This window comes from Cricetulus griseus, chromosome X, assembly GCF_003668045.3.
Source record: "Cricetulus griseus strain 17A/GY chromosome X, alternate assembly CriGri-PICRH-1.0, whole genome shotgun sequence".
NCBI classification, from domain to species: Eukaryota; Metazoa; Chordata; class Mammalia; order Rodentia; family Cricetidae; genus Cricetulus; species Cricetulus griseus.
Window position 1 is genome coordinate 63,410,069 of NC_048604.1, and position 72,089 is coordinate 63,482,157.

Here is a 72,089-nt window from a genome sequence, read left to right on the forward strand (position 1 = left end):
CATAGGGACTTCATCCAGTACCTGATGGAAACAGATGCAGAGATCCACAGTCAAGCATTAGGCTGAGCTCCTGGAGTCCAGCTGAAGAGAGGAAGGAGGGATTGTATGAGCAAGAGAGGTCAAGATCATGATGGGGAAACCTACAAACAGAAGGCATAAACTTGTGGGATCTCACAGACTCTGGATGGACAGCTAGGGAGCCTGCATGGGACTTTCCTAGGCCTCTGCATCTGGGTGACTATTGTGTAGCTTGATCTTTTGGGGGGACCCTAGCAGTGGGACCAGGACCTGTTCCTGATGCATTGGCTGGCTCTTTGTAACATATTCCCTATGGTTGCATGCCTTGTTCAGCCTTGATGCAGTGGAGAGGAGCTTGGTCCTGTCTCAGCTTGATGGGCCATGCTTTGTTGATTCCCATGGGAGGCCTAACCCCATCTAAGTGGAGTGTGAGTAGGAGTGGATGGAGGTAGAGGGGAGGTGGGGAAAGGAATGGGAGGAGAGGAGGAAGGGGAAATTTTGGTTGGTATGTAAAATAAATTTATAAAATAAAAATATATCAAAAAACAATGAAACTTAAGTTCCTTCTTGGAAAAGATAGATGAATAACAGTGATGATGCTTTCAGTAATTAAGACAAAATGAGAAAAGATAATTATTTATATCTAAGATGAATATAACATTTCCACAAACTTTAGAAGTATGAGAGAACTACTATAAACAATTTTAGGCAAAAAGTAAAAAAGTAAAAATAAAAATAAAAAGATGAAGTGGGAAAAAGCCCTAGAAAAATATTATAAAAACTTAATAATGAGTAAGTAGAAAATTGTCATAAAAATCTAAGAAGTGGCCAGGTGTTGGTGGCACACACCTTTAATCCCAGCACTCGGGAGGCAGAGGCAGAGGCAGGCGGATCTCTGTGAGTTGGAGGCCAACCTGGTCTCCAGAGTGAGTGCCAGGATAGGCTCCAAAGCTACACAGAGAAACCCTGTCTCAAAAAACAAAAAAGAAAATGTAAGAAGTGATAAAATAACATGTGTAGAAAAGCTTAGATTCAAATGATTTGATGGAATGTTTCTACAAATATTAAAAATAACATTTTAACAAATAATATGAAATAGGAGGAAGATATTCCAACTCACTCAATAAAGGCTGAATAATATTGATATCATAGCCAACAAAGTGAAGGAAACCAGTCAGTGTCCCTCATGAAGGCAGGTAAAAAATAATAAAAGCCTTCTCACCAAAATGCTAACAAAATCAAATTCATCAGCATTTAAAAGGGATTGTGTGCAATAAACATATGGTATTTTATGAGGAATGGAATATTGTATTAAGATATGAAAATAAGTCAATGTAGCATCTCATGTTAGAATAAAAGATAAAACTTTATTACCATATGTAAAGACATGTAAATGTGTTTAATCACCCTTTCAAGTTTTCTAAGTGATTACACTTAGAATCAATTTATAAAAGGACTTCTTTAATCAAAAACAGATGGTCTATGAAATGTAATTCATACTGGTGGAAGAAAGAAGCCACCACCCTTCATGACTTCTCACCAACATATTAGTTAGGAAAAGAAAGCCCAGCAACCCTGACTTTAACTTAAATAGTCTGAATTAAATATATTGCAAAGTAATTACGTGTTCATGGTTTGGAAAATTAATAATGTTAATAGGGCATGCTTAGGAAATTGATCATGTACATAACCCTTTCCAAATATCTGATTTTTTGCACAAATTGATATGCTGTTTCTCAAGTGTATATTCAAGTTATGAAGTAGCCATACAGGCATGAAAATATATTCAGCATCATGAGTCATTAGTAAAATGTTAATCACAACTATAATGTGTTACTATAGTATCTCATTCTCATCAGGATGATCAAAGTAAACAAGGTGGACAAAATCAACCACTGACAAGGACTTAAAGGAATGGGAATCTATGCATGTTAAATGTAGTTGAAGGTAATAAAAATAGTGCGGCCATTTTGAAAACTAGTCTATTATTTCTCAATTGGTCAGTAATATACTTAGTGAGTTACGTGGAAACTCTATCACTACATATGTATCCAAGAGAATTGACAGATATGTTAACAAAATAACTTGTACATGAATATTCGCAACAATGCTATTCACAATGGCTGAAAAGTAGAAAATCATCTATTCAATTAATAATGGCCAAGAAAATAGATGTGATGTATCCATATAATATTGTGCTTTTCAGCCATAAAAAGAATATCCTGCAATGGTACAGACTCTAGTCACAAAAGATGATGTGTTACATCATCCCATTTATAATGTACAGAGTTAGTAAATCCATAGAAAAAAAGAATGTTGGTAATTTGAGTGATGATTGGTACATGCTATGATGTTCCAACATGATCAGTGAAATATCCTAAAACCCTATTGACAGTGGTTCCATCAATTCATAAATGGAAAGCCACTTAAGATAGGTGGTAGTAAGCCGGGTGGTGGTGGCGCACACCTTTAATCCCAGCACTTGGGAGGCAGAGGCAGGTGGATCACTGTGAGTTCGAGACTAGCCTGGTCTACAAGAGCTAGTTCCAGGACAGCCTCCAAAGCCACAGGGAAACCCTGTCTTGAAAAACCAAAAAAAAAAAAATAGGTGGTAGTCAATTATGACTGTCAATACATCTTGGTTGAGAGTCACCTAGGAGATGCTCTTCTAAGTGTTTAGATGAGAGTATCAGAGAGGTTTAACTGAGGTGGAGAGAACTTTCCTGAATGTAAATGGCAATATTCCCACGGGCTGGACACTGTACTGAAAAAAGGAAAAGGCAAGCTGAGCACAAGTGTTTATCTCTCTCTAATTTCTAATTTTTGATGTAATGGAACATCTGTCTCACACTTCTGCTGCCATGCTTTCCTCGCTATGATGAACTGTATTCTATCTCTCAGACGTTTAGCCAAAATGAACTGTTATTTTCTCAAGTTGGTCCTTGTTACGTATTTTCATCCCAGGAACAAGACAAGCAAATGTTTTAAGGTACTTAACTTCATAGATGTATTTTATGATATGCTAATTTTAATTTAATAACCTATAATGGAAAGAATATTCCTCAAAAATATGTACATCCACATGGTTTTCATTGATAGATTCTACCAAACATGTAAAGAAACAACACAATTTTTTGATTTTTAAAAGTTTTTCTCCTATTTTCTTTTAATTAAAAGTAGAGTGTTTTCATGCAGCGTGTTCTGATTACCATGTTCTCTCCTCTAACTCCTCTAAGATCCTCTCCATGTCTCCTTTTGACCAAATCCATACCCTTTTTGTCTCTGCTTAGGAAAAAAATAGCAGACATATAAATAATAATAATAATAATAATAATAATTATAATAATAATGAAGTAAAAGATAAAACAAACCAAACAAGACAAAATAAACAGACAGAAGATAAAAAGCCAAAGAAAAAGCACAAGAAACACATACAGATGCAGAGATACACACACATTCATACATATAGAAATCTCATAAAAACATAAAGTCAGAAGCCATAACATATACACAAAGTACCTGTAAAATTAAAAAAAAATACCCTGACAAAATATTATGCAACAAAGAACCTCCAAAGATTCCATTGAGTTCTTTGGTGTTGGCCTTCTACTGCTGGGCATGGAGCCTGCCATTATAAGTATCAATACAAATGTTTCATACCTTGCTACAATATAGAAGATGAATTTCTCAACTCATTTCATAAGAGTAGTTTTATCATGATACTAAAACAATACATGATAATACAAAAATTAAATTTAAACTCTTTCACTTGTGAATGCTTGTATTTGAAGTCACAAGAAAATACTATAAATTGTATCAATTATATTCAAGATTGATCACTGTGACAATGTGGCATTAACTTCACATAGGAAAGGCCAGCTCAAAACTTCAAAATCAACTAAAGTATCTATGCACACAAGCAAGCTGAAGGACAAAAACCATCTGATTATACTTGACAGAGAAAAACCATTTCAAAACAATCTAAAATGTATTTATTATTTTTCATAAATTTTCAGAGGTTGACACTAATACAGGAACAAAGAAACTATCTACAAAAGAGAAAAGAAGTAACAATATAGAAATACCAACCCTTTATGAGTCCATAGTTAGTTTGATTTTAAGCAGATTAAATTGATCAATTGAAACACACAGTCAGAGAAGAGTCTGATGGATTTTAGAACATAAATGATCATAGTTGAGGAGATGAATCTAATAATTTAATGTTAGTTGCTATGGTTTGATAATTCAACACCCCAAATATGTGTCAACAAAACATTGTGCGCTCTAAATGAGTACAAATATTCCATAGTAACAATTTTGAAATATAGATGGCTGAATAAGCAAAATAAGATACGATACAAGTATATGCTACCTACAAGAACTGACTTCACCAATAAAGACATGAATAGATTGAAATGAATGGATGGAAAAAGATTCTCCTTACAAATGTAAACAAAAAAAGAACTATTTAGAAATAAAATAAATATTGTCCATAAATATTGTCCATATATATATGGACAATATTTATTTATATGTATTGAGAGAGGGAGGGAGAGAGAGAGAGAGAGAGAGAGAGAGAGAGAGAGAGAGAGAGAGAGAGAGAGAGAGAGATAGTTCCATAACTCACAATTCTTCTGTCATGGGAAATTATGCTCCTGGAAAATATGTGCAAAATCTAATCTATGCAAAACGATTAGATCCAGGTATAAGGAAAGTAAATTTTTGTAGGATGAGTTTTAATGGCTTACAACACATGCTCAAACAAAATAAAGGGGATCAGAGACACATGGTGATAGCATTTGCTTCTGGGCAATTTTTTCCTTTATTGGAAATAGCTTTTTTCATATAATATATGCTGTTTGCAGTTTTCCCTCCCTCTACTCCTTCCAGTACCTCACCACTTCCTCTCCCATCTGGATCCACACCTTTTCTGGCTCTCATTAGAAAACAGGCTTCTAAAGGATAATATTAAAATAAAACATAAAACAAACCAAAACCAAGCAAACTGAAGGACAAAGCAAACAAACAGAAGGAAAAGAACCCAATAAAAGACACAAGAAACAATTACAGACACAGAGATCCCCTTGTTTGCACACTCTGAAATTAAATAACAACACAAAATCAGAAGCTATAATATATATGCAAAGGGCAAGTAGAATAAAAAGAGAAAATAAAGTAAAAATAAAAAAAACTGAAAAGCATAAAGAGAAAAAAGAAAACAAAAGCCCTGATATGACCTAATGACTGAAAGAATGTCCAAAGATTCCATTGAGTTCATTTTCTTTTGGCTGTCTACTGCTGGCACATTCTTCTTAGTTGCAACGCAACACATTATCCAGGATAGATAATGTCAAGTTAAAAAGTATGAGCGTATTGTATACATGTGCTTGATAGGTAGGCTGATGTTAGGTGTCTCTCTTCATCACTCTCCATGTAATATTTTGAGAAAGGGGATCTCAGTGCATCTGAAGCTTCTTTATTGGATTGGTTGCCTGCCTGACTAGTTAAGAAACTGGGATCTCCTTGCCCTGTCTTCCCTGAACTGGGATTACAGGTGTGTGGTGTGTGGTGCTGTGCCTAGCCTTTTTTAATTAAATTTTTTTACATTCCAATACCAGTTCCCCCTCCCTCCTCTTCTTCAACTCCCCCACTCACCCCCCACCTCTCTTCTGCTCCTTAGAGAAGGTAAGGCCTCCCTTAGGAAGTCTACTAAGTCTGTCCCATCATCTCATTGAGACAGGACCAAGGCAACTCTCCACCCCCAAACCCCTGCATCTAGGCTGTGCAAGGTATCTCTCCATATAGAATGGGCTTCACTAAATCAGTTTGTGCATTAGCGTTGGATCTTTGACACACTGCCAGTGGCCTCATGTATTGTCCTAGCTTTTTAAGTGGGTGCTGCCAATCCAAACTCAGGTACTTTTGCTTGCTTGGTGGTTGGTACTTTACTGACTGAGACACCTCCCTTGCCTGCCACAAAGTTTAAAAATAAAAAATCATACAAAGTATCTTTTCTGAGCATACCCTGGTGAAAAACAACAAAAGTAGGAACTTTAGAAACTGCAAAAACACATGGAAATGAAACAGCATGCCCCTGAACAATGGCAGGGACAGTGCAGAAATTTTAAAAAATTATTTGAAAATCACTAACTCAAATGAAAATGAAAACACAACACATAAAAACTCATGGAATACAGCAAAAGCTGCACTAAGAGAAAAATTGATCATGATAAATGCCTACATTTCAAAAAGGAAGATTTCAAATGAAAGTGTTGAATATTCTCATCTCAGGAAACTAGAAAATTAATAACAAAATCCAAAATTAGTGCTAGGAAGTGAATATTAAATGTAATTACACGAGTAAACAAAAGTGAGACAAAATAATCAAAAACTTAATAAAATGAAAAGCTGGACTTTGAAATGAAAATAAAAACATAGTAACTTTTAGTTAGACTAAGAAAAATTTTAAAGATCCATATTAAAACAAGTCACATGGAGCATAGTGGTACATCGTTTTTTTTATTTTTTATTCATTTACATACCAACCACAGTTTCCACTCCCCCCACCCCACCCCCACCTACTCCTCAGAAAGGCATCCCATGGAGAGTCAACAAACCTGGAGTTTGAGGCAGGAACAAGCCCCTCCCCCACGCATCAAGGCTGAGCAGAGCATCACACCACAGGGAATTAGCTACAAAAAACCAGCTCATGAACCAGGGATAGATCCTTGTTCCACTTGCCAGGGTACCCACAAGCAGACCAAGCTACACAAATGTCACCCACATGCATAGGGCTTAGTTTCATCCCATGCAGGCTCCCCAGCTGTCGGTCTAGAGTCCCTGAGCTCCGATGAGCTCAGTTAAGCTCTTTCTGTGGCTTTCCCCTTCATCACTTTGACAACCCTTGCTTATATAATCCCTCCTCACTCTTCAACTGGACTTCCATAGCTTGGTCTGGTGTTTGGATGCAGACCTCTGCATCTACTTCCATCAGTTACCGGATGAAAGTTCTATGATGACAGTTACAGTAGTCACCAATCTGATTACAGGAGATGGGCAGTTCAGGCACCCTCTCTGCTATTGCTAGGAGTGTTAGCTAGGATCATCCTTGTGGATTCCTGGGATTTTCCCTAGCACCATGTTTAGCCCTAACCCTATAATGGCTCCCTTTATCAAGATGTCACTTTCATTGCTCTCCAGCTCACTCTGTCCCTCCCCCAACTCAACCATTGCTGAACATCCTTAGTCATCAGGGAAAAATGACTCTGAGCTACCATCTTACACCTGTCAGACTGGCTAAGATAAAAATCACTGGTGACAGTTTATGCTGAAGAGGATATAGAGTAAGGGGAACACTCCTCCACTTCTGCTGGGAGTGCAAGCTTCTACAGCCACTTTGGAAATCACCATGGTGGCTTCTCAGAAAATCGGCAATCAATCTACTTCAAGACCCAGCCATACCACTCTTGGGCATATATGCAAAGGATGCTTAACAATACCCCAAGGACACTTGCTCAACTATGTTCATAACAGCCTTTTTCATAATAACCAGAACCTGGAAATAACCTAAATGCCCCTCAGCTGAAGAATAGATAAAGAATATGTGGTATATCTACACAATGGAGTATTACTCTGTGGGGGAAAAATGGCATCATGCAGTTTGCAGGTAAATGGATGGCACTAGAAAAAAATCATCCTGAGTGAGGTAACTCAGACACAGAAAGACAGACACAGTATGTACTCACTCACAAGTGGATACTAAATATAAAACAAAGGATAACAAGGCTACAATCCTCATCCCCAGAGATGCTAGATAACAAGGATGACCCTAAGAGGGACACATGGATCACTCAGGGAAGGGGAAAAATATGAGATCTCCTGGGTAACCTGAGGCAGAAGCAGTGGAGGAAATGGGATGAGGGATGACAACATGAAGTGCATGCCTTTAATCCCAGCACTTGGGAGTCAGCAGGAGGTTCATCTCTCTGATTTTGAGGAAAGTCTATACACTACATTGTGACTTCTGGACCAGTCAAGGTTACATAGTGAAATCTTGTCATAAAAACAAGCAAACATAAAGATAAAATGAGACATTACAATTGATTGCACAGAAATACAAAGTGTCATTAAAAAATAGAACATGGTACTGAAAGGTACTCTGTATGCTCCCAAAGGAGAATGTAAACACCAACCCACCTACAAATTCTTCAGTCTACAATGGTGATCAGCTTCAAGGTTCTATAGTGCAATAGAGCCATAAAGCTTGTGGGACTAACCAACCAAACAGTATCTTATTGGATTTAAGACCCACTCCATGATATGGAACCCTTTCTTGACACTGTTCATGTAGCAAGAACCTGAGTCTAGATAGGCGCTGGACTTAGGGGGAAACCAAATACTACTGTTCTTGCAGTAACAAAATAACTCCAAGTGACATTCTTCTACACTCAGATCAATGTCTTGCTCAGCTATCATCAGAGAAGCTTCCTCCTGCAGTAGATGGGAATAAATACAGAGACCCATAGCTAAATGGGATATCTCCATCAAATCCCTCTCCTCATGACTCAGGGAAACCTGTGGAAGAGGTGGCACAAAGATTCTAAGTTTCAAAGGAGATGGAGTTCACCGAGAAAACAAGGCCCTCCAAACACAGCGGCACCTGTGCAAGTATTAACTCACAGAGACTGAGATAGAATGCACGGGGCCTGCATGGGTCTGTGCCAGATAAAGCCACAGCACTGAGAGAAGTAGACACAAACCCCCATCCCTAAACCAGAACCTATCTCCAATTGATAACCACTCACAAATGAAAAATTACTTCTTCCCAGTGGAGTCTCACTGAAGATACAAACCACTCTTGAGATCCAGCCCCTTGCCCAGAAGTAGATGTCCAACACAAAATGAATTCAGTGGAATCTTTGGATGTTCTTTGTCTCATAATGTCTTGTCAGAACATTTTCTGTTTTTATCTTACAGGTCCTTTACATGTACAACTTCTGGTTTTGTGTTTTTATGAGACTCCTGTATGTATGAATGTGTGTGTGTGTCTGCATCTATATATGTTTCTTGTGATTTTTCTTTGTCTCTTTTATCTACTGTTTATTTTATCCTATTTGGTTTGTTTTTGCTTTATCTTTTATTTCATTGTATTGTTACTCTTTATAACACATAAAATTGTGTAGCCTGTATAGACACTGCAAGTCTTTAAGTCAAACTACAAATTGTGACTCTTTACCTTTTGGTTTTGCTTTTTGTGTTCTTTCAAATTTCAGTATATATGGTGTGTGTGTGTGTGTGTGTGTGTGCGTGTGTGTGTGTGTGTGTGTGTGCGTGTGCGTGTGTGTGTGTGTGTGTGTGTGTGTGTGTTGTTTCTATGTTAATATTCTTTCCAAAAGTCTGTAAAATTCAACAAGAAACAAAGCTAGTGAATTCATTCAATTGGTTAGAAAGTCCAAAAATCTTTGTTATAAATGAAATATGAAAATTCCAGGTAAAATTTAAATAAAAGTTAAGTACTAACGTACTACATTAAAAATGACCATAAAAGGGAAGAAATACTGAATTATCTACTTAATAAAACAGACATCAAATTTTATCGAACCCAAGCTCAAATTCATGATTTTATTTCCTTTCATATTAGTAAGGTTTTAAGTTGTTAATTACATATTTTATAACTAAAGATTACATCATGTGCATAAGAATGTTATATTGCATCAAAGTCAAAATTCTTTCATGTTTAAGAGTAACAACAAAATAATATTTGACTAAAGTGTTTAGTGATATAACACACTGTATTATACTTTCAGAATTTTCTATTTAACTTTAATGATTGCAACTCTTTTAGGCAATTAAAAATTAGTCAATGAACATGTGTATGCATTTGAACTAAATACAAAGATATGACAACATTTTCCTGTACATCTGCTTACCATAATGTATGTTTACATATTAATGTGCAGGACAAATTTGTAAACATGAACATTTGAAACTTTGAGAGGAAATGATACTGTTTTTACTCTCAATATTTTATTGAAACAACATGTCAAATTTGGCTAGCCCTACATGTGTAAATAGTTTTAATATGGGATATGTTTCAAATGTTCTATGTTATCTATTCATTCTGTTTTATGTTGGCATCCAAACCATGTTTATTTATATAGTTTTAGTACAAAATATCATTTAATTGTATATCAAATCTAAGGAGATTAAATGAATATCAAGGTTGTTATTTCAAAGCAACTACCACCAGTGCCCAAGCTATCTATATATTTTGCTTGTTTTTAACTGCTCCAATAGGCATGTTAAATTCCAGTGAAATCAACTGGTAAACTGTTGCTGTATACTAGGAATTATTGATTGCTATTTTGGCTGGCTGAATACTTTTCAGCACAAAGTCGACATATCTTCAAATTGGAATAAAATTGTACCCTGTCAATTCAATTATCAAAGTATAGCATATGAAATCAGACATTTCTAAATATATTTAAATATGTATCTCCACATAGGTTTACATAATTTTAATAGTGTATGTAGTATCGAATGAATAGATTTTCTATACAGCATCTCTCTTTAGGAGTGGGAGAAAAAAACACAGCCTAAATCATTTTAAAAGAGTACTAAATACCCCACTGGAGAATGCACACATACACACATGCATTATGTGCATATAAAAATACATAGTAGAGTGGCATCTTTAATTTACAAAACCATATACATATGATAAAAAACTTGTTAGTGAGATTAAATAAGGAGACAAGAATGCAAAAAAGTCGTACTTTATAATATATAAATACAGTTCTAGTGCTTCAAACATGCTAAATTCATTGTTAGCATGCATATAAACTTTGCAAAATATATTTTAGTATTCAAACAACACATTTATTTTGGCTATACTCTGGGTACCATTGTACCTGCTTTGTGTGCCTTGATTTTCCCCAAGGTGCAAAATAGAAATAGTTAGAGTGTAAGGAAAATCTTCCATAATGTCCAGTGCAGATGCTTGTCTTTATGCAGTGTTGGCACCCTTGTCATGTTGTCAACACATAAGATGCTGATGGTTCAAAGATGGAGTAGTCACTGAGTCATCACTTCATCACTTGTCGAGACTAATAGTTCATTTCTTTTCCTGCCACAGACATACTTCAACTTCATAGAAGAATGAAATCATGTCCATTCCCAGACCATATGGAGAACTCATGCTTGAAGGCAGTGTGAAACATCTCTTCACATCTTGGGAGTTTTGAAGAAGCCTCTTCATTTTCAAAGCACACTACATAGAAGCAATGACATGAGTTAATTTGAAGATTCTGAAAGTATGCAACCTAAAATACTACAAAGTTACAGTGATAATTTGGCCTTCTGAAATATAATATCCATATATTTTAGGCACCCAATAGCGAAAATGATATTAAAGACATTGATGCTCTAAAATCATGTTACGTAGTCTTACATTAATACTTAAAATGTAATAAGCAATGCAATATAGAAATATGTCCATTTAGAACTTCAACCAAACTTAATTATTCTCATTGATTTCAGCTTGACTGAAAAATAAATTCCTGACCAGGGACTCTGACTACAGGTCTAAACTTGACTGAGAGCTATACAAGGATAAAATATCATTCACTTATTTCCTGACTCAATGTGAAAATTTTACAAAATTGATGCAAGGTTTATTTTTCTCTAGGTTTATGTTAGATCAGGTTAAAAATCAGATATCTAAATGTAGTCTGTTGTTTTCTTTTAAAAGAGGAGGTGTGTGGTGTGGTGGTGGTGGTGGTGGTGGTGGTGGTGGTGTGTGTGTGTGTGTGTGTGTGTGTGTGTGTGTGTGTGTGTGTGTGTGTTCAAATAAGGTTAAAAGAAAAGTTTTATTTACTAGAATTTGGAACTTAGGCAATATCATGTGGCTACTTTCATTTGCTAACAATTTCTCCCTTTGTCTAACTAAATGCTTTTGAAAAATTTTAAAGCAAGGCACTTAAATGTGGACAGATAGATTTTTGCTGTTGTTGTTCCATAACTATATTCACAGGTTATCAACTCTCTTGAGTTCTGTACCATCGATTTAGGAGCTGGCAGTGATGCATTAAATATTTATGTGCGTGAGTTCTAATACAGTAACCGATTGCTGCAAATGAACAGTTTATTTCAACAAAAGGGGCATTTTGATTGAGGTTTCTTCCAAGTGTAATTGTCTATGAAGGCTTTCCCTAGTTTACTATAATTAAAAGTGTGAAGTCACAATTTATGAACTTTTATGAAATAACATAAGATAAATGCCAAACCTGTAGCATCTAAAAATTTGCCTCTATTAGGTATTATTGCTTAGACTTATGACTGCAAAACATAACAAAATATCTGACATTTAAAGCATTGGTATGTATACCCTAAAATATCCATTATTGTATTCCCTTATATAATAAAGAGCAACTCATAGATTTTCTTTAATTTTCTGTTAAATAACTTTTTATTTTCAAGTAATGATGTAGCCACATACAAGCTATCAGATAGTTTCATTATAGGAGCTATGTTAAATTCGTATTTTTGCCTACAGAGTTCCTATTGTAGGGTAGACAAAAATAAAGTGTACTTGCTTCTTTAATCCCTTGATTGATAAACTTGAACAGTACATATTTCATGCCTCAGAGACTTTTGCAATAGATCTATCAGTATAAACTGCAAATAATTCATTATCTTCATTAGAATATTTAGTCTTATGCAACCATGTGCTGTTCTATCTATATTTCTTGAAGTCAGGTGCAAAACCTTAATAGGAAGGCATATTTTTAAGGAGTATTTAGGATGAAATAACTATTTTGGTCAATATGATAAATGTATGCTCTTCCTGGAGTGTTTTAGAAAAAACAAGGAAAGGTGTTTGACAGATTTCTTAGTGGTGGTAAAAGTCAAGTCATATTGCTATAATTAAACAACTTTTGCTTAATAAAATAAGTTCAATTATTTCTATAAATTCTTATATCTGATTTTTAAAGACATGTGTTGAATATACAGGTCATAGTTTTATAATTCTTTTCAGAAATTTAGGAATTGATGAAATGATACTATTCAAATTCAAAAACTAAAATAAAGTTTTATTTTTGCTTTTATCCATTTCCTTTACCATGACTAACATACACGATGTGAAAAATAGGAATTAAATTCTACCAATGTAATGTTACTTTCATATCTATATACTCAAATCTGTTCTCTACTTTCAAATACTGTCTCAGTTTTTTAAGAGAACTAAAATCATATGTTTTAATATGTAGAATGAATAGGCTTTTTAGAGGAATATATTAACAGACTTCATATGTGAATCATTCAAATAAAAGGAAACAAAGATCAAAGTTATTTGGAATGCTTTATCTTTCATTTGATCTTTGTATCCTCTTCAGAATTAAATACTTTTCAGGCTACACAGATTAATCCAAAACAATACTTGGAAACTTGTGTCCCTGTCTATGCCTTAAAATTATAATTACTATTTCCTTCATCAGCAAAATATAAATCAGACAAATGATTCAATTTTGTCATAATTGCTTGATGGATACTTATAGATAAGACTGAAATATTTTTTTGTTTTTACATAAATTATATCCATCTAATTTTGCTCTTTGTTAATAGGTAAAGCACAGATAGATGGTGAGTTGACAATGCTGTAATTGGAGACACTCTCCTGGCATTAATTATCACTGATGGCTTAACTTATCAAATAATATTTATTAAGTAACTTATTTGAGGACCAAGACTATTATGTCATATTCTTACAGGTCACAATATATAGAAGTTCTTTTGCATTTGCAAAACAAAAACAATGCTGTTTGGTAAGGAAATTTTAGGAAATGTTTTCCTTTCTTTTGTTAAAAATAAAGAAAATAGATGCTTACATGTAATGTAGTCAAATGCTTAAAATGTGATTGTTGTCCCATTAAAGGCAATTGTTGACTGCTGGATGCCAATGGGAATGATCACATCTGCCTTCTTTAAAAGAAGTCTGACTGTTGTCATTTTCACTGAGATGGTTGGTAGCATTTTGGAGTCTAGATGGCACCGATAAGTTGTACCTATAACAGCCTTGGGAAGGATGAAAAGGGCAACTGAGTGTTCCTTGGGCAATGGGGTTTGGCTGGAAAATATTTCCAGGATTCTGTAATCCATATAACATTTGATTGGTAGACTGAGATGCTTGTAGACACTGCCCATTGCAGCCTTCATGTAAGCCACTGTTTGAATTGATGACGCCCCTGGAGGATACCATAGGTACTTCCATCATGAGTGGGGGTAAAGAATGAGAACTGTTGAAGCTTGGTAGCCTTTCAGGAGTAGGTAAGACAAGAGGTTGTGGTCGCCAAAAATTAGTTGGACAAATCTTGTAGCAGAATGGTAGGTTTACATTGTGCAGGTATGTCTCTGGATAGGTCGTTCCAAAGGAGCTTGGAGGAATGTGAAGGGAAGGTGTAGGTGGAGAACAAGATGGAGAAAGTAAGGTGTTAGATGGAGAGGGAGCTCCTCCACTAGAGGTCACTGGAGATGAGCCACTGCTTTCACCTGTGAAAGGACAAGTCAGTCAGTGAATAGTGAACCTGATATTCCTGCTGAACCAGTAATCATATCTATTGCCCCTTCTGTCCAATTCTTGGAGTATTTGCATTGCAAGTTCATGTTCTTTTGGCTTAGGAAAAGATATTTATATTCCTTTGACTGACTCTGAAGATGATAGCTCTACTACTGTCAGTACTGCTACTGTGCCACTACTACTTTGCATTACACCCTGAATGTTCAGTATACTCCAGGTCTTTACATTTTTTCCAACATTTAAACAAGTCCCATATATAACTCAGCCAATAACATATTACTGATAACAATTAACCTTTTATTTCTTTAAACTGCCTACTAACAAAATAATTCATTGTTTGGGATTTTACAGATCTTTTTAGTGTAAAAAATAAAGTAAATGTAAAATAATTTTATTGATGAAAAACATATTAACAATTACTAATATGTTGTCTTATATGAAAATCATACATAGGGAGATTTCCATGGTTCTTTTCTATCAAGAATTGAAGACAGTGTTTCAAGTTAAGAAACACCAAGGTGAGAAGGAAAGTGTTTACTCTACATCCAGTCTTTTATTGTTTGACACAGTGGCTTTCAACCTGTGGGTCATGACCAATTTGGGGGAAGCATATCAGATATTTACATTATGATTCATAAGAGTGGTGGAATTACAGTTAGGAAGTGGCAATGAAGGAATTTTATGGTTGGGGGGTCACCATAACATGAGGAGTTGTATTAAAGGGTCACAGCATTATGGAGGTTGATAACCACTTGTTTAACAGATTAGGGGTAGTGATATGGTACAAGACAATCTAGACTCTGAGCTTTATTTTTGTAAATGTTTGGATTCAATCAATTATGTTTGACCATACTTGGTGAAGTTGGGGGATTTTATTGATAATTTTGTCATTTTTCTTGGGTATTTTGTATATATAAGTATAAATATACACTAATATGTTAACAACAGAGTGACAAATATTTGTAATAAATCAGTCAAATATGATTTTTGAAATGATTGCTCCTCTCCCATATGATTGAACACTTCATACTTAAAATGATGAAGTTAACTGTATTTTAAGTGATCAACTAATGATCACTTTTGTCTTTTTTAAAATTAGGTTACTTGGATATTTGAAATGTATGCTGCCTAATACTACCAGTTGAATTGTTCTAGTAAAACAAATGTTCATAGCTTTTATGCAACTTTCTAAAGCATATCATTTCAACAAGTAATTATACTTCATTTCTTCGCATCACAATTTCTTGTTATGGCATCACTTATAACTTAAGTGTAATGTTGATGTCTTGCTTCACAAAAGTAATGTTGAGTAAATGTTGAAAGACAAGTGAGTTCAATGGAGTAAAGATGAATGGAGAAAGTTTTATGTTGTTTTCAATTAAAATATTCTATTTATAGTTAAATATTTCAGAAATAAAGATATAGATTATGTTACCAGAACACATACATTATCCAAGTATGATGATATATTGCCTGAGAAGAAACACATTATGAATACTTTTAAAGACATAACAATTAAATTGGTTGTGATGCAGAAAGGCAAGTACTGTATGGTTTAGCACATATGTGAAATATAAAAAGTGATCTTATGACAACTGAGAACATGGTACTGGTTACCAGATACTGAGAGTAAAGGGGGGTCAAATAGGGATGGAGAAATGTCAAATTAGTGGCTACAAAGGTATAGTGAGGCACTAGCAAGAAGTTCACTTGTGCTATTGCATTATATAGAGACTAGAGTTAACATGAACATATTGTGCTTTTGAAAAAAACTACAGTGGATTTTGAAAGTTTTCACCATATAAAGGTAACAACTTCTTGAGGAGATAAAGATGAATGAGTCTAAACATTAATGTATACATGAATAAAACATTATATGGTACTGCACTAAGACACTCAATTTTAATGTGTAAGTAAAGGGTATTTTAAAATTTAAAAGTACACAAACTTGTACCATATCCATGTTGTATTTAGCCCATTTTGTTCTGTTGCATGCTGAGAGTTCCTTTCTTGGCTTATTAATCAAGATTTCTTAATTATTGCTTCTATTTGTTGTATTCATCTTTTACTTTCAGTTTCCCTTAAAGCAGTAATATGCCACTACCTGTATAAGAATTTATAGTATTATAATTGCATTTATTTCTTCATAGCTTCTCTACCATTATCATCATACATTTTACTTTACCTGCTATAGATTCTACAATATGTTGTTACCTTGAATCATATGCTCAATGACTTTTTAAATAATGTGAAAATAAGAGCAAAGCATAAATGTAAATAAGCTAGATGTGATCAATTAGGGTTATTTTTTATATTTACTTCTCATTCAATAAAAAGGTAAATTAGAACTAAGTAAAGGCAAAAGAAATATGATATTCAAACATATGATAAAGATAAATAAAATAACTTATACAGCTAATATATTTCCAAATTAGGCTACAGATGGGCCAGAGGCCCAATAGATTCTTCATATAGAAGAAAGAGATACTGTGGAATCCATGTATAATGTCATGACAAAAGAGTAAGATAGTTCAATATGCTAGATAAGCAATACATCCACTGGCAACATAACTACATTATCTCCCTTAAGTGTCCATTTGTCTCTGTTTTTACTTTTTACTTCCCCACATATTAAATACATAATGCTTGTGAACACATTTGTTCTGTCATATATTTATCCCTTTGTGTAGTATTTGATATAAGAATTATGACTGTTGTTACTGCATTAATATGCAAAAATAAAAACCAAAAGTTAAAAGTTTCCTTACTTTGTGTGTCTGCAACAAAGGTTTTAAAGTCCACAGTGAAAGAGGGCCTCCATTGGTAGGTCTCTAAAAACCCATCCAATACACCCCTGAAAAAAAAGATACCTATTTTCAGCAACTCCAGAAAACACTTAGTGAATATTATTCATATAAACCTATTATACTTTATGAGCAATCATCCCAACTATTATATTCACTCATAGCTAGTATGTGAATAAATTTCTGTAAGCTCCACAAGTCTATACTACATAATATATTAACACTGGCCAGGAGGTACAGCAGAAAAAGGCATGCTTTGGGATCCAAATATGAAGATTCTTTCTTACCACCTACTGTCCATAAAATTGTAAGTTTTGCAGTCTCTCGTCCACAGTTATCTAATCTTTAATACTCATAAAAGAGCTATATAAATACTCTGTATGATTGCAGCTCCACTTATTATTTCTAGTAGTCATTAAAGGGGCTACATAAATATTAATTTTGAATGCTACTTTACTTACCTGTTTCTCCCAGGATCTCTAAATCCTTTGGCAAAAGGATTCCTGTCTATTTTCAGTTTGGTAATCTATGAATTCAAAAGAAAGACAACGAGAAAAGTCCAGTCTATGTTCTCAGCAACAATGCTGCCATTATAATGTAGAAATAAATGCAAGCATATAATTAAGTCAGATATAAGATGATTGTCTCCTTTGCCTACTCGTCACTTCTACTATGATCTCCTGTTTAACAGAAGAACCACAAAACTTTCTATCAAACATCACTTGATAATGAAGTAAAACCATGACTTTTTTCTCCATTGTTTAAAATATAACCCATACAATGCTGCTTGATTCTGTCCCAATATGCCACTGGGGCTACTCCCACTTCCTGAGGTCTAGGCAGTGTTACCTGCTGGTTTTGGTAAGCTGTCACGGTAGTGAATTCAGTTTCTTTAAAAAAGAATGTTTTAACTCCTTCAGTAGGAAGGGACTGAATCAGGGACAGGTCAATGCTGCTGTCCTGCTCCATCACGTGCACACGGGGTTTGTACTTATGCATGGACTGCAGAATGATCTAAGAAAGAAATGGTTAGATGCTGTCTGAAACACCAACTTCTCCCCAACACCACACCCTGTTTATGATAACCCCCAGTGAAGACACACCCCAAAATTCTAGGTAGCAGTATGTAGGAAGGCTCTGATAATCATAAATCAGGACTGTGATGTGGACTTTGGTCCCCAACAGAATCCCTCCTGCATAAAAGGTTTTCCAGAGGAATGCACCACAGTGACACTGACACCATGCAGCAAATTCCTTAGCCAGATTGGGGCCTTTCCTGCTTCCAAATGTGATGATCATGTGGTGTGGAAATGTCATGAGTACCTGATCACCTGATATAGATTCTCTGAGCAGTAACTGACGATCCCAAATGTGGTCAGAAACCTGATATTCCCCACCTCCTAATCCTGGTAGTTTCCTTCTCTCCTTTTGTGGCTGGCACAAGACTAGGTTGGCAGGGCACAGGCAGGAGTGTACCTAGGGAGAAGGCTCAAGATCCAGGAAACCTGAAAATAAGCAGGAACTGACTCCCGGTGGCAGCACGTTGTGGAAATTTGCAGTCTGGATTCTTATTTACTGGCTTGCATCCTCCCACCACACCATATCAAAGGCACCCCTGTCACAAATGTGTGGACTCCAGGAACAGCAAAAGTCCACAGTGTTGCCAGGGAAGCCAAGATGCCTGATAGTCCTGTGAAGTATTCCCTCCCACTCTCCACTATGAGACACTTTCTCTAACTTAAACTGGTCTCTTCTTTGGGGTCTTTGGGCCCTCAAGCTCCCTGCAGTCATTCACAGAGTCCAGCACTCACAGATGGCAGAGCTTGGAGGAGGGAGCCCTTTGTGGTCTCTGACTTACAAATCCAAGAGTTTTGTTACCAAAACATTACACACTTACAAAGAATGACCTCTTGAGGACTAACTCTAGCCAGGAGCCTTGGAACCTACCTCCTCCAGGAGCAAGATTGTGCTCACTTACATGGCCCTTGTCGTCCATCTCATTGTTGGTGAGTTTCACTCGATCAAAGGAGATGATTTGACGCATCCAGGTTTCTCCTGAGCAAGGGGAGTCTGGGTGGACGTAGAATCTGGGAGTGATGTTCGAATGGTCAGTATTCCCAGCAACCATCCATTGTGAGCTGTGATACACATACCTGAGGGGATGAAAAAGAGCAAGGAGCAAGGCGTGGCTTTAGGCTCAGCCAGCACAAATAAGAGGGATGGGAGGCGTCAGAGTTCTCCATCTAAGAGCCTCACCAGAGATTAAAACGCTTATTCCAAAGGCTAGCAAATAAACAGAAGATCCAACTTCATTTTCAAAGAACGTTCAAGGGCAACAAACAAACAAACAAACAGTAAATAGGCATATGCCACCAAAATGCCACGCAGTGTCTGGGTGAGTAAAAACAGCATGGGATATCTGAGTCTTCACAGAAACTGGAGCAGTAATCAGTCTGATTCATTTTCCCACTGCAGTGATGCTTTAAAAATTCCACAAATGACAAGCGGGCAAGAAGCACATGGAACGAAACAGAAGGCTAAGCAGTATCTATGTCTGTTTAGCCCACGCTTAGTAGTTTCAGTGAAAGCCCTTTCTTGCTGAACCCCTTTGTCAATTTAACTGCACATCAGAAAACTCGCAGGAACTCCTCCCAGTGTGGCCTGCGTGCTGATTTTCGGAACTGTTTCGGATCTCAAACTGAGGGTTTACTCAGCGTTCCCTAAACCTGCCTCAGTGCCACTGGAAAAGCTGTGTCTGTTTCCAGGCGGAGGAAGTTCCAAAAAAAGTGCTGGTGAACTGCACTTTCTTTCCTCGAGAGGCAGCTATGGTACTAGATCCGCTCTCCCCTAGGGTCCGGAGCCCCTGGGCTGATTGCACACAGCTGACTTTTGGGCTTCATTCTCAGCATCTTCCCCTTCACTTCAGAGTTCCCAGTCACAGCATCATTAGGGCAGCGCTTTGGGGCTACTAGCTCAAAAGGTTCTTATCTTTACAACAATTTGTCTGCCTTTGGCCCAACTTCCTCAAGGTCTTCAAGGAAAAAAAAAAAGAATAAAAGACTCCCGGCACTGTCTGATTCTGGCTATTCCTTCAGGCATACATTTAAAAAAGGGGGACGATACACGGCCAAAAACCTAGCCCTGATTCTCGCACCCTGCCACTAGATTTGGGCAAATCCTAACCTAATTTGTGAACCTGCCCAGATTATAGCCTATTCCCAGAAGCCAGGGTACACCTTGAGTCTAAGAAATCTCTTCCTAAATTTTTTCAAACTTCTTGCCTCTGAGATGCCAGAGCATCCACGCTTTACATCTCTAAGGCACAAGCAGTGGGTAGGCTTAGGGTACAATAAAGAGCCCCTCGACAGCAACTTCCATGAGTAGGAAAGAGCCAAGCTTCCATCACTTTGAACCCAGATTTCAAATGAGAAAATTCAACCGAGTCCAAGGATGAGCAATCCTCTCTCCTCACCAGACACAATTTTGTTCTTATCCTGCTGTCAAGTGTGAGGCTGCAGGACTGATGCTCTGACTCTGAGTCCTCAGCCTGTTTGGACCTTATCTACCAAGTTACCTATAACGTTTGGAATCCACTGGTACCACATCCAAAATCACATAGTATTGCTTCACTGGGTCCAGCCCTTTCACCTTGATCCGAACAGAAGGAAACATACGCCTGTGGGAAAGAAAATAGGAGTTTGGATGGGAAATAGAACCTGATGTGGGAGATATTAGAGACGATTTGAAGAAAGATGAGTTATAGACAAATACAGTACTCTTCCCTTTCTATGACACATTCAGGAAGTGACATTTGTTACATAAGAAAAATACGGTTGATTTAAAAGTCCTAGATTTCCTAGAGGTGCAAACTATCTTTATGAAAAGTCCTAATCTATGACCTCCCACACGGCATTCAAAATTATAACAGAGCAAGTAGGACAAGAAAAGTTTCGTTCCTTTCCTGTACTTTTAGTATAAGGGTATGTGAGGTGGATTTGCAAATGTTGAAATTAGGACGACTAATTAGAAGGCTGCCCCACACCAAATGGTTAGCTTGTAGAAAGGACGGCTTCCCAGGCTTCCCAGTGGTCTAAGCCAGGGATGGTGTGCTGGAGGACAGTGGATGGAGTATCGTCTGCTGCTATTTCCTAGGCTTGAACTGAGAGGCTGGCTACAGTGCTGAGAAGTTGGAGAGACATCTGACACTTGCCTGCCTGTGCAGGTCTAGGTTTTTGCATACAGTGCACAGGCAGGAGTTGGAAGAGTGAGTCCTTGGCGTGAGGATGTATCAGAAAATATGAATAGACTATTTAATGCAGCTAGGTACTTCCCAGAGCAGCAGACTGAGTAGTCTGTGGCTTTCTAGAATGAGGAGAGGGAGGAGTTTCACATTACAAAACTGGATTCTCCTCCTTGAGTGTTTACTGTGTGTGATTCAGGGAAATCACGCCCCATCCAAACCTGCCGGCCTTAGTAATGATCATCTCAGTCCCGATGTCGTGGAATCTCTTCCATAGGTCGGATCCCTGAAGCTCCACTTGGATAATGTTTTTTTCGTGCAGACTTTCCTGGCCGATGCTCTCGCCGCCAGAGCAGGAGGAGAAAGACGTTTTTGAAGATTCCGCCTTGGGTCGCTTTTCTGCTAGACATAGGATTTTGAGTTTGGCAGGTTGCACCACACTCTTTTGTCAGCAGACTGTCTTTGGACTGATAGACTTCATCCTTACCCCCAGAAACTCCAGTTCCTCCACAAAAGCCTTTGTGGCTTCATAGTGGAGAGAGGGATCCAATTTACATCCCACAAAAGGTGGGACCCTTAAAATTCTCTCACCCTTAACCCCCCATAAGCTGAATCTGAAGCTAGATTTCCTGGGGTATTTGGGGAACACCCTGCTGGCTTTTGGCATATTTGTAAGAGGTGTGTGACTCACTTCTCTAAAAGTAAGTGGGACCCTCCTTTTCATTGCAAACAAACCACAGCATTTCCAGTGCGATTCAGACTCTCAGAATTTCGTACTCAAGTCAGGTAGCTAATGTGTTCCTCAATCCACAACCTGACCTGTGGGGCTGAGCCAGAACATCCTTGCCACAGCGCAAGGAACCAGGCGAAGAAGATCCGATCCAGCCAGCGCTGCGCGAGTGAAGCGCTCAGGGTTACCGGGCTGCTTGAGTGTACTCACCCGGCTGCTTGCAGCAGTCCCCAGAAGCACTGCTGGGTACCTTCTCCTCCTCCTCTTTCTGTAAGCACTGCTCTTCCTGCAGCTCAGGCTGCATCTCCTCTGTTGAGTCTTGAGATTTTCTTTTGCTGGGTCTCCCAATCAAGGCCTCCACCGAGAAGGCGTGCGCTCGAGAGCTCAAAGCCATCCCTGGAGGGGAAGGAGTGAATGTGCGCTGCAAAGTTTCAACCTGAGCTGGGTTAGGGAGGGAGGGGGAGAGGGAGGGCGCAGATTAGAGGCAAGGGAGGAAAAGCTCACAGAAAGAAGTTTTAAATCTGAAAACCAATTTTTGGATCCGCACTTTAACAACAACAAAAAAATTCCCCTTCTGTTATATATAACTATATTTTTATTTAAATAGACAAAATAAAAATAAAGGCAGTTTAAACTAGTCGAAATCCTACGAGGTGTAGTCTCCCTTCCTTTTTAGTTTTCCTCCCTCTCAGTGGACATGTGTGTATCATCAGTCTTCAAATCCTTGATTCTGGGACCTGCCAGAGCCCAGAGATTGACAAATGCTGCCCTTTTAGGGAACAGACCTGCCACCAATGGCGGCTCAGGCCAAAGCGACTGGAAGATACTGTTGCATCCAACTGAGTGAATACCCAGCCGGTCACAACCTCCACTGTTTGTTTTGGAAGCTGTTGAAACATAAAAAAAAAAAAAAAAGCACCGTGAGTGACACTTTAGAGTCTGGTAGGGAGGGGAAACTGGGGGTTGGTTGGAATAGGGCTCCAGATAGGCGGGAGGAAAGAGGAGGAGAAGGAGACACAAGGTTACTGTTTTACATTAAATTGTAAAAAGCTAAGACATGTGAAATAATTGCCCACGAGGGGCCACTTTTCCAAGAAAGAACAAATATTACTTAACCAGACTCAGATAAATTTATCTAGGATTTTTTGCTCTCCAGTGACACCACTGGGAACATAGAAGAGAGTGCAAGCTTTCTGAGCTAAGTAGTTAGGACTTTAAACTGGCAGTGTAGAAAAATGTGCCCATATAACCTCTTTTTATTGGAGGGGGCGGGAGGTGCTCAAGCAAGGAATGGCAAGAATATCCCAGACACCACAATCAAAGATTAAAGTTTTTTTTTCCATTTTAAATTTAAATTAAAAACAATATTGTTTTACATGTCAATCCCAGTTCCCTCCCCTCCTCCCATGCCCCCCCCCCACTAACACCCTACCTATCCCATACCATTTCTGCTCCCCAGAGAGGGTGAGGCCTTCCACGGGGATCTTCAGAGTCTGTCATAGCCTTTAGGATAGATTAAAGATTAAAACCAACCAACCTGTGCCTTTTAGTCCTGCTTCTTCAGGTCCTTCATACCCTCTTCAAATTCACAAACCAATATGAAGACATGGAGCCTTTGCTTGCAACAATGTGTTGAAAAATTAAAGGGCTGAACTATGAAGTAATTGGTTTTAGTGCCTTGTGAAATAGCTTCCAGAGTTGGGTTTGCTTTTCCTTAAAGTGAATAACAACACTCTTTGTGTTCAGAAGAGACTATCATTATCATTTCCAAAGAATACTTTTGCCTGCAAATGTGACATGTTGGCTGTTGTGGCTGTCACTTGGTCACTCACTTTTCATCAGAAGTAGCAAGTCAGGTGCTCTTGGACTCTTGTGGACCAAATACAAGCTGGTGATATTTGTACATTTTAGGAAATGTTCTTCTGTTCCCCTTGGATATGTTTAGTCAAGGGACATTCAAAGTCAATTCAAATCCAGTTACAACAGAATGGAATTAGAATTAACTTACAATATCTCAATAGTGAGTTTAAGAACGAAAGGCTCTTACGGTATGTTAATTTCAACTATGTAACTGGAAGCTTAGATTTTCAATGGGATAATTGTGCCACAGGGAAGACATCTTTAGGTAACTGAGTGTAGGTTAAAGTACTCTAATGATGTTGGATGCCACAGCAAAGACTTCATTGCAGTTTGAATGCTACTGAAAGGTGTGATCCAATATAGAGCTTGGAAAACATTACCTTTATCCTAGGGATGCAGAGTAGAGCTGACAAGGCAAGGAGATTTCCAGTGTGTACAAAATGCTTGGAATGAAAACATCCAGAGGCAGAATATTTTATATATATAATATATATGTCATTATATATTCTTATGTAAAAGGCACAGTTCAGAAACAGAAAAGTCAAGAGTTTGTCTGCTAACAATCATATAGCATATATAGAATTTGAATTATTGTCCCCCTGTCTGAGAATTTTCTTGTTTTTAAACCTGACACATTTTATTTCTGAAAGGCAGAACACTGCCTTGTATAGCAAGGGGAGCTTTGCTTAGTAGAGGTTTTGGAGAGATCTCTATAAAAGTTGGGTAAAAGATGTTTGTTACAATGTCAGCTCTAGTATTTCACGCTATCTACAATGATATGATTTTCTTAACCAAGGAAATAGCATATCTTGGAATACAAGTTCCTGTCTTACAAGAAATGTCTTCCTTAATATTTATTATATGCATGTAATTTAGTCATCCAGAGCTTTCTTATTTGTGTAACCTAAACCTTTTCTATTCCCATTTTAGTAATTTTCTCATGGAATTACACTGAGTAAAATGTAGTTCTGCTCATGCTAAGGTGCAAGTAATTCTTCTTACCTTGTATTTACAAGAATAAAGCATGGCAGAACAAGCTTTGCAGTCTGCTCAGTTGCTCATGATCAGAGCTGTTGGGTACTGTGGGCTTGAGGACAATTCACTATGTATACACTATCTATACCCAAACGTCTCCATTCTGTAGACTCTAGGTTTAATCCAGGAACCCATAAGATCCTTCAAAATAGATTCTTTGTCATTGGGTGGCAGGGAAACATGGAGAAAGAGGATCGCATTCATTAAAGGGCATATGATTTATTATAATTCTTCTTGACTATGTTATTTGTATCTAAAAATAATAGAAAAAGTAATTTGTATCTTTACCAAACACTGTAATATCTTTTAATGATAAACAGGTGCATTATGATAGATTTTATAACACAAAGAATGAAAATGCAGCTTCTAGTGAAGTGTATGTGCATGGAGGGAAAACTTATACTTCAAAGAACTAAGCTTACTTATAGGAAAAATTATCCTTATTCTGCAGGACTTATTAACTAAAACTTTCTTATCAAAGTTATATGAGGAGATATTTCAACTCCCACTCTTCATTTGGAGATAATTGTTTCAAATATATATGTGATGTATACATCTGTTTGCATATTATCATATAAATAATCTATAATACAAGTAGAACTTGGAGCCTGAGTGAACACCTAATTCTTCTCCTTGGCAGAAGCATAAGCAACTTTATGATGGGGATTGTTTTCTTTAATTGTTATTATTTCTCTCCCTTGATTTTCAATCCCCAATATTATGATGTTTTTATGGAGTTACAACCTTGCAGATTTCGAATCAAAAACAAACTCTTCCTCTTCATGACTTTTTGTTTGTTTGTTTGTTTTGGTTGGTTGGTTTTTCAAGACAGGATTTCTCTGTGTAGCTTTGGAGCCTATCCTGGCACTCGCTCTTGAGACCAGGCTGGCCTGGTCTCACAAACATCTGCCTGCCTCTGCCTCCCAAGTGCTGGGATTAAAGGCGTGTGCCACCAAAGCCTGGCTATCTTCATGACTTTTTAAAATCTAGAATGAACCCCCAAGGGTAGTATAGCCAAGAATTGTAAGATATAGACTGCCTCCTCATATCATTTGAGTTCCTGAATTTAACATTTCCTGAACTTGTTAAGTTTCATGAAACAGGAAACATTCTTTGTTTGCTTAAGTGAATTTCAGATGAATTTTCTTCACTTATAGACAGAAGAAATCCTGAAAAATACATTCATATTGACAAAGTTTTTGAGAGATCATCTTGATGCCCAGATTTTCCTTTCCTCTTTCTTATTTTACAACAAATGTAGTTTTATGGATAAGGAAAACATGAACTATTGAATCTCCCAGTAATCTCCATAAAAACTAGAATGTTAGATGACTAATATGAGTTCTTACATGATCTCCCAGGAATATGACAATAAACAGGGGTAAAGCTGAAGCAGACAGACTTTGGATTCATATCAATTTAATTCCACTTCTGACAGCACTACCTTCTGAGTGGCTTACAGAAATCTTTTTCTTGGTATAAACTAATTTTTCCCTTAGGTATCTAAGCTTTTTCCTAGAATTCTGTCATCGTAGACTATGTTTCTGCAGAATAGATCTATCAGAAGGTCAAGTAAAATAATGTCTTCAAACCACTTAGCAAATGCCTAAATAAGGATTCAAAGCTGTAGTAAACATAAAGAGATAAGAAAAGTTAATTTCAAGAATGTGTTAATCTTTGTATCAGCTGCACATCTATAAATTGAGTCCACATCCTAGAAGGAGAAGAGATTCAGGCCAATGTTAAAAGTCTCAACTTTTGGTTAAATTTTACATACAATTGAAAGGTCAAATGTGTTAAAGCTAATCATTTTTAAATTATGAACTTTTTAAATAATTAAAATCAATGGATGAAATCAAAATAGTACATTTGGGCTACAAAACTCCATGGAAAATATATCTAGTCGAACACATAATTTGACTTTATTAACTTTGCTTTTGTAATAATATTTTGGTATTCTATCAATGCAATGCAAGTGCATATTCTCACCTAATTAGATGGATTTGTAAATGATAAGCCAGTAACATATAACTGTGTTCTTACTTCAGAGATTTGAGGAAAATGCCCTACCAAATATTAAATAAATTCTCACAGAGGATCCTTCAGTTTCTGGTTTGCATTAAAACCAGAATCTCAAAAACTTCTGTGATCTTATTAATCTAACAATTGAGTTAGGCTAGCATATGAGTTATGCATGAAAAACATTGTCACCATTGCTCCTAGGGAGAGTTAGGGAACAAAGACAATGGAGATCAATTCTTATCTTTACTAGTTGTTTTCTTCTCCGGGGAAGGGATGGAAACTTAGCTGAAGGAAAGTTATTCCATTAAATTTTATTTTGTTTTATAAGTATTAAATAATGAAGCCCTTCTTATAATAGAACATTAATCTGAGTCTCATATTTTTCATACTCAAATCCATATAACTCTTTTTCCAGTTAACTCACGACTTAAAGTTACTAGATTTTCTCAGTTTCTTGTTAGCAGTTTTCTCCTCAGAACTCTAAAGATAATTTTATCCTTGAATAATTTCTGACAAAGTCAATGGATAAGAAAAAATAATAAAGTGAACACACATGTGGCCCCATTATATATGACCTGAATAGTGTAATAGTGCACTATTACAATAATATGTTCTGATTGTGTATATGTATCAAATCATCATTTTGTATTTCATAAATATATGCAACTATTTTGTTATTACAGTATTGGAGTGTGAAGTTAAAGCTTAGATATTAGCATGTACGGGGCCCTATGTTCAATCCTCTGCACCTAAGTAAACAAGCAAACGAACAAAACTTGCCACAAAGAAGGAAAGCTTCACACCAAAGGCTGTAGTCCATCTAATCTCATGCCTTTGTAATCTCTATAACTCTTCTTAGGTATTCTATTATATCCTCACTCCTTAATTTACAACTCTGCTCCTTTATGCTCAGGGCAAGTAAATAAGGTGTAAATGGATTCCTTCCATATATCAATAATGATCTTTACTGGATCAGGGATCAGCAATACCTAGCATCTACAAAAGTGGTAGGATGAAGTGTTTCCCTTAAATCTGTCAAAATATTAAATGTAGGTAGACATCTACAGTGACTATGCTTAACTCCAACACTATGTTTACTTTTACCCACTGTCTTCCTTTACTAGACTTTTACACAACTAAGCAAATGTTTGTTCCTGCTTGAAGTAAATGTTCATTGAGTCAGAAAATCCTAGGTACCAAAAATATCAGTAACAACTTGTCTTGAGAAACCAAAAAAAAGTCAGTAACAAAGCAATAAAGGCAAATACAGAGAGTTATATTAAAGGAACCACCGTAAAGAAGCAAGAACATACTATTTGTATGTACCATATTTAAATTCCTAGGTAAGAAGAAAAGGAAGGAAGAGCAAAACTGATGGTTATGTGTGCTAGCAAATAGAATGCCAACACTGAAACTTTGTGCTACAATATATGCCCTGAAAACACTTCACTCAATATTGCTGACTCAGAATATTTTTAAAAATTAAATTTGTCAATTATCTCAGTAAAATGACTGTCACTTCTCAAACCTCTGCCTTTGTGTCTACAGCCTAACATATGACTCACATGACATTACCAATAGGGTTGATAGATAGCTGGAACATTCAACTACATATTTTATGATATTGTCACCATAATTGTTTAAATCATGTTTGCATATTGTTCATGCAGGGTGATGGGTTTTTAATTCAGTTATGCAAATGCACATAAATAGTTGGGTTACAGGGTTCAATGTACTAGGATTTTAGTAAACATTAAAACAATTGCTATCAATATTCACAGCTGATTTTAGGTTGTGCTTCTAATTTATTTTATCACAAGTACATACATTTTGGAAATGTCATCCTGAACTAATGACTAATTGATATTTTATACATTGGCTGTTAAACTTTTTTTCTTTGTCTATTTTATTTTTCCCTTTTTATTGAAAATAAGTTCTTTTCTCATATACTACATACTAATTACAGTTTCCCTTCCCTCTACTCTTCCCAGTTCCTCCCCCACCTCCTCCTGTCCAGAATCACCCCCTTTCTGTCTCTCATTAGAAAAGAACATGTTTCTAAGGTATGAAAACAAAATAAAATATAATAAGATAAAACAAAAACCACCACATCGAAGTGAGACAAAGCAAAGCAACAGAAGGAAAAGACCACCAAGAGAAGGCACAATAATCAGAGACCCACTTGTTCACAGATTCAGGAGTCCCGTAAAAATTAAACTGAATGCTACAATATACCTTGGAACAAACAACTCTAAGTGAGGTATCTCCATCAAGCCCCTCACCTCAGAGCTCAGTGAATCCCATGGAAGAGGAAGCAGAAAGAATGTTAGAGCTAGAGGGAATGGAAGACAACAGGAGAACAAGTAACCCTAAATAAACTGAGCAAAGCTCATATGAACTCAGTCTGAATGGGTCTGCATCAGGTCCTTTGTGTATATATCATGGCTGTTAAACTTTCAGTAATTTTCATTGGCAGGCATATACATTTTCATTCCATGCTTGTCTAACAGTCATCCATTTGACTTCTCCCCTTGTCTCCTTAACTAGAGTATTTCTTTTTTAAAGATTTAGTAATGCTCTTGTAGTTTTTTTTTTTTTAGTTATATGTAAGTGTGTGTGTATCTGTGTGTGGGTATTTGCATGTGAGTGCAGGTGCCTGTGATATCCAGAAGAGGAGGCTGAATCCCATAGGGGTGGAGTTACAGGCAGTTGTGAGGTGCCTCGGGTGAGTGCTGGGAGTAGAATTCAAGTCCTCTGGAAGAACAATAGTTTCTCTTAACTGCTGAACCATTCCTCCAGCCACGACTAGAGTATTTATGTTTTAATTCACATTTATTTGTTTTGACAGAAGAAATAATTCTGAATAGTTATTTGTGTTTGTGTCTGTGTGTACTGTGAAAATTACCACAGATGTTCATTCATAATTAAGAGGACGTCTATAAAGTGATATAAGCATTTTCTTCAGGAATGTTTTTTTCTTGATTGAATTTCTATCTACCTTTCATCATTACTTTGTTTTGGCACTATAAAAATATTAAAGTCAGTCTTGAATGGATTTTATTTTATTTATGTATTTTATATATGAGTGCTCTGTGAGCTTCTATGTCTGCATGCCAGAAGAGGGCACCAGATCCCATTACAGATGGTTGTGAGCCACCATGTTGTTGCTGGGAATTGAACTCAGAATCTCTGGAAGAACAGCCAGTGCTCTTAATTGCTGAGCCATCTCTTCAGCCCCTGAGTGAAACATTTTTTTTAAATGTGATGGTGTGCTCATCTGATACAAATTTGTTGTGTTGTGTGGAAATTGTACTGATTAACTCAAGTCATTACAATAGGGGGAACAGGAGATCCTGTAATAGGCTTAAGAGCAATGTGCCAGTTTGAAGACTTCCAGTTTACTTCCTCAAGCTCTCCAGAAGCAAGAAAGCAGCCTTATGGATACCACACTCACTGAAAGAAAACTCAGTGGGTCTCTACTCCCTTTCTTTATCCCTCATTGTCCCCTTCTGTTTCTGTATGTTTGCTTTTTTCTATCTCACTGTTATCTGTTACTTATTTGAGGTTTCTTCTTCATGATTTTTTATGTCTCTTAATTTCTGGCATTCTCTTTCTTTTCCTCTGTATTACTCTCTCTCTCCTAGTATATTTTATTTTTCATTTTCCCACATTTCTATTTTTCTGCCCTTTATATGTACCCTTTTTCTTTCGGTAACAGGTGAAAGAGCTGGGAATGCAGGAATGCATTGTGCAGAATCTACAATAACTTCTGTAATTTCCCTCTTACTATTGAGTATTTTCTATACCATCTTTAACTAGTCTGAACAAAAGTGTATATCATGTGTATTCTTGTATGGGAAGGATGGATGTGTGTGTGTGTGTGTGTGTGTGTGTGTGTGTGTGTGTGTGTGTGGCTGTGTGTGTTATAGTCACTGTATCTAAACTCAAGGTCTCTTGAGAGTAAACATGAACAAATAAAAGACATCCTCTGACAAACTCTGCTGCCCCTTGTGGACTCAAGTGAGTACAAAGGAGCTCAGAAAAAAACCACCACCACCACAACAAAAAAAACCCATCTGGCTCAGCAAGCCAGGGCTCCTTTGGGAAGAGCCTGTGAAGAAGGCATCATTGCTGATAGGCTTTAGCCATGGTCACCTCTCAATATTAAGCAGGCAGTTAGCAGTCCTCCATGTTAGCCACAGTTCACACTTTTCAGCCAGGCATGAGTATCTCTCCTTCCACCCAGGCTCTCGAAACTTACTTTGGCATTCCTAATTTAATAATCTTTCTCTGGTTCAGGGTCTTCTGTCCCAACCCAGAGGCAGGAATTTTTTTTAAAAAAATCCTTTTTTATTTTACGTACCAATCCCAGTTGCCCCTCCCTCCCCTCCTCTTACTCTCCCCGCCCCACCCCATTCACTCCTCAGAGATGGTGAGGCCTCCCATGGGGAGTCAACAATGTAACTATCACTTTGAGGCGGGACCAAGCACCACCCCCCCTTGTATCTAGGCTGAGCAAGGTATCCCTCCATATAGAATGGGCTCCAAAAAACAGGTTCATGCACCAGGGATAAATCCTGGTCCTACTGCCAGTGGTCCTATAAACTGCCCAAGCCACACAACTGTCACCCACATTCACAGGGCCTAGGTCAGTTCTATGCAGGTTCCTCGGCTGTCAGTCCAGAGTCATTGAGCTTGCACTAGCTGGTTTCAGCTGCTTCTGTGGGTTTCCCCATCATGGTCTTGACTTCTTTGCTCATATTGTCACTCTTTCCTCTCTTCCACTAGACTCCAGGAGCTCAGTCCAGTGCTTAGCTGTGGATCTTACACAATGGGCTGCAAGCAAATGGGTGGAACTAGAAAAAGTTATCCAGAGTGAGGTAACCCAGACCCAGAAAGACAAACATTGTATGTACTTTCTTATAAGTGGATATTAGACATAAAGCAAAGGATAACCAGACTACAATCCACGACCATAGAGAAGCTAGGTAACATGGATCTCCCTGGGGAGAGGAAATAGACAAGATCTCCTGAGTAAATCAGGAGTGTGGGGGAGAGAGGAAGGGAGGGGAGGAGGGGAGGGTGAGGAGAACATTAGGGAATGGGATGATCAAAGGGGGAAGGGATGGAGAGGGAGAGCCAGGAAAGAGGTATCTTAATAGAGGTAGCCATTATAGGGTTAGGGAGAAACCTGGTTGGTGCCAGGGAAACTCCCAGGAATCCACAAGGATGACCCCAACTAAGATTCCTCGCAATAGTGGAGACTGTGCCTGAACTGGCCTTGCCTGCAATCAGATTGATGACTACTTTAATTGTCATCATAGAACTTTCATCCAGTAACTGATGGAGGCAGGATTTTGCTGGTGCTTTACATATTCCCTCAACAGACAAGCTACTTTTAGTCTTCATTCATTTTGAAAAGCACTCATTCCACTTCAAAGGACAAGCCAGTAGTTCTCAACTATTCCTAATGATGTTGTGGTGACCCCAGCCATAAAATTGTTTTGTTGCTAGTTCATAACTATAATTTTGCTACTGCTATGAATCGTAGTGTAATAGTTTTGGAGATACAAGTTTGCCAAAGGGCTCACAAGCTACAGGTTTTAAAGTCTGGAAGGAGTGATAGCAGGACCTCTGCCAGAGTTCCAGGTGAAGGAACTTGACACCACCAAGTATGACCAAGCTGAATCCTAATCTGAAGGATTTGACTAATGATATTTTAGAGGAATGACGGGGCCTGTAAGCAACACTTTTGCAGAAGGCACTCAAAGAAAAGCAACAGCCTGGCAAGAAAGGTGGGGGAACTTACCTGATAGGCAAGTAGCAGCGGGGGTCTCTGGGTGCCAGGCAAGTCACAGGCCGAGCTCTTCCACTTCAAAGATGCCCACAGTAGCTCTACTGGGAGCCCAGAGGTCGCTCTGCCTAGGGTCAAGGCACAACTGAACTGCACAAGAAATCTTTGAGTTCTTTCCAGCAGTGGGAGGAGCAAAACTTGTTACTTCCTAGAACTGACCCTGCTGGCACCTTCTTCCATGCAATTTCAACTTGCTTTGACTCAAGGTCAGCCCTGAAAGCACAGATTTCAGACTTCCAGGCCTTCGGGTGCTGGGAGGACATCCTCTCTATGTCTCTCTTCGCATCCTTGCCTGGCTGTGTCCTTCTCAGAGCTTTAGGCTGTTGTACTTAGAGGAAGAGGTAGGGGGGAGCAGTGCCTCCCAAGGACTGAGCAAACAGAAGGAGGTGTGGATTGACTTTAAAGTGCAACATTGCAGTCGAAAATCTCTTTCAAGCCCCAACCAACAACAGTTCAGCAGCTTGACAAGTGAGACCCCACTCCAGGCACTCCCTCTTCCTTGCTGTTCAGCAAGCAAGCAACTTAATCACAGTGAGCCCAGGAAGGTGGTTTGGTGGGCCCTGTGACCTGGAAAGTGTGGTCATGTGGTCACTCTTAATGTCTGCTCAGTCTTTGGGTCCCCAGAACTCACACATCCAAACCTGAATTTTCTCTTTCAATGTATCTCAGAGCAGGTTTCATTTTTTCCTGTCTGGTTTATCACCTGAGGATGGCTAAGAGAATTGTAAAGGACTATGGCCAAGAGCTGAATGATCCACAGTGACTTCAAATATTTTATCCATTTTGGAGAGACTCCCCAGGGAACCAGATTCTTGCTTAGTGTAGGCTAATGGGAACAAACGTGAGATCTCTTACTTCTAGTTTTTATATTACTGGAATTAGCATATTTTTCAAGGAAGGACGACAACTTCTGTCATCTGGCATTTGGCTACAACACATCTGCATCCTGTGCCACCAACAGAGTAAGAGGTTTCTTAATGAAATTCCTGAATCAGTTAATGCAGGTGCATGGTCCTTAAATGGAACCTAGTGGCCAAAGAAGACTATTCATAGCTTTACCAAAATCAGGCACCAAATTGTGAGGGTGAGATGCATGAAAGGTCTGTAAATAGATGCCTGAATTCTTGACATTCCCAATTTGGTCAGTCTCGACAAATCTAACATTTGTCTGACAGTATACTACTTTCTAAAGCAATTATTTCTGATGTCTGTTTTCCCCAAGGAAAGTGTAAGAGGACCTTTGCTTCCTGTTTGACTGTGCTATGATTTTTTCAATTTTATGATAAAACATCACTATAAAAAATTCCATCAGTGAGTTCCAGGCCAGCCTGGTCTGCAGAGTGAGTTCCAAAGCTACAGAGAAACCCTGTTTCGAAAAAACAAAACAAAAGAAAACCAAACCAAAACAAAACAAAAAGAGGTTCCAGTTATTTTTCATAGGGAACTCAGAAACAAGAATTTTTAGTGCTTCCACAATTCATGTGAAGGGTGTGTGTGTGTGAGTGTGTGTGTGTGTGTGTGTGTGTGTGTGTGTGTGTGTGTGTGTGTGTGTGTATGTTGAAGTTTGTGAGTAAATGGGAGCAAGGGATAGAGGGTGTAATGGATAAAGTAATATGACACCTACCTATCCTTGAGATGACGTGCATTTTGAGACATGAACAAATCTGTTTCTGGTCCTTGTTTCATGTCGGGAAATGTGTTTCCTGTCGTAATTGGAGCTATTCACTTTTGGTGATATTTAAAACGGGCCCAGCTGAGTGGAGCCAATGTTTGGTTAACCATGAAGGAAATGGCTCTTGATCAGGCAGGCAATTACCAACCAGATCTGATCATTTCCCAAGCAAAATAAAGAAATTTGTAACTATTTTTCTTCTATGAGAATGCACAGGACAATTACTATGAATGAAACAGTGTGTGTGTGTGTGTGTGTGTGTGTGTGTGTGTGTGTGTGTGTGTGTGTGTGTGCCTGTGAGCAACAAGCATTTCGGAGAGGATGAGAGTACCAACACAGAAATAAAGCTCAATTCTGGGAGCTTTTAAATGTCTCTTTAGTGGATGTGAGGAAAATGACTTTGTGCAAGTACGTGCTGGTGATGGCTTACCACACAATGGAGCTGAAGAGGCTAATGTATCTGGAGTGACTCGAAAGAATTGTGACCTCTTCCTCCCTCTGATATCTTTTTTTGAATTCATAGTACTCCTTTTCATGTCCTCGCAGCCAAATTGTAGCTTATCATTCACTTTCGGCCCTTTAGGATGAAGTGTTCTGAGTGACCAGTATCTAATGTACAACAGAACCTGGTAGTCAGTTGGGGAAAAAGTTTGTCAAACATTGCTTTAGCATACCTATGGGCATATAACGCTCTAGATGTTTGTGATGTGGGAAGGTAACACCAGAGGTATAATTGATTCCTGATGGATGCTCCCAAAAATATATGGAAAAGCAGCTCAAAATGTGAGAAGTGCTTGGTTTTCTACACAAAGTCCAGGTCACTCTGATAGCATTCTTAGGAGATACCAGGCTGAGATAGATGTGTGGCTTCTAACAATAACCAACAAGCATTGCATTTGAAGCTTGGAACATGCCGATTTTTGTATACTCTGTGCTAAATCTTGTAGTGGCAACAATGTTTTAGGTAGTTTAATACTCCCATTATGCAGATGAAATAATCAAGGCTCAGAGATGGTACATTAATGGTAGTGATTTAGCAATATCTAGAGTTATAGAACCTTCGGGGGAATTAGAAACTAAAGGATCAGAAAACTTAGTTCAAAAAGTATGGAATTTCTAAATTCTGCCATCATTTTACAGCACTCTTCTGCCTTAGATCCCTCCAGTGATTCCTAGGAAGAAAAGCTGTGTAGGATTTGTGCCAACCAGAGCTGCACTCCCCCTTAAGAGGCAGGAAAGAACTTGTTTCACATGATCCACTGGCCTTGCTTTTGGTATTAACGCCTGAAAGCAAACCTGTGCAGCAAAGTGGGTAAGTGAGTGATGGAGTGAATGCTCTGTCAAGAACTAACTTTGCTCTTTGGGCTCTATAAAGCCTGGATCTTTATTCAGTGAATCAGGTCTGGAGGGGTGGCTATGTGCTTCAGGTGCCTCTCTGAGATGCTCTTGGAAATTTTTATGGAGACTATGGCCATTCATCAGGGCTGCTAACTGCTTCCTACTCCCCACCCCATGTAATAGCAAATTTCTATCAATGGCAAATGAGCCCTTTTCTTTCCTTTATTTTATTTAAATTTAACATTTTCAATTGAAAAAAGTTTTAACACAATGTATTTTGATATGTTTAACCCTCCCAAATTCTTCACAGATCACCCCCTCTGGATTCCCTACCCACCCAAATTTATGGTCTTTCTTTCTTCAAGAAAAAATAAAACAAAGCAAAACAAACAGCAACAAAGAAACAAACAACAAATAAACACACCAACTCTACAAATCCACAAAAAATGAAAACAAAAATAAAGCAAAAGACCAAGATGCACCAAGAAAGCAAAATGAGACAAGTCTACAAAATACCCTTCAGTTTATTCTGCCCTGGTTAACTATTCCTGGGCCTGGGACCTGCTCTGAGATGTTGTCAATGTCCCCAATGACACTGTTTGAGAGAAAACTAAATTTTTCCTTTGCAAGCAGGGGTCGATTGTAGATAGCTTCTTGGTTAGAGTTGGGTGCCCATGTCCATCTCTAACTCTCAGTTCTGTGATCCTGTCTGGCTTGAACTTGTACAGATCTAATGCATGCTGCCACAGTCTCTGTAGTGTTCTTCTGTGCTGCATCAGTCCTGCTGCGTCTGGAAGACACTGTCCCCTTGGATTCATCTATTACCTCTGCCTCTTAGAATCTTTCTGCCTCCTTTCCACATAGACCACTAAGCCTTGAGGAGAGTAGGGCTTTGATGAAGACAACCCATTTAGGTATGAGTACTCTAAAGTCTAAAAATTTCTGCACATTGTCTGGTTATGGATCCCTGTGTTAGTTGGTATTTACTGTGAGGAGAAGCTGCTCTGATGAAGGCCGAGTGCAGCACTGATCTGCTAGTATAGCAGAATGAATGTCATTAGTAGTCATTTTACTGCTTTGATTTTTTTAATTTTTACAACTTTGTTATTTGATTATACTTACTTTGTAAAAAAAAAAAAAGTAGAGAAAAAGGTTAAAAGAAAGTAAGAATTTTCCAGCATCTCTTCACAAATACCGTAATAGGATTATGTATATTCTATTCTAGTCTTTTTTGTACAATTGCACACCATTAAAAAAACAGTGTCATGAATGCTTATACCTTTTTCCCCCTCATTCTACTTGATTGGTACATCTGTCTAATGTTTTTGAGATTCCACGTGATTCTTTGAATGAATCTCACATAACTTCTTAAAGAGAAATTCCTAGGATATCAAAGTACACCCAGTATTTTTCAGCCTTAAATGCATTGTACTAAATTGCCCTCCAGAAAGATGGTGACAACAGTCCCATTTCAAGCTCATAGTCGTTCGACAGCAGTGTAGAGAAATGAATGTCAACCTTTGTTGTCAGTTAAATAGGAGAAATGATTGACAATGTTTTGGGCTTTGTTCCCTTACAGGGACTGCAGGTACTGCTTTCCTTCCAGGTTCTAGAGGAGTTGGTTTCTTGGAGGAGCACCCTGTGGATCTCTTACCACTTGCTCTTCTTTCCAAGCAAAGGCATGAAGGCCACATATCTTTCCGGTTTTTTCTTTAAGCAGTCCCGCAAAGACTAGAAGTCATAAGTCTTCTTGTGATAGCTACACTGTGTTAAAGTCTTGGTGGTAAAACAGAACACTGGGCCATGTTCTTCAGATTTTGGAGGGGTTCTGACCATTCCATCGACACTATTTGTGGTATGGTAGTAAGGAGTAAGCTTTTGGCTTTGTTGGCATTTTCTTTCATGGTCTTTAAAACCCCATCCACTGACACTGCTTCTTCATGCTCCTTCCAACAATTATAATCGATTGCCATGGCAATGCTTGCATAGCAAATTCCAGCCTCTCTAGCAAGCACTACCTCTGGAATTGTAGTCATATTGATAACATCTGCACCTAAAGTATGGAATACAAAACTTTCTGCCCGAGAGCTGAAATGAGGCCCCTTAATTGTGACTATTGTCCCCTTGGAAAGGTATGGAAGACCAAGCTTCTTGGCTGTTTCTATGAGGACCTCTCTTGTCTTGGGGCAAAACGGTTCAGCCATTGAGATATGGCACATTCTTCTGGCGCTGCAGTGGCTTCCATCATAGAAGGTCTGAGGCCTCAGGGATGTCCTGTCAATGAATTGATCGATGATGACCATGTCACCAGGCTGGATCTCCTCTCTCAAGGAGCCGCAAGCTGTAGTCACTAGGACGTGTACAACCTTCTTCCTTCAGAGCCCAGATGTTTGCCTGGTGGTTGACTTTTGAAGGCATGATGGTATGCTGTCACCCATGTCTTGCAATAAGCACACAATCAATGTTTTTTTTATCTTCCCCCAAATTAAGGCATCAGATGGCTTGCCAAATGGAGTATCCAGATATTTCTCAGTTCTTCCTTATAAAATTTCTGGATTATCCAAGCCTGCTCCACAAATTATTCCAATCTTCACTGGTGTGCAGGCAGCACCCAAGGCCATGTCTGCACCAGGGAAGTCATCTTTGAGTGGGAACGCTGGACCAGGAGGAGCTGCTGCGATCTTTTAGCATGACAATGGTATTAGGGTTTCCCTTAGGCTCAAGAAATATCTTGTTTAAGTTTCTTGGCCATTTTACCAGTGTCAAATATGGATTCCATCTCATTGAGTGGGTCTTAAATCCAATCAGAAAGTGGTTAGTTACTCCCATAACATTTGTATCACTGTTACACACACACACACACACACACACACACACACACACACACACACACACACACACACACTGTTGTAGGTTTCAGCATTGTAGTTGTAGCTGGAAGATATTGATAATTACCTTTCCCATCTGATAATATGTAGAGTACCTTCCAGTACCACCAACACTAGTCAGTAGGGTGAAACATCTAGTTAAACACCATCTAAACTTCTTTTTGTCTGGTGACATATATAAGTGTTGTCTTCAGCAAGATGGTCTCACCATCAGGTTGTGGAGAGTAACCAATAATCTTTGCAAAACTTCATGGTGTTTGAGGTTTTCTCTGAGGTTCCTTTGGACAACAATTCAACAAGATGTAACCCATTCCTGCCACTGAAGGTTTTATTTGATTGCATAATATTTCTAGTTGAGTCATTGTCTCCATTTAGGTTCATTGTGTGTGTGTGTGTGTGTGTGTGTGTGTGTGTGTGTGTGTGTGTGTGTGTGTGTGTGTAAGCTTCTATAATAACAGACTTCTATATGGGTTTCAAATAACCTTTAGTATTAGTTGTCCCTCCCATATTTCCCCCTTTGCCCTTCTTTTCCATCCTCCTCACTATTTAATCATCTTATTCTCAGTTCCAACAGGACTTTTTCTGGACTCCCTAGGAAGCCAAATCAAAGGTGTCCTCTGTGTCCTTACACTCAGTTAGACCTTCTGACTTATTGCTGTTTCCTACCAAATCCTGGAAAGACCTTTGAGGAAACATGATCCTTGAGATAACTGATAACTGCTTTGTTAAGAATTTGATTTCATGAGAGATCAACAGCTTTTCAGATGCCTTTCCCTTGTGTATAATGTAAGAAAATATCAATCATACTTTTATGGTACAAGAAATTTGGTAGCTTATTTTTACCATTCTTAAAAGACAATAATAGAACAGACAATTTGTAGGAAAGCAAAGACTGTATTTTCAGACAGCATTTTTTCCACTTAGTACAATTGCTGAATTATGTAATTTCAGTACTTACTTCTATTTTCAGTAACACAAGTGCCTGGTTCCAGGAGAAATTTACACATCAGTCCAAAGAGAGAAATGATAATCAGGCTGTATTTTGTACTTTTATTGCATTGATTATATGTGAATATGTATTCATGTATATATGTATAAAATACATCACAATTTTAAAATGTTTCATTTAAAAATTCAACCCAGGGAACATACTTTACAACTGTAAAAAAATAATGCCTAAACTTTATTAAAGCACAAATATTTTAGTCAGCTCAATAAATTTTGCTTATATAATATAAAACATTTGTATAACATTAATATATACATATACACATATATGTATATTCATCTTTAAAGTGGCATTCCTTTAAATACCATTTGAACATTTGCTAATGTTCCTTTAAAATTGAAAACAGTCATGAAACTTTGTTTCATTCTAGTAAACTCTCAGTGAATACCTCTTTGAGGAGACACAATATACTTTTCCACTTCAGATCCTGAATGACATTGCCAACTGTTTAACTTCAATGTTAATGTGATGCTGAAAACATGGTCTTCTAATATGTGAGATGTTTATGGAACATTAAGTATATAGTATTTCTAAAATGAAGTTTACAAAAATTAAATATATCAATTTCTTTTTATCATCTATGACACCTTAGAAATTTATTGAGTTGATTCTAATGTTTGTAATTTAATAAAATTTAGGCATTAGTTTTTACAACTGTAAAATACACATCCTGGGCTGAATTTTAAAATGAAACATTTTAATACAGTGATGTAAGTGTATCTGTTACATTAGTGGGCTTATTTTTAATATTCCAAAGCTATGTCTACTTGATGAAAAACATGAATTGAGAAACGACTGATCTCCTGCTTAGGGTCACCCCAGCAACCGAAGCAGACTAAACAGCACATCTAATTGATTGAGGAGAGTTTGGTTGCAAGGACAGTTGCCACAAATGACCTTAAAAATTAAAGAACCACTTATTGTAAGCAAAGAAGTATTGTGGGGATTCCAAAATTCCAACAAATTAAAAAGGAAGATATACTTAATCTCACATAAAGCTAGCTTACTCTATGTGGAAAGTTTTATTTTAATGCATGCACTGATATTTCCAGTAAAGTATAAAGACTTTCTTAACAGGAGATATTCTATGATTGTGTAAATTATAGTGCTCTGAAATAGTATGGTATTTATGATTTTGGTTGTTTGTTGTTTTCTAATTGTCTTCTAATACCTAGTTTTATATTTTGTTGAATTTTAATTCTGTTATAATCTACTTGTTCTCATGGTATATTTGTGCTCACTAAAACAATAATAAAGAAAATTTATTATTACAATGTCAATGTCATTCTTTAGTTACTTCTAAATTATTCAAGATTCTTACTCCCCAATGGCATAATTAAAACACACATAGCAAATATGGTTATTAGTGCAGTGACATTTAATTAAACACTTAATACTTATGAAAACTATAGGATTTTTTGTTTCACTCATGAAAGAACACAGATGAGGTACCTTTATCTCTTATAAGATGACATATTATTTTAAACCATGTCAAGTGATATTTCATTTCCTTATTACAACACATTTCAAAAACTTGGATAAAGATCAACCAAATAATTTTAATTTTCTATGGGGAAAAGTTAAAGCAACTAAAAAAGGCAAATGGGAATCACATAATTGGAAAAAATTTTTGAACTGGGTATAACTTTATATGCTATGTTGAAGAACCCTTTATACTCAATTTGGGGAAAGTTTATCAATTGTAAGTTGCTATTTGTATCTGTTTAGCAGTCCCCAAAATTCGTTTTATACTATATACTAATTCTCAAGAATAATTTATTTTATTGGAGATGGATGTATCTTCCCTCAAGGGAAACATATGTAAGATAACAGTGTTTTGTTATCTTTAATAATGTTTTATTTTTCATATGTAAGATAACAGTGTTTTGTTATCTTTAATAATGTTTTATTTTTAAAAGCCCAAATGTTAAATACCAAGTGGGAACTATAGCACAAGTAAATTCCGTTGGTAGGTGATTGGATATTTCTGTGATTGTATTAATTGTTTAATTCTTTCATTAACAAAACTAGTGTCTACTTTTCAGATAACACTGCTGTTTGAAATCACCTCTGTTTAATTTTGTAACTGATATTTCTATATTTTTGCGTTATAAACTTATGACTTTATATATTGCTTTAATACAAATTTGATGTTGATTATTTCCTTTTTTCTTTTTTATTTCCTATTAAATACCTACCCATTCTATATTTGATTAATCATAAGCTAGCATAAAAATCATGTGAACACCTGATAAATTCTTAATTTTTCCTCTAGTGAATCACAATACTAGAGTTTTATAACAAGGTATAAAACAATTGGTGGTCTTCCTCAGTCCTTCAATATGCAATAGCTAGTACTAACATTGAAGCATACTAGTTAAAAGAACTGTGTTTAGAATAGTCAGAAGTGTGAATTTACTATACACTACCAGATACATTGGGAAATTTTCTTCAGTTTCTCAAAGCCTCAATTTATTTATCTGTTAGATGCTTCTTATTCTACTATAGGCATCATATGGGAAGAAGATGATGTATGCCCAGCACTTAACTAGCATTTATTGAATACTCGTTCATAGTCACTTCCACAATAATATGTCTCATTGAAGTATAGTGAGGTAATCCAGTCACAAAAAGACAAACATTGCATGTACTCACTCATGTATAGATTTTAGACCTAGAGCAAAGGATTGCCAGCCTAAATTCACACTGCCTGAGAAGCTAAGAAGCAAGGAGAACCCTAAGAGAGACATACATGGTCCCCCGGAGAAGGGGAAAGGGACAAGATCTCCTGAGATAATAGGGAGCATGGGGGAGGGGAGAGGGAGTTAGAAGAAAGATGGGGAGAAGAGGAGGGGAGAGGAGGACTGGAGAGAACAGGAAGATCGAGTCAGGGGAAGAATATAAGAGAACAAGAAATAGATACCATAATAGAGAGAGCCATTATAGGCTTAAAGAGAAATCTGGCACTAAGGAAATATCCAGAGATCTACAAGGTTGACCCCCAACTAACAATCTAAGCAACAGCAGAGAGACTACCTTAAAAGCCCCTCTACCATAATGAGATTGATGACTACCTTATATGCCATCCTAGTGCCTTCATCCAGTAGCTGGTGGAAGCAGAAGCAGATACCCACAGCTAAACACTGAGCAGAATTCTGGAATCCAGATGCAGACAGGAAGGAGTGATGAGCAAAGGAGTCAAGACCAGGCTGAAGAAACCCACAGAAACAGCTGACCTGAACAAAGGTGTTGCTCATGGACCCCAGACTGGTAGCTGGAAAACCAGCATAGGACTGTTCCAGGCCCCCTGAATGAGGATGCCAGTTTGGAGGTCTGGTTAATCTATGGGGCCTCTGGTAGTGGATCAGTATTTATCCCTAGTACAGGAATGGAATTTGGGAGCCCAATCCACATAGAGGGATACTCTGTCAGTCTAGACACAATGGGGAGGTTCTAGGCCCTGCTCCAAATGATATGATAGACTTTGAAGATCCTCCATGGAAGGTCTCACCCTCCCTGGGGAGCAGAAAGTGGATGGGATAGCGGGTCAGTGGGGGTAGGAGAGGGGAGGGAGAGGGGACTGGGATTGACATGTAAAAGAAGCTTGTTTCAAATTTAAAAATAAATAAATACAAAGTAATATAGTCAATAACTTATAGAAAATTATTAAGCTAATAACATTTGTAGTAACTACTGATTTCAAACTTAAGTTTGGATTTCTGTTAATTTAGTACAGACCTATCCAGGTTGAAAATAAAAAAAAATGTTTTAACTTTGAATGGACCTACCTTAATTGAAAATGAAATTGAATGCAATTGTGAACTCTGGTTTCCTTTCTTATACATGTTAAAAGCTTCTAGTTTGAGATACTTACAGAATCACATATAATGCAAAGAAATGGTATGAAGATTCTGACACTCTTCACACATTTTCTCCCAAAGTTAGTATCTTTCAAAATAATGCACAATAGCATAAGTCACATATTCACATTGATACAATTCACTGATTTTGTTTAGCTTTTGACCATTTCCCACTATCCCCATGTGTGTATTTAGGTCAATGCAAATTTGTCTTACTTGTATGCTTATGGTCATCTTAATAGTCAAGATATAGATCAGTTACATTAAATATACTTCATGTTACCTTTTCATAACTATAATACCCTCCATCCCAACATACCTCAGAAGTGGAAAATATAGAATATAATCTAAAGACTGGATTTTTATATTCAATGTTATTTCCTAGAGATTTGTTCAGGTTGTGGGAATTCCAAACTTGTTGTTTTCACAATGGAATGTGGACCTGACCCACTGTGCTTGTTAGTTTTTTTGTTGCCGTTTTTTTTTTTTGTTTGTTTGTTTTGTTTTGTTGTCAATTTGACACAAGATAGCATCACATGGGAAGAGGGAACTTCAATGAAGAAAATGCCCCTATAAGCTTGACCTGTAGACAATTCCATCCGGATGTTCTCTTGACTCATGATTGAGGTGAGAGGACTCAGCCACTGTAGATGGTGCTTGCCCCAAGACAGATTGTTCTGAGTTCCATTTATTTTTAAAGTATGGTGGCAAACCAGAACAAACCAGAAAGCAGCATTCTTCCATGGTCTCTGCTTCAGTTCCTGCCTCCAGGTTCCTAATGAGTTTCTGCCTTGAGTTCCTTCAGTGATGGACTGTGATCAGGAGTTGTAAGCTGAAATAAACCCTCTACTCCCCACATTGCTCCTGGTCATGGTCTTTATGACAGCAATAGAAAAGTATTCATCTATTCAGAGGCTTCAGATTATTTCAAATGTTTAGTGACCACAAGCATCACAGCCACTTTGTACAGATTTTTATAATCACTGGTAGCCATCATTACGTACTGTTGCTTTTGCTTTCTCCTTATGACCACCCTTGTGAATTTTTCTTAAAAGATTAACCTTCAGTTTTGTCACTGCTTAACTAGTAATTTTCACATTAAAGTTAATGGAGAGCATGGCAAAGGATCAAATTCCATTGATAAGTTCTGATTCATCTGATCAATATGATGAGAAGGAAATTCTCTGATTACTAGTTATGATTAAAACATTTCCAGTTTCCTGGCAGGTAATTTTCTTTCCGCAGTCATTTACTTTGCATTGTTTCATTTGAAATTTCTGGCAGATAAGAACTAAACATCCACTTAAGAACAAGGAGAATCATGTCACAAGTGGGTTAAAGATAAAACAGCATTTTTTTGAAGTACATTTTACTCCCATAAAATTTTGAAACTTAAATTTGTTGGATTATAATATTTTAGACTTTAGGAACATTCTATTACTAAATATTGGGATTTTATTTTCACATAGCATGCTCAAGAGAGGTTAATAAGGTGTTTAAAATGTAAGGAATTTATCAATTTTAATACTTAATACAGCCAATATAAATTTTTTATAGCAGAGGTTAAAATATATTTACCAAGATCGACTTTTATTCACAGAAGAGCAGATAACTGATTTATCTTTGAAGGAAAACTCTAAGAATTATATTTTTATACTGCCTTTTAAAATTTGGCTGAGGTTTTGTATGTCTAGGCTTTCATTTTTCATCATATTTCCATACTACACAGTCAGGTCCTGCATAGTTAGATTTGTTTTTCATATTAGTGTGTGACTCTCATGAAGTTATGGCTTGGCAGTTGTTAATCACTTTGCATTTTAATATTTATGTAGCAAATTGTCTTGTAACCATATCAATAAATCACTGTGACTGTGGATCTAGAACTTAGAAATATTTTTCTAACACTGGATTTAAACATTATAAGAAATGAACCTAATAACATTTTATTAACTTAGTAAATAATTTTTTCATATTTTAGAACTCATCACAGTTGACTTAGCCCTTGTAGGTGTAGATAAATTAAATTCCTTGAAACTTGACCTCTTGAATGATTTTCATTTGCCATTATAGACACTGGGGTCCTGCATTTTGTCAATTTCATGCAAGAATATGGGAATTAGCTCAGTCTCAGTAGGCAAAGATTTCCTTCCTTCCACAATAATGTGAGTTTCTGTGTCCCATTTGTATCCCTGGATATTTAATTGTACCTTGAAAATATGTATTTATTTTTCATACAAAGTATATTTTGTCCCCTAGTAAATATATAGCAATAATTATAAATAAATTATTGTCATTGGGAAATAAAAATCTTGAAATTCAGTAAAAATTATTGTTAGAAGTAAAATTTTAAGATCATTTTAGTGCATGCTTTCAAACTATGTGCGAATTAAAAAAATAAATTCCATATTATTAGAGTCAATGTGGAGATGCACTAAAATTAAAGAATTATAAATAATTAAAATATAGATTATTGAAAATTTTACAAAATACTATGAATTTAATAAATCACCCAAGTATGGAGTTATATAAAACTAAACTTTTCATTTTTATATTATCTTAAATATTTGTAACTAAAAGTCAACTTTGTTTACAAAAAATAATTTTCTATTTAATATTTTGTATATAATACCTGTTATAACGATCCCACTGTTAATTAAAATTTAGATCATATTTTAAGCATGCATCATTATCAGTGAAAGAAGAAATAAAGATTACCAAATTGTGATATTAAACTTAATAGAAATTCAGTATAGGAAATGTAATGTGTACTTGTTTTTAGAATACAAACACAATGTTGAAGGACCTGGTTATAATTCACTAACATGCAATATGTTTTAAAGCGCTGTCATTTAAACATTTAACTTAAGTTGCTTCACCAAAGACAGTTTTAGCCATTTAGATTCAATTATTGCATATTATCAAATTAAATCATTAAAACATTTTAAAGACCCATCTTTAATTTCAAAATATCTCAAAGATTAAGTAAACACTGCCAAAATATCTAGTAGTTTATTCTGATTATTGGGAGATAATTTTCCTCTGTGTTCTCAAATATCACATGCTTAAGCACAGCTTTCATTTCATCTTGGAATTTACTTTTCTTCAAATGAACTTTTATGAACTTAGGATATCTTATATATATAAAGATATGCTTAAGTGCAGAATTGTGACTCCTACAAAGTCAGATTAAATCTGAAGTGAACTGTATCCTATAAACCAGGGAAAACCATGTGTTAGTATACATAAAATGAAAATATAATTTTGAATATTTCTAAGCTTTTTTATGTTTCAGCTAATCTCCTTAACTATAGCATATTTTGGGGGAAAATCCTTCAAGTAAACTGTAGTTCTTCCTATCTTTGTATGTTATGCTATGAGTCTTTTTTTAACTTTTAAGGTTTTACTTTATAGGACTATTATTATTTCCAGCCATTACTTGCATCTCTTTTTGACTGATTATGGTTGTTTAAATAAGGAATTTTTACTTATTTACTATAGATTGTTCATTTAAAATTTATAGAGAACTGATGACCAATTATGTTAACACATTGTATCCCTCATTTTAAGTTATTTTACAGAGTTCAACTCTGTCAATCCTTGGAGCACTGTATGTCTTAACATGACTTCGAGTCATAAAGTTTTTTTTTTTTTTGAGACAGGGTTTCTCTGTGTAGCTTTGGAGCCTATCCTGGCACTCGCTCTGGAGACCAGGCTGGCCTCGAACTCACAGAGAACTGCCTGCCTCTGTAGTCGTGAAATTTATTCCTGCTGATCGATAATGAAAAGGACTATATGTCTTTTCCTACTAACAAAACTTATACAAAACTAGAAGCAAAAATGTTACCCCCATCAACCCCTCCTCACTTCTTCCTGAGCCTGCCCCTTGACAAGAGTGGACCTACCCAGACAGCATTTTGCTCTTGTCCTCTATGATATCTGGCTCTTATAATCCTTCTGTCTCTTACTCCAAGATGGTCCATGAGCATTGGGGAGGAGATATGATATAGATGTTCCATTTGTGGCTGAAAACTCAACAGTCACTTATTCTCTGCCCAATTGTGAGTTTCTAAATTAACTCTCATTTACTGCACAAATAAATTTCTCTGATAAGTTCTCAGAATTGTACTAATCTAGGGCTAGAGAAATGTGAAATTGGAGAGCAGTTTGATACTGTATTTATAGTAGGTTCACCTTGGAATCTGTGACCATTCCAATTTTGGGTTCTTGTCAATTTTTGCAATAGGCATGTGTTTCTTCCCATGGATGAGGCCTTAAGTCCAACCAGAGAGTGGTTAGTAACCCCACAACATTTGCACTGCTCTTGTACTCATATGTGTTTATTGAGACTGCTATCATTATTGCATTTCCCAAGGTTTACAGCTTGATAAGACTATTGATGACATTTCCATTATCCCTAGGAGTACTATGAAAGATAGTCAGCAAGGAGAAAGCTTCCTGGTCAGTACCAACTTGATTTTTGTTTTAATGGTTCATTGCTCATGTAAAGTGGACTCCATGTGTATTGTGATGTCGTGGCTCGGCATGTCTCATCCCCAAGCCACAGCAGCCATGAGGTTCAGCCTGAGTGGGGGAAGCGTGGACTTGGAAACTACTAGCAACCTAAAGGCCCAACGGCGATAAAGACCAAACACAGGCATCTTGTCATCTTTAGAGAGCTCTCAGTTCCATGCTGTAAAATTAGAGTCTCTTGTTTATTCGGCATCTTCCTGTCTGTTTTTTTTTATTAGTTCAAATTAGGAACAAGCTTGCTTCAGATTTCAGTCCCTTCTCCCTCTCCCTGCCCTCCCCCCAACATCCCACCTGCCCCTAGCCATCCCCCTCCACTCCCCAGGCAGGGTAAGGCCCTCAAAAGGGGCTCTCCAAAGTCTACCACATCATCCTGGGCCAGGCCTAGGCCCTTCCCCATGTGTCCGGGTCAAGAGAGCATCCCTTCACATGGGAAGGGCTCTCAAAATCCCTTCTTTTTTTTAAGACCTTACATATTTAATACAGTGCATTACCCCTGTACAAATGGAAAAAAATTAAGTTCAACATTTCTAGACCAATATGGCTGTTAATTTTTATACAATGCCAACTCAACATGGTAAACTGGGATACTTTTTTCCAACGTTGACAGCACAGCTAAAGTTTCCAAAAATTCAAATTATAGATGTATATATTTATATTTATATAAAAAGACCATTAATGGCAGTATGTTATGCATCAATAGCAGCAACAGCTTTTCCAGGTTCTGCAGTCATTTGAACAAAATTGTAGAGACATCCAGCACACTCCATTAAAAAAAAACTAAAACATCCTTAGCCATCAGGGAAATGCAAATCAAAACAACTCTGAGATACTATCTTACTCCTGTCAGAAGGGCTAAAATCAAAAATACCATTGACAGTTTATGCTGGATAGGATGAGGAGAAAAAGGAACACTCCTCCACTTCTGGTGGGAGTGCCAACTTGTACAGCCACTTTGGAAATCAGTATGGCGACTCCTCAAGGAAATGGGAATCAGTCTACCACAAGATGCAGCAATTCCACTCCTAGGCATATACCCAAAAGAAGCACATTCATACAACAAGGTCATCTGTTCAACAATGTTCATAGCAGCATTATTTGTAATAGCCAGAACCTGGAAACAACCTAGATGCCCCTCAACTGAAGAATGGATAGAGAAAATGTGGTGCATTTACACAATGGAGGACTACTCAGCAGAAAAAACAATGGAATCTTGAAATTTGCAGGAAAATGGATGGAACTCAAAGAAACCATTCTAAGTGAGGTAACCCAATCACAAAATGACAAACATATGTACTCACTCATATGTGAACCTGCTTTATGATACATAGTAGTGACCGTGCTTTATCAGAGCTGTTTTTAATGATGTTGCTCAGAATGGTTTCCTTCCAGATGATGATTAAGAAGCTAATTTAAAAAAAATGGTGCCAGGTACCACAAGAGTAACAGAACTGTGCTGTTTTTCCTGTCTGTTTTCTAACCATGCTTCCAAGGCCACGAGGCCATTACTGTCTCCTTCAGTTGACTTCTCTCTGCTGGATAGCTCCTAACTCTGTATCCTCCCTTGTTACTTACACACCTAGCCTACCCCACCCCAAGGCCTACTCAAAATGCTTAGTCCTGTAGAGATGCAACCTAGGGGACATTCTCTGCTGAATGTCATTCAATAGCAGATTAGCTTGAATCTGCAATACAATTGTAGGCTGGAGCTGAACAGGAGGTTTGTACTTGGAGATATTTCTTAATGATATTTCCTGGCCCCTGACACTGTGACCTATGTCAATCAGTTTTGTAATTTAACATAGTAAAATTTTAACAAAAGTGTCTAGTTTAATACCATAGTGATGCTTAAAATATTTTTCCAGATAACAAATAAGAGATTTTGTTTGTCTATAAAGCTTAATTTTTAATTATAACAGTTACATATATATTCAGGTGTAGCTTTAAAGACTTGTATATATGCACCCATGCTACTTTTAATGTTTTATATATTCCATATGGTTGTACATTTGTTTTTTCTTACATGTGTGTACATTAATTTGTGTATGTAAATGCATGACTTTTCATTTTATCTTTTTATGTATATGTATATGTGTGATATCAATAAAGTAAATGACATCTGTTGTCCATTTGGATAAAATAAAGTGTGAAGTTATTATCCTTTATACTTTCTAGAAAATAGTTTTTGGGAGATTAATTAAAACCAGATGTGATATAATCATATACGTAATTGCATAGGCTTAAATTTTTGTCTTCTATTAAGTTGATTCACATATCTGCTTTTGTGCCAGTACCATGGTGATTTTATTACTATCACTCTCTAGTATAACTTGACATCATGTATGACAATGCCTCCAACAATATTCTTTTACCCAGGATTTCTTTGGCTATTCCAAGTCTTCTATGTATCCATAAGAATGTTAAGATTGTTTGTAATATTTCTGTGATGACGTGCATGGGGATTTTGATTAGTATTGCATTGGAACTAAAGTTGCTTTTGGTAGAATGGTCATTTTCACAAAACTCTAAGAAAAATTTGTGAGCATCGGAGGTCTTTCAATCTTCTAGTGCTTCTTAGTCTCTTTCTGTAGAGATTTAAAGCTTTCATTGTAGAATTATTTGCTTTCTTGATGAGGTTTATTACATGTTTTTTGTTGTTTTTGTTTTAGAGGCTACTTATTGCTCTGGTTTCTTTCTTGATGTGCTTTTCCTTGGTATATATGAAGGCTATTGACTTTGACTTTTGCATATTAATTTTGTATTCTGCCACTTTGATGACAGCATTGATCAGTTCCAGGAGTTTTCTCTTAAGGTCTCTTATGAAAGGAATCATATCACCTGCAAATAAAGTTACTCTTAACCATTTTCCCCATTTGTATCTCTTTTATTTTCTTCCCTTGTCTTAGGTCTACCTAAAATTTCAAGCATTATGTAAATAGAACCAGAAAGAGTAGGTAGCCATATCTTATTCCTGATTTTAATGGAATTGCTTGGAGTTTTCCCTTTGTACCATGATGCTGACTGAGTTTGTCTCTTTTACCATTAGTTTTCTTTTTCTATTGATCACACTGGTATATTTTATTCTTTGACTTTTCATCCAGATTCTGCATTTTTTTCATTTAGTTTATTTTTTTCTAATGTGCATTCAGGAATACATGCATTTTTCCATGTTTCAAAAACTGCGTGATTTATTTTTGCTACTTTTCCTATTTGCTTTCAGATTATTTATCATATTTTATTTCCATCACTATCCTTTAATAAATATACTTCTGAAATGGAACGCTTTCCAGTCATTTCATCCATTTTCTTTCTTTCTCTTCAAAACAGTTTTTGACTAGATAATAGACTCACAGGGTCTAATAATAAAAAAAAAACACATAAAATGTGAATATGTATAGTGAGTTTTTGTTTCTTACCCTAGTAAACAGTGAGTATTGTCTGGTTTATCTGAAATATATATTGAAAAGTTAATCATGAAGTTACAAAGGGGACCATGAGAGTATCTTGGTTTCTTGTTGTAACAAAATATCTAACAAAAGCAATGTCAGGAAAGGGTGGTTTATTTTGACTCACAGTTTCAGAATTCAGTCCATCAGGGTAAGGAAGTCATGGTGGCAGATATGTGAGATAGCCAGTCAGATTGGGTCTGCAGGTAACAAGGAAAATTAATGCTTATATTCAGTTCTCTTTCTTCTTTTTACTTAGTGAAGGAGCCGAGCCCAGAAGGTAGAGCTGCCATACTCCGGATGGGCTTTCCCTCCTCAGCTAAACCACTCTAGAAACCATATTATAAATATACCTAGAGGTATGTTTCTTTGGTGATTATAAATTCAGTCAAATTGGCAATGAATATTAACCAAAATAGAGGACAAGAAGAAATCTCAAGACAGAGGGAGGGAGGAAAAGAGATGGTAATGGATCAATGGAACTTGAGAGATGATTCGGCAGTTAAGAGCAGTTAAGAGCAATAGCTACTGTTCGAAAGTATCCAGCCTTGATTTCCAGCATCCTCATGGTGGCTAAAAATTGTCTGTGTTGCTGGGGAATATTTTTTCTGTGTATATGTTTGTCTTATTGGTTGATGAATAAAGCACTGTGGCCAATAGGGAAGCAAGATTTGTGGGACTAGGATATGAGGAGGATTCTGGGAAGTATAGGCAGAGAAGAGTTATCATGTGATCACAGGAAGTGATGTAGTTGGGCAGAAACTGCCACTGTCTAACCATAGAAGTCTGGAGGTCTGTACAGATAGGCAGAAAGTGACATAGTTGAGCAGAATCTGAATGTAAACAGGGACAAACAGGAAATTGTTCTATTCTTTTCTCTATGGAGATATAGCAGGCAAAGGAGTTGGAGGTCTGGCATTCCTAGTAAGCCAAGACCACGTGGAAATACTTAGATTGATAGAAACAAGTTAATAAGTAAGTCAGAGCTAGCCAATAACAAACCATAGCCAATGGCCAATACTTTCATAATTAATATAGTGTCTGTGTGTTTCTTTGGGGCAGACAAGGGCAGTGGGACCTAGCCGGGCCAAGGAAACTCATGCATTACAGTGTGTGAGATGAAAGCAGCACAGGGCAGTTGTGGGGGAGAAGGAGGGTTATAAAAGGGTGGCAGAGAAGTGAGGGAGAGGAGCAGGGCAGGAAAGGAGTAGTATACATAATTGTAAATAATATAACAAAGCCCATAATAATAATAGTTTAGTTTGTGTACTAGACTATAAAGAAAACAATAACTCTTATAAAATATATTTTATTTCACATAATTTATGTAATACCCTTATGCATTTTACCCTTATCTTTTAACATCCTTGCACTGAACATGTGACATTACCTTTTCAGGTTTTTATGTATGTGCTTCAGATATTTATGAAAGTAAAGTAAATTTGCATTTAATACAAAGTTAACACATTGTATGAATTTTTTCTATAAATGGTTTTACTAATAATAACCTGGAGGTCTTTATAGTGTGTAAAGAAATTCCATATACTTTCTCAATAGCAATGCTATATTCTGTCATGTGAATGAAACATAGCTAATTTCACTACTTATAGAAAGAGATCAGTTGGACTTGAGAGATGATTCAGCAGTTAAGAGCTCTTGATACTCTTCCAAAGTATCCAGCTTTGATTTCCAGGATCCTCATGGTGGTTAAAAAATTATCTGTAAATCTAGTTTCAGTGGACTTGATGTCCTGTTCTGTCTTCCACAGGCATCAGGAATGCACATGATATATAGACATACATGCATTCAAGACACTCATATACATTAATAAAAATAATGAAAAAGAGACCAAGTTATTTTCATGCTCGGTCCCAATTGTATATTTTATGCTTATGTTACCAAATATACAGATCTTTGAAGTGTACTAGAGCATAAGATTTGAATTATCCCTTTATTTGTATTCCAGATCACTTCTCACTTGTCTCAAACTAAGTATAATAAGGACTATTTTTATTCATATTATTTCCATTTTTATTTGAGTCTATATCTATCCCGTGGTTTGTTCAAATGGCTTGTCTCTTTGTGATATCATATGTATTTCATTGTTTAGCATGTATGTACTCTGTTTTCTTGTCTCCTGGAACATCATTATTCTTCTTTCTCACTTTTCTTCAGGCCATTTTTGAATTTTTTATCCATACCATTTACTAGTAATTCATGACAATCTATAAGTGAATTAATTATTTAGATTCTGCCTACTTTGAAGTATTAAATGTGTAAGAAAAGGAATAGTTATGACTTGTGGAATATTATTTTTTTGTTTTTTTGAGACAGGGTTTCTCTGTGTAGCTTTGGAGCCTATCCTGGCACTCTCTCTGGAGACCAGGCTGGCCTCGAACTCACAGAGATACGCCTCCTGCCTCTGCCTCCCGAGTGCTGGGATTAAAGGCGTGTGCCACCAATGCCCGGCTGTGGAATATTATTTTAACTGGGCAAAGATGTGTTACATTTATCTATTCTGCAAAATATGACTTTAACTATGTGAAGGTGTGTTACATTTGTTTCTGCTGCCTTTGTTAATGAAGTAAAGATGTGTTATATTTATTTGTGCTGCATTTGTTTAATTTTGTAAAGATATGTTGCATTTGTCTTATCTTGCCTGCCTGCGTAAGGCATCTGATTGGTCCAATAAAAAGCTGAAAGTCCAATAGCTAGACAGGAGAGGGTTAGGCAATGGTGGCAGGCATACAGAATAAGAAGGAGAAGAAATCTAGGCTTTTGAGTGAAGAAGGAGGTGAGAATGAGAGGGAAAGAGAGGGACACTTGTGGACCAGAAGCCAGGCAGCAACCAGCCAGTCAGACACAGAAAGCAATGGAAGTAAGATATGCAGGAAGAAAAAAGAAAGAAAGATAGAAAGAAAGATAGAAGGAAGGAAGGAAGGAAGGAAGGAAGGAAGGAAGGAAGGTAGGAAGGAAGGAAGGAAGGAAGGGTAAAAATTCCCAAGGTGCAACGTAGGTAAAGAGAAACAGATTAAAGTAAGAGCTGAGCATTGGTAACTAATAAGTCTTTTGTGTCGTGGTTTGGGAGTTATTGGTGGCCTAAAAGAAAAAGCCTGCTACAATTATATCCAAGTAATATACAATGAAAATAATTTAAACAAACATGGTTAAGTGTTACAATTTTTTAGAAATCAAAATATTTATTCATGTGATTTTAAACTGGAGTAAAATATATTGTCTTTTCAGTTTTTTTAAATTTTAGCTCATACAAAAACAAAATGATTAGATTTAAGTTCCAAATGAAATGGGTTTGGAAAAATAAAAGTAGACAAAGGCAAACTAAATTAAGATACAGAACAATTTTGTCATTTTGTGAACTTCCCCTGTGGCTGTTTCCAATCAATCAAAAATACCTAGATGTAGTAGTCTCTTTTTCACAGAAAATGATTAGGCTTCTACTAAGACGTCACGTAAATGAAACTAAACAATATTTACTATTTGGGTTCTGTCATCTTTGGCTTAAACATATTGATGAGGTGAGATTAGTTCAATCTTTCAGAACTATGCATGTTGATAGCACATTGCTTTTCACTGTTTAAGAACTTCTTGATTGTTAAGGGTTTTAGGTCCCATGAAGAAAACTATATTGAGCATTATATATCTCTTCATGTGAGCTTGCATTTGCATTGCTCTACAGTAAATTGTTATGCTAAAAGTTATACAAACTAAACTAACAAACTATTTTACAAAGTGTTTATAGAATTTTATTCTCTCACATGCAATGTATGAGCTGCACTTATTTCACAACCTCACTAACATTTTCCAGAGCTACTCTTTTTAACAAACCATTTTAGCATTTATGAAATGGTTTCCATTGCTATTTCAGATATTTTTCTTAATAATTCCTTATATTGAGCAGGTTTTCTTGCACTAATAAGTTATTTATAAATTTTCTTCAGTGGAATGTCTAATGAGATATCTGGCTTGTTTTGATTGGCTTATTTTCAGTGTCGTATTTTAGGAGCTACTCATAAATTGCTTTAGAGTCTTTTATGACATGTGCATTGTGAATATAGTCCCTAAGGCTATAGTTTTTCATCTAGGAAACAGAATACTTTGACTGGCAGAACTTTTTATTTTGTTGAAATGCCATTTATCATTTTCCCTTTATGATAGGAGCACTTTTTGTACATTCAGTTTAAAACAGCTTAAATTGCGAATTATTTTTCAATCTTTTCTTCTAGAAATGTTTTAGTGGGTGTAGTAATGGGGAAAATCTGAGAGGACTTGGGAAAGGAGCAAGAATATGATCAAATGTGTTGTGCAACAAATTTAAAAATTGAAATATCTTACATTCAAAACACTTAACTTACTCTACATCATATTTTACCAATATATTGTAGATGTTTACACTCATGAGCATGTGGCTAACTGTTGCCCAATGCTGTTTGTGCTGCATTCCTAATCCTAGGAAAGAGGAAACTTGAAAATACAAAATAATGTTCCTCTTCATCTCCCTTCTTGTGTCTCAATAGAAAACAAATGGGCTTCTAGGGGTTAATAATAAAACAAGACATAAATGCAGCAAAATAAGACAAAACAAAACTAATACTCCAGAATTGGACAAAACAAACAAACAGAAGAAAATAGCCTGAGCGAAAGCACAAGCATCAGAGACCCACTCATTTACACACAGTCCCGCAAGAACACTAAACTGAAGCCATAATATATACTCAGAGGACGTGGTGCAGACCCATGCAGGCATTGCAAATGCCACCTCTGTCTCTGTGAGTTCACATAAACTTAGATCCTGTTGATTTGGAGGGCTTTTGTTTCCTTGGTGTCCTCTGTTATGATAAAGCATGTGGGGGACCTTGGTGGATTCCATGGCAGGCCAGGGTGATTGTGACTGAGGCAAACATGCCAGGCAGACAGAATTTAACTGGGGAGTTTTATTAGAAAGGGGAGGGGGGAGGAAAGAGAAAAGGTAAAGAGACACAGAAACAGAGAGAGGACGGAAGAGAAGAGGGAGGCAGGAAAAATCCTGTCTGTCCCAAGGGAACCCATCAGGAAAGAGAGAGGGAAGAGAGCATATGTGAGCGGGTCTTTCTTTTAAAGGGGTCCTTTGCACCTGCTTGCTTACCAGGGTACTGCCTGAGTGTATTCTGCCAGGTGACAGGGGTAGGCCAGAATAATGCCTGAATCCTTACATCTTCCATCCCCTCTGGCTCTTACATTATTTCTGCTTCCTCTTTTTTAGGGTTCCTTGAGCCCTTAGGGGAGAGATTTGATGGAGACATCCTGTTTAGGACTAAATGTTTCAAAGTCTGTCACTCTCTGCATACTATCTGGCTGTAGGTCTCTGTATTTGTTCCCCTCTGCTGGAGAAGGAAGCTTCTCTGATGACAGATGAGCAAGGGACTGATTTATGAGTGTAGCAGAAAGTCATTAGGAGGCATTTTATTACTATGTTCTTTTAGCAGAACAGTAGCATTTGGTTTAACCCTAGGTTTCTGGGCTATCTAGTTTATGGTTCTTAGTCGCCCAAGTAGTGTCAGATATGGATTCCATCTCATGGAATGGGCTTTAAGTCAAATGAGATATTTGTTGGTTACTCCCACAAGCTTTGTTCCAAAAGAAATACCCTTTTGTTAGTGTGCAGAGTACCTTCCTGTACCAACGATGCTAGAACACAGGAATAAAGGCTTTATGTAGGCACTGTTCAACTCATATTCAATGAGTTTTGTAGGTATTTTCTTCAGCAGTGAGGGCTTGCTTTCAATTTGTAGAGAGCAACCTATAGTCTTGACAACAGCCTGGGTTGTTTGGGGATTTCCATGGAACACCTTTGGTTAACAATTCAATTAGATATAACCCAGTCCCAGTACTGGAAGTTTCATTTGGTAACAAGATATGGCTAGTTGGTAATCAATCTCCCCAACTGTTGTGGAATATTACTTTAACTATGGAAAGATGTGTTTACATTTCTTTGTTTGGAATATTACTTCAACTATGTAAAGGTGTGTTACATTTGTTTGTGCTGCATTTGTTTAACTATGTAAAGATATGTTGCATTTCTTTTACATTGTCTGCCTAACGTACCTGATTGGTCTAATAAAAAGCTGAATATCCAATAGGTAGGCAGTAGAGGGATAGGTGGGCCTGGCAGGCAGAGAGAATAAGTAGGAGGGAGAATCTAGGCTTAAGAAAAGACAACAGCTGGGCGTTGGTGGCGCACAACTTTAATTCCAGCACTCGGGAGGCAGAGGCAGGTGGATCTCTGGTCTCCAGATCGAGTGCCAGGATAGGCTCCAAAGCTACACAGAAAAACACTGTCTCTGTTGGGACCCAGCCCCGGCAGGGTTTCTGTGAGTTGTTTTCCAGCATAACCACAGGTACCTCCTGTTTTTCTAAGCCTGGTTCACTAATATCCTGTTATGAACCTTTCTTGTTATTGAAACATTACGCCTTGCCCCCATCCCCTTCTTGCTTCGTTGGTCATGGGCGGTGGTTGTGGTTTCCTTGTTTATGGTAGGGCGTGGGAGTGCATTCTGCTATCAGGTGATGTTTCTCCCATCTCCTCTTGTATATAAGCTGCTGACTGCAATAAACTGATGGCATTCACTTCTATCGAATGACCCGAGTTGCCTGGTCCAGTTCTTTGGTCGTTGGTGCTGGCGCCGGTGACATATCTCAAAAAAAAAAACAACAACAACAACAACAACAACAAAAAAGAACAAGGACGATAGAGAGGGAGACACCTGTGGCTAGTCAGGCAGGCTGCTGCCAGCCAACCAGACATGGAGGAAGTAGGTAAGTAGGATGTACAGAATGAAACAAAGGAAAAAAAGAAAACCTTGAGCCAAAATGTAGATGAAGAGAAACAAGTTAAATTAAGTTATAAGAGCAATCAGGACAAGCATAATATAAGGCTGAGCATTTATAATTAATATGTCTTTGTGTCAAGATTTGGGGGCTGATAGACAGAGAAAGCCTGTTACACTAAATATTTGGTGCTTTCATTTAGATTGCCTTCATATATGTTTATATTTTATGAAGTTTCTACTATATGAGGTTTCCATACTGCCCCTTAAATGCTCCTTAATTTTAGTTGTCTCCATATTTCCTACCACATTTCCCTCTACCCTTCCCATCCCCACTTGGTCTTCCCATTTCAGCCCCTTCCATCCATCCATAACTATATTTTACTTCTCTTTCCTAATGGCATTTATCTGTCCCCATAGTTCTTTACTCTATACATAACCTCTGGGATTCTAAGGCTTTCCTTGCTATGTATATTGTAATGTGATTGATTTTTGGTGGTGATGTGGCAACTCAGTGATCTCATTTAACAATTTAGTACATTTTGGTATATTTCTTGGATTTTATATGCAGAAAATGATCATATCTATAAACAGTGACTGTTTTCCTCCTTCCCTTAGAGTCTATGCCTTGCTTATCTGTATTTTTGCAGTGAGTAGATCTCACAATGCTGTGAAAGAAAAGACTTGCAATAGTGGAAATGGTTTTTTTTCTGCTTCCATATCAAGTACACTAATTTTCACCATTATATATGGTGTTATCTATGTTTTGTATATGTGCTACTTATCAAAATGAATACTTCCTGTCAAGTTGCTAAGAGGTTTTTTTAAAGTAGGCATGAAACTACATTGAATTTTTTCAAGCAAACTTTGTGTATGAATTTATAAAATCTTGATTTCCTTGTTTACCTCACTACTGAATTAGATTTTTGATTGATTTTCAAATGATGATTCAATGTTTTCTATGTTGAAAGTAAAATATTAATTTTTCAAACATTTTATACATTGTTGCATTTATTTTGACAATATTTACTTAAAGAATCAGTGCATATAGCTCTTTATCTGCACATATGCATGTGGTTAACATATCTCCTAAGAGTTATAGAAGGTTGTGAGCTACCATGTCGATGCTAAGAACCAAGTCTAGGTCCTCTATAAAAGCAGCCAGTGCTCTTAATTGCTGAGCCATCTTTCCATTCCCTTGCTTGAAGAATTTACAAATATATTTATAGGATATATTGGTCTGTGGTTTTATTTATAATGCTTCTCTTGTATGATTTTAATATCAATCACAAGTACTGAATGATCCCTTCCCTTGGAAGAAATCACATACAATTTGCACCATTTAAAACTATTTGATGAAATTCTACAAAAAAACTCACCTAGCCTGGAGATGTCTTTTGTTGTTTTTTTTTTTTGTTTGTTTTTTGTTTGGTTGGATGGTTGGGTTTTTGGCTTGTTTTTGTTTTGTTTTGTTTTGTTGCTTTTTCAACACAGGGTAGCTTTGGAGGCTGTCCTAGAACTTGCTCTGTAGATCAGGCTGGCCTTGAACTCACAAAGATCCTCCTGTCTCGCCTCCCAAATACTGTAACTAAAGGCATGCACCACCAATGCCTGGTCACCTGGAGATGCCTTTATTGGATGTTTTAAAATTAAGAAAAAAATCATTTTCACTATGGTGAAAATTTTCACTAGACTTTTTAGGTTATATATTCACCTTATTTGATCCATGAAAGTTAGTTATTTTTGAGGTAAAGGTATATTTGTATTATGTTTTCAAATGGAGGAGAATAAAGTTTTTTTCGTACTATGAGATCTTATTATCTGCAGATTACACAAGAATATACCCTTTTCATTTCTGATATAGATGATTCCTCTCTTGTCTTTTCAGTTTTGTCAGTCTTCATTGTTTTTTGATGTCATCATTTCTAGATTTGTGTTTTTGATGTTATCATCATTTCTATTGATTTATATGTTGTCTCCATATATTCAAATTTTTGGTTTTTGGCTGTTTCTTATTATTTATTTAATTTTCCTCCCTTTTGGTTTATTATGTTCTCTCTTTTTTTTTTTAGTCTAGGATAGAAAATTAGGTAATTGATTTGAGGTTTTTATGATTGTATTTTAAAACAAAATTTATTCTGTAGCTTTATGCTGTAAAACATGACAAGAATGTGTACACACAGATATATACTAACTAAATTGAAGGAAGTCAGCATATGCATCATTGTGCTGAGCTAAGCATTTATTTCCTCTGTGGCAACAATAGCCATAACCTAGACATTAAGAAAAAACTGAAAAAAAAAACATTATCTTTAACTATATATGTCATTTTATATTAGATACTTAATTTTGTTGTCATATACAGACATATACTTCTATATGTTTAATTGTAATTTTAGGTTTCACATACAAGATCAAGGAATATGTTTCTTTATGTTTCTGTCTTATTTCATTAAACACAATATCCTCAAGGTTCATCTATGGCATGAGCAACAGAAACGCCTCCTTTTTAAAGCCTGTATCCAATAATCTGTCAGTGGATGTTGAAAATGTGGCTTTCTGTGTAGCCCAGGCTGTTCTGGAATCCTAAACCTTCATGCCACTGCTTATGCAATACTGAAGTTGATTATGGGAGTTACAGATAACATTATGGGGTAGCAATTTCATTCCATTTGCATTTATATCTAGAAGAAGATTTGCCAAGTTATATGATAACTCTGTTTTTACTTTTTAAAGAAACCATCAAATTGGTGGGATGCTGTACTCTGGGCACAGCATGGCACTTAAGGTCTGAAACAGAGTATCTTCCATTAGCTACACAGCTCCTAAAAAGATAGGCTTCTTGATATTCACTCATACAAGAATGTCATTAAATGGGTCATTAAATCTTCAGCTAAGATTACAGCCATTTTCTCTCCTTAACTCTCCTCCCAGTTATACATATTCCTGCCCAAGTTGCACATGGCCTCAGGATTTGCTACTCTATATTCTTGGTAGAAGTTTATGTGAGAAGTTTATGGAGACCCTATCTAAGCAGTTTTCAGAAGGGTATCACCTAAATTAAAAATATTGCCTAGTAGTGAATCTCATGTTTGAACTTCATAATGTATGATTAGAGTATTTAGCTGCTTTATGGGCTAGCCTAGTAAAAGAAGGAACAATTAATTTTAATGTCTCAATTTTTCTTGAAAGGGTTTCTTTTTCCATATGGAATCTGTTCCCAGATCTACTTTCAAAACAAAAGGCAATGTAAAAAAGAAAGACAACTGCAAGACTGAATAAAATATGATGTCAACCCTGCCATCAATTGTGTCTCATAAGTTGTAACTTGTAAGCATATGGATATCTTTATGATTTTAGCATTTGCTGTAAAAATGAAGGAAACACTGTTTATCTGTATTTCTAACAATCTAAACATTTTCCCAGATAAGACAAAGCAATAGTGCAGCTGTCTTTGACATTAGAAGAAAAGATGCCTTTTCATGCTTTTGTTATATATTCCTGTGTAGAAAAAACAAAATTGGAATCAGGTGGTTGTAAGAAGGGCTCATTGTTGGTACTTAGAGTGATTGGCTTGTACTTTGTCACTGGAGCTATGTGGGGTATCTTGGTAAAAAATACAATGACTTTTTAATAAAAATGGCTTTCGAGTTTCTATTTGGATAAAAATTAAATAAAAATACTTCAGTGTTCTTTGGTAACAAGTGAGGTGCTGGTCTTTCTTGAAACATCTGGAGAATTACTCTGTGTGATTGTTACTACATCATCAAAATGCTGCTTTGGAGCTGGCTTAGTAATGTCAGTCTTATTAGTGGCAGTAACTCTGATTTCATTATATGGCTAGAAGATTAAAGTGAATAGGCATTGTAATTTTTTAAATTAAAGGAAATATCTGGTTTGGGTCAATTTGAGTAGATTACTTTAATTGGAGAGAACTGGTGTGCTGCTCTCTTTGAAGTTTCGCATTGCCTTTCATTGATGATTAGTTTGAGGATGAGATGATGCACCAGCATTTTCAGTGCAGACTCCTTTGCTTGCTGCCTAACCTGAACCCGGAAGAGTTTCTTTTCCCTGTGTTTCTTTCTTCTCTTGAAGTTATTTTGTTACTGAACACTTTAAAGGTATGCCTTCTTACACCCTAAGATTAAGTTGATAGAATGGGCATGGTAGGTGAACAAAATGTTTGCTCAGCTCAATTGAACTTGTTACAAATGATTTCCACAGACAATCAAATAAATTATAAATACTTATTATCTTTAATATTTGAGTCACTAAACTATGCACAGCGGTGATAAGCTTTACTTATTCACTTTCACAAAGCAAATGTTTAACCAGGACCATATAGAAACTCTTCAGAATAGATCTCTAGTAAACAGCAATGACATTGACACTAATGGAAACACAGACTGGTGAACCAAAACAAAATAATGCCAACATATACCCAAATAAGGAAAATAAATAGGCAACCAATAGAAGAAGACATTGACAATAATAGAGAATAAAAGGCAGTTTATAATTATCCTTTCATCAAAGACTGGGGAAATTCAGGAATGATGATTTAAAAAGCATTTCTGTGTATATTTTAGTAAACTCGATTTCTTTTAAAAGCTAGTGTTGGTGACATCGTGCTCAACAGATAATGTTCATCAGTGTTCATTATCACCCTGTTCACAGTAGCCAGGAAATGGAAACAAGCTGAATGTCATTCAACAGGTGAATGACAAGTAAAATGTAGTACATTACACACAGTGTAATGCTATTCAGAAAAATGAAATCATGCAATTGTCAGGTAGGATAGAACTAGGAAAGATTAGATTGAGTGAGGTTACCCAGACCCAGAAAGACAAATGCTTCATGTTATCTCTCATTGGGTTCCTAGCTCTGGATTCTCAGATGTGAGCACACAACACAGAGTAAACAAATAAATCAGCAAAGTATAAAGGGACTGTTGGTTGGGAGAAGTTGGTAGGGGAATAACAGGATACCAGTGATGTGAAGTGGGAAATGGAATAATGGAGAGGGTGCTTCAGCTGAGGAGGAAGACATGGCAATTCAGAAGGATAAGGAAGGACAAATAACACCGAGGTTGTTTAATTATGCCTCAAGTAATTATTTTATATTTTCCCAAAATTATACATCATGCATATAAGTATATACATGTGGGTACATATATATTTAAATGTATAGTGTATAATTTTAGGTAAATATAATAAACACATACATCTTTTTCCATTTTTTATTTGAATCAGAGACAAGATTGTTTTACATGTCAATCCCAGTTCCCTCTCCCTCCTATCCTTCCCTGCCACCACCCCCCAGCTAAATCCCTACCTATCCCATACCCTTTCTGCTCCCCAGGGAGGGTGAGGACATCCATAGGGGGATCTTCAGAGTCTGTCATATCCTTTGGGATAGGGCCTAAGCCCACCCCCATGTGTGTAGGCTCAGGGAGTATCCCTCTATGGGGAATGGGCTCCCAATATCAATTCCTATGCTAGGGATAAGTACTGATCTACTACAAGAAGCCCCATAGATTTCCGAGGTCTCCTCACTGACACCCACGTTCAACTGAACTAGAATCCAGTTGCAGAGAAGGAGTGATGAGCAAAGGGGTCCAGACCAGGCTGATGAAACCCACAGAAACAGCTGACCTGAACAAGGTGGGATCTTGGTACCCCAACTGATACCTGAGAAACCAGCATGTGACTGATCTAAATAAATACATCTTAAAGGAAGTTAAGCTACTTGGGCTGATAATACTCTCTGCAAGAGCCATTTACTAACAAAAATTCCAGTAGCAGGCACAAGAAACTTTCTTTCAAATGGTTGGTCATGGTAGTCCAAGTGACTATAGATTATAGATATAGCATTTGGTTACTTTTCCCTATTGCTGAAGACACTGCACACTTACAGCATCTTGGATGATTTCAGCTCTGTGAGCCTATCTGCACCCTGCTTCGTTGATTTAGTGGGCCATGTTCTCCAGGTGTTCTTTATCCCTTCTGACGCCAATCTTTCCTCCCCCTCCTCCATGGGGTTCTCCAATCTCTGAGGGGAAGAACCTGATGGAAACCTCCTATTTAGACTCTCCACTTGTCTATCTGTGTGTTTCTGTACCTGCTCCCATCTGCTCTATTGGATGCCTCTCTGATGATGACTGAACAAGGGAACTATCTCTGAATAGAACCAAATATCATTAGGAACCATTACATTGATTTTTTTTAGACTAGCCATGTTTGGCTCCATCCTAGGTTTCAGGGCTATTCATTCTCCAGCCTCTGGGCCATCCCAACAATGTAGGGCATGGGCCTCAAGTTGGGCCAGGCATTGGTTGACCATTTCTATAATTTCTGTGCCACCATTTCCCCAACACATCTTTCAGGCAGGACAGATTATAGGTGGATGGTTTTGCGGCTGGGTTGGTCTTCAGGTATCTCTTTGTGTGGCCCACAGAGTACCTTTCTGCACCAAAAATACTAGAACATAGGGATGAAGGCTCCATGCATGCACCAGCTAAACCTCTCCATGTTCAGTGAGCTGTGTGGATATTATCCACAGCAACAGAACTCCACTGAGAATGTGCAGAGAGCAACCCTCTCTCCTAGAACCAGTATGGGTTGTTTTTGCATCTCCATGGGACCCCATAGGTGAACAACTCGACTGAATGCAACCCAGGAAATCACTGGAAGCCTTGCCTGGCTATACTACATGGCCAGTTGAGGCTCTGCATTGCCATTACTAGGAGTCCTCACTAGGATCACCCTCATAGATTCCAGGAAGTTTATACTGCACTAGGTTTCCCCACCACTCCCAAGATGCTCCCAATTCAAGCTGTCTCTCCATTAACTCTCTCCTTCTATCCCATCTCCTCCAATAACCCTGTTCCTCTGGATCCCATCCTCCCTCAACCCTGTAAAATCTTTTTTTTTTTACTTCCCCTTCCAAGGAAGATCCATGTGCTACCCTGAGACCTCTTTACCTAACTTCTCTGGGTCTATGTATCTGATGCTAAGTGCAAAAATATTTTTCTAAGAATGCTGAAAGGAGTAAAGATCTATGGTATAAACAGAAATGTTTATAAAGTAGTTTTTCAACATGACCATTTAGCAAAATAACAATAGCAGTATATTAGTTTATTTTTTGTTTAGGGGAGAAGGACTTATTTTAATAGCTTACACTTCCAGAAGAATGGAGTCAATTGTGAGGGAAAAGGCATGACAGCTGGAACAGGATACTGGATGACAACATTTCAGCACCACACAGGAGGCAGATATAACAAGAAGTTGGGGATCGAATTCTGAAAAAACAAAACAAAAACAAAATCACCTCCAATGAAACACTTCCTCCATCAAGATCTCCCAATAGTTTTATAACATTTGCAAATAATGCTACCACCTGGGGACAAAAATGTTCAAACATGAGCCAATGGGAGACATGTTATATTTAAACCACAGCAGGGAATTCTCCTTGGGGACTATGACCTCTTCAGCCATGGGCTTTTGACCAGGTTTATGCTACAAGTTATGAATGCACTATTGTAAAGTAGGCTTCAAGTTCATTCAAGACATGGTTGGTTATTCCTATTATATCTATGCCACTACTGCAACAGTGGACACAACTTGCCTGGCATGTTAGCAAAATCTAGTTCTGGTAAAGACCATTGATGTCTTCGCTACCCTAGAAGCCAGGATAACACCTTCTGGGACTATAGAATCTAGGTAGCAGAGAGGAAATTTTCTTGGTTAGTTTGAGATTGATTTATCTACATTTTTTCAAATAAAGTAGGTAGTGTCTTTAGGAAAGGGATTTTACCATCTAGTTATAATAGGAAATTAATAGCAATGGGAATAGCTTGTGCAATTTTGGAGATCTCTATGGTCTTCTTGGCTAATATACTTTTGTGAGATATCATGTGCCTGACACAGATTTTCATTTAGTATATATTGTGTTCTGGCTGCAATATTGTACATCTATACAGGGTACCTCCATTCACATCCCTCTCTAAGTAATTTTATTAATTCTTTGAGATTTTTTCCAAATGCTTTGAACATATCCTTGCTACCAACTCCTCTCTTTACCGTATTCTCAACCCTCCCATTCCTTTCCACTCAACTTTGAGATTATTTTCACTTATTTCCCTCATCTGAGTCCAGTTTGTGTTGCTCAGCTAATGTGATTTGAGCCTGCTCTGCTATCTGGTCAGCCTACCAGGGATCACATCATTAAACAAACAAACAAACAAACAAACAACAGCAACAAAAACTCAGCTCTCCTTCTCCCAGAAGCCATCAAGGGCCAATAGCTGCTTAGGTAGTTATGGGATTACATGCTTACTTTCTACCCTCCATGCTGGAATTTTGTCTGACTTGAATTTGCATAGGTTTTGTGCATGTTGTCATAATCTCTGTTCATAATTCATCTGCCCTGTTGTGTCTAGAAAATACTCTCTCCTTGAAGTTATGCCCCACTGTGGGCTCTTACAGAGATTAGGCACCCTCTTCTACAAAGATCCCAAGGTTTAGAGGAGTGTGATATCAAAGTCTCCTTTAGGACTGAGCACTCCATAGACTTCTGTTCTTTGAGCACTATGTAATTGGCATGGGGATGTCTGTGTTCATTTCACACTACTCCAAGGGAATGCTTCTCTGATAAAGGTTGAAAGATGTTCTGATCTGTGGTTATACAATAAGTCATTAGGAGTCAGTCATTTTACCACTATGTCCATTTAATGGAATAATAGTATTGTATTCTCCTCATTGTCTGTGACCTATCTAACAAGAGATTCTTATCTCTATGATAGTGCTATCCTTCAATCTAGTTCCTCTCTCACATCTCTCTCCAGAACCACTCCCCCTGTTCTCTTTCACAAAAGAGAATGCCTCTCAGGCATAATAAGTTACAATAAGACTAGGCACAAAACCTTCATATAAAGGCTGGACTTGGCAACCCAGGAGAAGGAAAAGGGTCCCTAGAGAAAGCAAAAGAGTCAGAGACAGCCCCAACTCACACTATTAGGAATCCCACAAGAATAACAAGCTACACAATCATAACGTATGTACAGAATACCTTGCTCAGACCCATTCTGGGTCCATGATTGTCACTTCAGTCTCTGGGAGCCTGCTTAATTGATTCTGTGAGCCGTGTTCTCATGGTGTCCTTGACTCTTCTGGCTTCTACCGTCCTTCTTCCCCCTCTTCTGTGAGGTGCGCAGAACTCCACCTAGTGTTTGGCTTGGGGCCTCCTTATCTGATCCCATCAGTTGCTGGATGATGCCACTGATGACAATTGGGCTGCACACCGATCGATGAGTATAGCAGAATATCACTAGGAATCATTTCATTGACACATTTTTTGCCAGTCATGTTTGGTTCTATTCTGGGTATCTGAACTCAGAACCCCCTTTTCATTCTGGCTGCTTATTTCCTTTGTTCTTTGAAAATTTCTTGCATGTATACAGTATATTATGACCATATTCAGTGGCCCATTTTCATCCTCTGTATCACCCCAGATATCCCTCCAATACATTCTCCTTTTAATTTTCTCTCCTTCTACTTCTTTTTTTCATCTTGTCTCTCCTCTTTCTCCTCCTTCTTCCTTTTATATGCCACCATTTTCAATCAGTGCTGCCTGTAGATGCATGGAGATCACCCATTGCTACATAGACAACCACATCCACAAAGAAAAATGGTCATGCTTCTCCAGACCCCCTCAGTTGCCAATAACTCCTCAGTGAAAGTTGGGACCTCATGAAACCCATATTATTACTCTTATTATTACCAGAAGTGTATTTGGCTGGATCTTTGCAGATCATGTAAGATAAACACAGTTGCTATGAGTTCATGGGTCTAACAACCAGGTCATGCCCAGAAGACAGGATTTCACAGCACTTCTCTCCATTTTCACATCTTATATTTTCCCATGCTCTCTCCTTTAATGTTCCCAGAGCTTATGAGCTTTGATAGTTCTTGATAAAGGAATGAAACTCACCATGACTTATTCTCATCACTTTAACCAGTAATGATTGTCTTCGTTATCTGCTTCTCACTGAAAATAAAGCTTCTGTGATCAATGTTGAGATCTGCCTACTTATTCTTTCAACTCCTCTTCCATGTAACTCTTTGAAACTTAGAGGAAATGCTGTTAATGTCTTATTTATGCCTGAACACTCAACTATTACTTATTCTCAGTATCTTTGGCAGCCATTCAACTTAGTTTTTGCCTCCTTTCATTGAAAAGTTTACCTGAATAAGACTGAGAGTAACATTTAATCTATTGGAACAAGTATAAATATTTAGAAGGCTGCTTGGTTCTATGTTGATTTAGCTAACCAGCAATAGTAAGGTCCTCTCTTCTTACTGAGACATCTCAGTTATGGATTTTTAATAAGGTTTATAGTAGCAGGCATGGATTCCCTGTTGTGAGGCAGGACTCTGAAATAATCATAGAGCATTTGGTTGGCTCTTTAAATGTCATTCCACTGTTGCACCAAAGTTGTACCTGAAACATTGGTATTATAGTCAATGGGGTGCTCAGATGGGTGTTACCATTGATGTATTTTATCCCCTAATAGCATGCATTGCAGTGTACAACACTATGGAAGCTGGCCAGCAGAAAGAAAGTGTCCAACTCAGTTTCAGTTCTCTATCTTACATACAAGGCATGTAATAGCTTCAGTAATAATTAATCTGATCAGCTATTTCTAGTGAGCAGCAGTGGGAAATGGCAAGAACCTGTACCTTTTTAAGGCCTCTGGTGCCTCCTTCAACAACTCATCCCCAGTACTAGGATTTAGGTTTGATAACTCCTGGCTATTATCTCCAAATGGCAGTGCTAGTTCCTAGGACTCCCTTTTGTCACATTTAAAATGCTCTGCTCCTGAGTTTGGTATAGGAAATTCATGAGCAGTAACTGCTATCCAAAGAAACTCTCCGTTCATAAAAGAATGTCACAAAGCTGTCAAAGCAAAGTGGTCTGTGCTAGCTAGGTAAGGCATGGACCTCTGATTGATCCTGACTATCCCTTTCCCAACTGGTGGTGCTGTTTGAGAAAACTGTGGAATCTTTAGGAGGTGGGGTCTTACTGGAGGATGAGTGTCACTGGGGTTAGTCCTTTAGGCTTTAAAACCTGTGTGACTTTCTGGTCCTTGGCTGTGAGTGAAGTGTGATCACCCTTCCCCTTTCTCCTGCCTGCTAGTTTCCCCTACCATGATGGAAAGTATCTTCTCAAACTGTAAACTAGAATAAACCCTTTCTTCCTTAAACTGCTTATTAACAGATATACAGGGAGCCATTATAGGTTTAAAGAGAAATCAGGCGCTAGGGAAATGTCTGTAGATCTACAACAATGACACCAAATTACAATATAAGCAACAGAGGAGAGGCTACCTTAAATGCCCTCCCATGGTAATGAGATTGATGACTGACTTATATGCCATCCTAGAGCCTTCATCCAGCAACTGGTGGAAGTGGAAGAAGACAACCACAGCTAAACACTGAAGTGAACTGGAATCCAGTTGCAGAGAAGGAGGAGTGATGAGCAAAGGGGTCAAGATCAGGCTGGTGAAACCCACAGAAACAGCTGACCTGAACAAGCTGGAACTCTTTGTTCCCAGACTGATAGCTGGGAAACCAGCATGGAACTCATCCAGACCTCATGAACTCGAGTGTCAATGAGGAGACCTCGGAAATCTATGGGGCCTTTTGTAGTAGATCAATACTTTTCTCTAGTATAGAAATAGACTTTGGGAGCCCATTCCACATAGAGGGATACTCCCTGAGCCTAGACATAAGGGGGTGGGCCTAGGCCCTATCCCAAAGGATATGACAGATTCTTAAGACCCCCCTATGGAGGGCTTCACCCTCCCTGGGGAGCAGAAAGGGTATGGGATAGGTAGGGTGTTAGTGGGGGAGGGCAGAGGAGGAGGGGAGGCATAGGGAACTGGGATTGACATGTAAAATAATCTTGTTTCTAATTTAAATAAAAATGGAGAGAAAGAAAGAAAAACAGGTATTTTGTAGCAACAAAGAAAGAAGTAACTAATAAAGATGATTTTTTTCTCTTTTTAGTGTTCTAAATCAAGTATTATTTTTTGCTTTATGAGATCTATTGATTGTAATGAAGAATTAACTGTTAATCCCATTGTTATTCTTTGTATGTTATCAGTCAGTTGTGTCTGCTAGCCTTCAATATTTAATTACTTGACTATGGTAACCATTTATGATTTGTGGGTTGAGAATATTATTAAGCAAAGTTTAAGGTTTTCCTTTATATCATCAAATACATTATTCCTGTTCCTCTTTGCCTTTTGCTAATTCTATTAGTTACATATTGGCAACGTTGATAAGAAACAAGTCTATGGGTACTTATGTATTTATATATAATTTATTATCCTTTTTATTCGAAAATCTTATTTTTCCTAACTTTCAATTAACTTTCCTCAGCCATTTTCAAATCTATCATTGATCTTTTAATAAAAAAATTCACTTGATTTATTATTTTTCCAATCCAGAAGTTCCACTGAATAGCTTTTAAAACTCTAATTATTTACTGGCATCCATGATTTACTCCTTCATTCTCCTTATGTTTTCTCCTAGTATTTATATATGATTAACTTTAATTAGTTGAAGATATTTATAAGATGCTTTGAAGAATTTATCTGCCTAATCCATATCAAAGAATAATAATTTTCAGCGTTGTTTTTTGAGTGTGAGTTATAGTTTCATGCCTTGTTGCAATTTCTTCTTATTCAAAACAGTGAGTGTATATGCTAATATTTTTTAATAATTCCAAGTCTTAATTGCATATCTGCTGAGAATTTTTACTATTTCATTTGATTTTTATTTTAAATATATTAACTGGATATTATGTACTCTTGCAAAGAGTACCCATGGCTATATTCATATAATTTAATTTTTCATATTAATTTTATATAGATTTTAATTGTTGTTCGTAGGAGTTACTGCTATATCTTTTTAAATGTTTAAAAATGATCAATTATTAATTGGCTAGAGATTTTACTCATACCCTTTTGTCAACAAGGCTTCCATAATTTTTATTTTATTCCTTTCGCTCTAAGAGCTGCAAGGTAGAAGAGGTGAAGGCTATTCCCATGCACATTATCTGATTGCTCTTTGATACAAATTTCTCCTGGTGAAACAAATTGCTTATTTTCATGGCCAGTTCCTGTTTGGAAAGGAGGACCAGTAACTCTTTGTCAAAGAAGATAGGGCTCCTTATGCATAGCAGAAGTTCAGCTGGCACTTTTAGAAAATACTTGGTTCATGGTTTATTTGTTAAATTTCCAGATCCCTATAAAAATTTTAAAACTATATTTTAAAGATGTTTTTTGAAATTGGCGTACTAACTAGTAGGTTTTCATGAGTTCCCC

General features: G+C 37.1%; 1 protein-coding gene, 1 long non-coding RNA gene and 1 pseudogene across 3 annotated transcripts in view; all 3 read right to left on the minus strand.

The window, feature by feature from the left end:
- Positions 1 to 13,910: 13,910 nt before the first annotated feature.
- Tbx22 (T-box transcription factor 22) lies at positions 13,911 to 22,761 on the minus strand. Of its 2 annotated transcripts, none has more exons than XM_027432915.1 (8): positions 22,578 to 22,761; positions 21,859 to 22,036; positions 20,972 to 21,073; positions 19,376 to 19,550; positions 18,247 to 18,411; positions 17,859 to 17,923; positions 17,362 to 17,447; positions 13,911 to 14,565 (listed from the first exon to the last, which is right to left on the minus strand). In XM_027432915.1, the coding sequence occupies exons 1-8, from the start codon at positions 22,759 to 22,761 to the stop codon at positions 13,946 to 13,948; spliced, it is 1,575 nt and encodes a 524-aa protein (XP_027288716.1). In that variant the 3' UTR covers positions 13,911 to 13,945. The 2 variants fall into 2 exon arrangements, with proteins under 2 accessions (XP_027288716.1, XP_027288715.1); XM_027432914.1 differs by having other exon boundaries at positions 21,859 to 22,039.
- A 15,156-nt stretch (positions 22,762 to 37,917) lies between these two features.
- LOC100757236 lies at positions 37,918 to 38,769 on the minus strand (annotated as a pseudogene).
- Positions 38,770 to 65,804: 27,035 nt separating this feature from the next.
- Positions 65,805 to 72,089, minus strand: part of LOC107977779 — a 17,347-nt gene continuing 11,062 nt past the window's right edge. Inside the window, exons 2-3 of the long non-coding RNA XR_003488428.2 lie at positions 67,769 to 68,026; positions 65,805 to 65,999 (exon numbers count right to left, since the gene is read on the minus strand). This is a non-coding gene — a long non-coding RNA (uncharacterized LOC107977779). The remainder of the gene's footprint in view (positions 66,000 to 67,768; positions 68,027 to 72,089) is intronic.

Bases quoted from the DNA above. Each gene is read 5' to 3' on its own strand.
- Tbx22 (XM_027432914.1), bottom strand. From the start codon at position 22,761: ATGGCTTTGAGCTCTCGAGCGCACGCCTTCTCGGTGGAGGCCTTGATT. The intron at 22,040-22,577 runs GTGAGTACACTC...TCCTATGTCTAG, and splicing joins GGACTGCTGCAAGCAGCCGG to CAGAAAAGCGACCCAAGGCG. The intron at 14,566-17,361 runs GTAAGGAAACTT...GTCCTTTCACAG, and splicing joins CTTTGTTGCAGACACACAAA to GTGAAAGCAGTGGCTCATCT.